General features: G+C 41.5%; 2 protein-coding genes across 3 annotated transcripts in view; one reads left to right on the top strand and one right to left on the bottom strand.

Moving 5' to 3' along the window:
- Positions 1-3987, bottom strand: part of LURAP1 (leucine rich adaptor protein 1) — a gene marked incomplete at its 5' end in the record, with an annotated part of 14785 nt that extends 10798 nt beyond the window's left edge. Inside the window, one exon of one of the 2 annotated variants that reach the window (XR_014025823.1) lies at positions 3787-3985. Coding sequence is in view for 1 of the 2 variants with exons in the window: in XM_081322759.1 (XP_081178885.1) it covers positions 3787-3987 (201 nt within the window). Of the gene's footprint in view, positions 1-3786 lie in introns of both variants that reach the window. The other variant, XM_081322759.1, reaches the window with a different exon arrangement.
- A 19277-nt stretch (positions 3988-23264) lies between these two features.
- POMGNT1 (protein O-linked mannose N-acetylglucosaminyltransferase 1 (beta 1,2-)) lies at positions 23265-55106 on the top strand. The gene is made up of 22 exons (XM_081323187.1): positions 23265-23409; positions 25164-25360; positions 31539-31644; positions 33235-33350; positions 34105-34170; positions 35489-35602; positions 36215-36332; positions 36805-36903; positions 37801-37928; positions 38690-38760; positions 39255-39330; positions 41199-41282; positions 41780-41821; positions 42200-42258; positions 43455-43527; positions 43653-43781; positions 45316-45441; positions 46495-46559; positions 47953-47997; positions 48334-48469; positions 49395-49504; positions 50831-55106. Exons 2-22 carry the CDS (start codon positions 25250-25252, stop codon positions 50925-50927), a joined length of 1971 nt encoding a protein of 656 aa, XP_081179313.1. The 5' UTR covers positions 23265-23409; positions 25164-25249; the 3' UTR covers positions 50928-55106.
- The last annotated feature ends 16983 nt before the right edge of the window (positions 55107-72089 follow it).

Here is a 72089-nt window from a genome sequence, read left to right as displayed (position 1 = left end):
GCATGTGCGGGGGAAACTTTACGTTTTACCTTTAACTCTGAACGGTCACTAAATGAACTGTGGTAAGTAGAGAACTAGGAATTAAAGGCAATCAAGCTAGACTTTGCTCTGCTGGCAATTCTCTGACATATGGCTCTGTTTTGCATGTACATGCAAACAGTGAAAACGGTCTGGTTCACCACGTGAAAATCAATCTCCTAAACCAGCCATTTTTGGCAGTGCAGCATGTAACTTAATACATCCCAACTGTTTTCCTTCCACATTTCTCAGCATCCTCATAAATGAAGAAGTTCATGATGGAAACAAAATATGTGACGGACGAAAATACCCTCAGTTTGAAAAATCAAAACAACACACTCTTCCTTAAGAAAGTATTTTCATGCTGGGGAGCAGATGTGTCCCTCAGGCAAACAAGCCGGCCTATGTGTGGAGAATGGAGTCCTGTTTCATTGCATTCTGTTTTCTGCCCGGAGAAACAATCTCAGGACAAAACAGTTTTCTCTCATTGTCTATTTTATGTTGACATGGAAAACTAATATTTAAATGCCAAGTTTCATAGGAAAGATCATTTTAAAAATGGGGATTAGATTAGTGTTGAAGCACCGCTGCTTATTACAATGCTGATTGTCCTATTGGGTTCCCAAATTAAAAAAAGACGTAAAGACCAGAATATTCATTCAACCTGAATATTGTACGTGACAATATTTTCCATTTTTATGGACATCTCAATAGATTAACAACACAATCCTGCATATATGGACTCAGAATTAAATCCAAATTCAGAGGGATTTAGTCTCACATAAATGGGCTGCAATGTAAATCACACCTGGATGACACACGGCAGAGTGTTCATAACCAAAGCTTTTAACCCAAAGTTTAAACCCAAGCTTCAAGATTCTTGAGTCATCTTCACTTTCTCAACAAGTAACCCTCCATAGTAACCTGTAGTTACACCAGAGGATTGAATATAGCAATCCTATGCATTTTTTAAAACAAAATATTTGAGTCAACTTCAACTCTTGCTGACTTCTTGGATACATACATACACAGGAAGTTAGAGATAACAGCACAGCAGTTTGCTGTAATGCTGGATGGGGATTTCTGGGATTTAAAGTCCACAGATCTTAAAGTTGCCAAGGTTAGTCACCCCTGCTCTAACCTTTTCCAACTTTGCGGTCTAGTCTGTCCTGGTATTTCATGCATACCTTCTTGGAAATAAATTCTATTGTTATTCCGTCCTAATTTTCACCTCAAAGAAAAGAGCATCGAAGAAGCATTTTTACTTTATTAGCATTTTTTGTAAATTGCTAAAAACTGACTTGTAGGAGAAAATTAGGGTTGTGACTGTTGCCATCTATTTATTGGGTTTCATTGGTTTGATTAACTTTTTTTAATTATTTGTTTCATTGGATTTAGAGCTTACTCAACTCCCAGACACCTCTGGATGGCTTACATGTTAAAAACAGAAACAATGAAATGAAAACAAAAAAGAGAAACATGTATATCTGTTTTGTGGTTATTATTTTTAAAGATTATTTTATTATAAATGTATTTTTCAAAGTTAATGTTTGTTAATAATGTTATATTATGGATATGTTTATGTAATAAATGAACATATAAGCCTCTAAGGATCATTTGATTGGGCTGGTAATAACAAATTAATAAATGTATTCTTTCCTTTCTGTTTAAACATGTCCAGTTCTTGGAGACTGGACAAATCCCTGAAGTTTTCTTGGCAAGAATTTCCTGAAGTGGTTTGCCATTGTCTTTCCTAGAGTTGAGAGAAAATGACTGGCACAAGGTCACTCAGTTGGCTTTGTGCCTAAGGAGGGACTAGAACTCATGATCTCCCAATTTCTAATTTGATGCCTTAACCACTACACCAAACTGGCTCTAAGAAATGTATACGTTCTTCTATTTGAATCTCTCTTGCCCTAAGGTTCAATTATAATAAATCTGCCATGATGCAATATGCATGATTAAAAACAATCATAATAATAACTTGAGCTGCTACCTTGCTTAGCTGATCCTCGCAGGTTTGGACTTGATTAGTACTTGGATGAGAGGAATCAGGGCAATAGACTAACCTGAGAAGTTTTTTTAAAAAATCTCAAACAGAATAGCAAACTATTTCCATTTTCAGAGATGTTTTTACAATTGGAATGATATATAACCCTCAATAAGTAAGTTAAAAAAAATCTTAAAGGACAAGATATGGATGCAGACATGAAGTTACCTAGAGTTGAACTTGAATAGATCTTACCTAGTGCCTGTTTAGTTTAGTTCCAGGTGCCAAATAAATTTATTTATTTATTTTTTTATTTTTAATTCCATTTATATCCCACCCTTCTCCGAAGACTCAGGGCGGCTTACAAGCTTAGCAGTAGCCTTCATTCTATGTATATGCCTGCTTATTAGGGCTTTCACACACACCCCAAGCGGCATTATTACAAAGTCAGCTTATTGCCCCCAACAATCTGGGTCCTCAGAACACCCTAAAATCATTTTATGATTACTTCAAGCAAGCTGTTGTTTCTTAGATCCAGTCTATCCATTTTCACGCTTTTGTCTCAATTGAGCTAAACAAGAATGCCAAGTATGTAACACTCTGTGTGTGGGTGTTTTGCATGTGTATATGTGGATGTGTGTGCGCACACATGGGTGTCCATTAAATTGAATAGGAGATTTGGTCCCTTATTACTTCAATGGAATTCTTTGCAGAATCCCATTGAAAAGCCAACTGCATCGCTAGAATGATACAGACTTTCAGAGACACACCTTGTTAACTTTGAAACCAGACTTGGAAAAATGTCTCCAGTATCTAAAATTGGGCACCACATATTTCAGTTTCAATCTGGTATTTGAAATGGGCTGGGCTGGGAAATGGTAGCCTCACGATCAGAAGTATAATGGATTGAGCATTGAATATAGACTGAGAACAGAGTGAACTTTTAAAGATATACTAATATAAGTAATCAATAATATAGCAAGCATCTAGCACAGAAGTATTTTTCCTTTCCAGCCAAGAATGGGAGTGCTTGTCATATCCAAAATCTGATGATTTAATCTGATTTTGCATCCTGGAAAGGAAGCTGAGCTGGAACAGAGGGGACAAATGGGTGCAGGGTTGCCCACTATCAGATGGGGATGCAGTGCTTGGAACTAGGAATTGGGAAATGGGGGACGGGTCATCCAATAAATTGATAGCCTTTAGAAAGATAGGCAAACTGAACTGAGCAGTTTTCAGAACCAACAAGTAAAAGACAGGAGAGCAGGGCTAAGGTCCAGGCTCCAGGATGGGCATTAATGATCAGGTTCAGCAGGGACCATCAGGGGAAGGTGTCCAGAGGAGAACCCCAAGTTCACTCAACATCAAAAATCTGCCACCCAGCCAGTAGGGCTGGATTTGCTTCATCTAAAGGGGGAAAAAGGCATTTGGGGAGATTGGGAAAGAAAACTCAATGTACCTGCGGTAGTTATGTAATGTAACAGAAGGCAAGTCCACCCATTCATAGTCAGAGATTCTTTATGCCAAATCAGTTGTTACTGCTAGCACAGGAAGGCCACGCCGCAGTTAGGAATGGAAAGTGGAATGAATGAGGAAGGACTTTGGCAGAACCAGACCTTTGCCTTTTCTCCTTCCAGAAGCGGAACCAGACCTTTGCCTTTTCTCCTTCCAGAAGCGAAAAAAAGGGTGAGTGTGTGTGTGGGGGTGTGTGGATGCGTGTGCAAAAGGGGGCATCCTATCTTTCCGCGCGGAAAGGGAGCGGGGGTTCCGTGACTCACCAGTTCCACCTTCAGAGCCTTGATCTTCTCCCCCAGCCCGTGACGCGGCCCCCGATTCGGACTGTTCCGAAGCAGGTGAGCAGCGGGGTCCCCCCGCAGCCACCGAACCAGCCCGTCCGGAGGTTTCTGTCCGAGTTTCATCTCCAAATCCTTCAGGTCCGGAGGCAAGGAGAGCTCCGCGCCGCTGCCCGGAACCTCCATCCCGGGAAGGGGGCGGGAAAGCGAGAGGCTGGATCTCTAGCCTCGGCAGCTGGAAGCGGGCGCTCCCTTCCCCAACCTTCCAGCTGGGCTTTTGAGCTGAAGGGTTCGGCCTGGCAAGGGAGTCCCGCCCAGAAGCTCTGGGCGTGTGGGCGGGAGTTCCGTAGGCAGCACCCTTATAAAATCGGAGCCTCTCCGAGGGCCTCGGCCAATCTCTCGGCTCCGAAGTCTCACTTGGCATTTAACGCGGACCTTTCCTTCCTCCCCGTCGCCGTCCTCGGATTCCCCTTCCTTCCAAGGATGCTTAGAAGCGGCCGGCATTCAGCCCGGGATGAGTTGGCCGCGTCGGCCGAGGAGGCAGCGCCAACGCCTAGCAAAAGTTCCAGGGGGCTGCAAGGAGCAGCGCCAGGTCGCCAGGCGTGGCTGCCCCGTCCCGGGATTGCAGCAGCAAACGGCAAAATCCGCCTGCCTCTGCTTCCCTAGCAGGGCTGCCCCCCGCTTCCCCCCCCCCCGGCGCGGCTCCTCTTCCAGCCTCCCCTACCTGCCCCGGGATGGGAAACACAATGCGGAGGAGCTAGCCGCCGAGACGCGAGCTCAGCTACCGTAATGCCGCTCGGAGAAGCCTATTCCGCCCTTACCTTATTTCCTGACTGGAGAGCAGGAGGAATGAACAAAACACTCGCAAATGGAATCCGGCCTTGCCAGATTGTGAAGGATGCCTCTGAACGTCCCCGTTTAGATTCGGTAGGCAACTTTTAAGACTTGTGGACTTCAACTCCCAGAATTCCTCAAGTCCAGAAGTCTTAAAAGTTGCCATGGTTGGAGACCCCTGGTTTAGCCTGTAGATCAGGGGTCCTCCAACCTGGCCACTTTAAGACTTGTGGACTTCGACTCCCAGAATTCCCCAGCCAGCCATGCTGGCTGGGGAATTCTGGGAGTCGAAGTCCACAAGTCTTAAAGTGGCCAAGTTTGAGGATCCCTGCTGTAGATTAAACGTGCTTTTCCTTCTTGACCCATATTAGCCTTTTATTGCTGTAAATTTTATTTCTGCCTATATTTTCTGCCACTTTTTGTAGTTCAAAGCGTTTTTATATAAAAGGAGCATCACTCTTAATAAAAGCTAATGATATTCATGATATTAAACAGACAGTATATGAAAGGGAATGTACACCAGGTTGCCAGCAGCCAAGAAAGGAGCATGTCGAGTTGTTCAGGCCTATGTGCAACAAATATGTGAAACATTTGGTTTATAAAATGTTTTTAAAATAATATACTTATAAAATATTGTAAACATTGCTTTTATTTACAAAATAAATGAATACGGTGTAGTAGATGTATAACAGTGCTTACCCCCAAAAGGACTATGGCTGAGATTGCACTTCTATTCCACACATACCCTGTCACACTACCAATATAGTATATGTGTGTATGTGTCAGTTGTGTATGTGTCAGTTTGAATCCATGAATGAAGAGTGAGATATAAATTTAACTTACAAATAATTTGACCAGGCATAAGAAAGTTTTCTGATAACTCTCTAGAATGAATAAGGCATTTAGTTACAGCAATGGAAAGTCTCTGTGTTAATCCAAAAGTTTTTAAGTGAGCTTGGCATGAACATGTGTGTTTTGTTTTTTTAAAAAAATCAAATTTACTTAATGCCTTAAGTCGCTAGAGCAGACATGTCAAACTCGCGACATCACGTGACATCGTGCAATGTATTGGGATGGTTTTGCCATTGCCGGCAATGTGGGGTAGGCGCAGCTTCCGCATGACATGTCCAGCCCGCGGGCCAGCAGTTTGACACCCCTGGGCTAGAGTAAAACTTTCCTTAGCTGTAGTTAGTTTTGTCCTGCCCATAGAAGAATTTTGTATATAGGTAGATATTGCTTAATGACTGCCCTGTTTAGTGACTGTTTGAAGTGCTAAAAAAGTAACTTCACAAATAGTCCTCATATATTTTGACAATTACAGAATCCCTGGGCTCATGTGATCACTATTTGGGCACTTCTCAACTGGTGAACATTTATGATGTTGTAGCATCCTGTGGCCATATGATTCCCACACTTCACAACCAGCTTTTGTCAAGCAGAGTCAATGAAGAAGACTGCAGTAAAATCACAAGTTGATTTCAATGACCTTCAGTCTCTTGCTTAACAATTGCAGCGGAAGTGAGATTATAAACTAGTCATAATTATGTGATGTTTGCTTAGCAACTTTGCTTAGTAACAGAGTTGCCAATCCCAGTTATTGATCACTAAGCAAAGATATCAAACTAATTGAGGATTCATGGCCCTTATTATTTTATCACTTTATCCACTATTTGGAGGAGTTCTTATGTTTGAACTGTAGCAGACTGAAGTTCGATAGATAAAGCTCTTTCTTTCACTGTTGGAATTATATACTAAGAAAACTTGTGCTTATTGATTCTGAGCATATCCTTCACATCTTTATGATTCAAAAGGCTAGATAAAATAAAATTACATCACAGGAGGTGAAATTGGCTCACAACTCAAAAGACTTCTTTGCCAATGTTTCGATGAATATCGGTAGACTACAATTACTCTTTTTGTAAATATGAGATAATTATATTACAGACATTTTATGATTTATGGTCCAAGGTATTGTATGAATCCAATAAATGAGGATTACTCAGTACACCATGGTTAAGTTGTTCAGGGCTAAACACAATTTATTAATCCAGGCAAAAGTGTCTTCCTGTTCTGTGTCCTCAGGCTCAAAATAGTCTTCCTCTGAACTACCTCTGGTTATAGAGACCATCTTCCGTGTCTCTTGCCCCACATTCCCATAATGCTGCAGAAGGCATTTCAACCATGTCAGAATTCATTATTACACTGTTTATCAACCTCAGCAACTTTTAAGTGATGTGAACTGAAACTCACAGAATTCCTCAGCCAGTAGGCTGCCTGGGGAATTCTCTTACTATATAGTACAATTTTACATCCCAAATAGCTCCAGTCCAGGAATATGGGATTCGTCCATCATCTCTGAAAAATTTCAATTTCAGATGAGTGAATCAACAATAACAATTCTTCCTAGCATCCCACCTAACTCCAAATCTTGCTTGAGCAGGAGCTCTCCACAGTTCTGATCCTTAGCCCTCTGATCTATACCTTTGCATGCTTCCTAATTCATCTCTCCCAATTTGGCATTTTCCTGACATACCAGAATACAGGTCAGCTTGGAAGGTTGGCAGTTACAGTCCCAACATGTGTAAAAGACACACATGTGAATGAAGTAACAATAAATACACCTTCAATTGCAGGGATAAAGCAAGAAAATACATTTATTTGCACCAGGAGAAAGGAATTGAACTCAAGAGTTATTCGCAATGGCTAGTGTTTTGAAACAGATGCCTAGCAAGAACTTCAGTGCATATGATAATACATATTTCTACTTAGAAATAAATATATTTTTTGCTGAACTCTCAGTACCTGTTTTCCCACAGCACACTGAAGTAAATTGGCCTGTCACTCATCAGATTACTTTTCTGTGTACTCCTAGACAGTGTGGATAAGTTACGGGGATGCAGACAAATGTGGTTCAATGGTTAACATAGGCAAGTTAACCGCAGGGAAAGATACTACTGAGAAAATTGGTGAACAAGCCAATTTAGAATCAAGTAAAGGACTTCATCACACAGAGAGCTGGAAGATCCATTTCACATTTGGAAATGAACAAACTTTCAGCAAAATGTATCATGGAAACATTTTGCAACAGGTCACTCAGGATTCCTTAGAGGATGCGTGTATCTTGCCTTAAGTTTATTGAATTTCCACAGTTTGGGTAAGGTGCCTTTTATTGTTTTTGATTTTTTATTTGTTTATTCATCAACCAGAGTTCCAATGGTAAGTGGGTAGCCATACATACTTACTGAATATTTTAAGGAATAGGTAGTTTACAAAGTTGGAACATACAGTATCTGGAACACCACACCCCATGAAATTAGATTGGCCCTAATTCTACCAGCTTTTTGTAATGCCTTTAAAGCATGGGGGGGGGGTGCTCCAGGGCCTAGGAATTGGGAGGTTAGATGACCCACTGAGAGGGTTTTGTAGTTTTGTTTGGCTTTCACCCTCAGTGACCATTGTAGGTGCTTTGTTAATTTTAACATTGTTTTTAATATATTATTAGCTGCCTAAAGTCACATGTACAAGATGGGAAGCCATATAAATAAATTAAATAAATCAATATTAAGTAAGTCCCCTTGGAGTTTATTCTAGGGAAGATATGTACAGCCTTGAAACGTAATATTACTGTTCAAATATGTAATTCTAGAAACATAAAAACTGGGTGTCCACCTGACAGACTGGCTTAAACTGACAAGATAGCAATCAAATACCTTTGCTACACACCAGACAGACCAAACTTGCTAGAGCTGCTGTAAACTGAAAGTGTGACATATAAGGAAAAACAACAGCTCCCCCACTAACAAGAGCATAGTAATCTGTTTTAGGAACTAAAGAAGGTGGCTAATGGGATCAAAGAGGCATAGGATTATTACTATTAGGATCCAGCCATGACAGAGATACTGTTCTGAAGATCTGAGGAAAAAAGATCTATTTTCACCTCAGGGAAATAAGGGTACAGTGAGGGTCAAGAAGCAATGGTGGAAAGGGAAGATAATATCAACTTTTATTTTATTTGTACAGGAGCTCAAGGCAATATGCTGGTATTTCCTCCATCTATTCTTCCCCACAATAGCAAATCTGAGTGGTACATGTGGGTTGACAGAGAATGACTAGCCCAGAATCCCCAATGAACTTCCATGTGCAAGAGCAGATTAGAAATTCAACAACTTACCCACACCACACTGGCTTTTATGATACCAAAATTCCTCTTGGGTTGCAAATTTGTGGTGTTGCAGGAAATTACTCTCTTTCATAGTATTATGCAGCATATTTTGGAGAGACTTGGGGGGGGGTGTACATGCGTGTGCCTTCCAGCCAGTGTTAACTCCTGGCAATTGCCTGGACTAAACCCTGCAGGGTTTTTTGGCAAGGTTTTTCAGAAGATGTTTGCCATTGCCTGTTTTCTAGGTCTGACATGGCTGGCTCAAGGTCACCCTTAAGCTTTGTATCTAAGGTTAAACTAGAACTTAAGGTCTCCTGGTTTCCAACCATTATACCTAACTGGCACTCATTTGGCAATATGGCAAAAAAAAAACACTGTTCACAGCACATGAGCTACTACAGGGTGACCTCGTAACTCCCCACAGCCTGAAATACTCCTTACCCTTTGGAATTCTTAAAGGAACAAGGGCAGGAAACAGAGCACAGGATGAATAGACTTCAGTCTTTCAAAACGCTTAATTCGAGCAGGACATAACAGCACATCGCCCGTGTAATAACATCTTATATAGTACAATCTTATACATGCACACCCAACATGAGCTAAAATAAGCAATGTTATGCAAAAAACAGAAATAAACACCCAAAGAGATGAATAACATATAAGAAAATAAAAGGATATACAGCTAAATCTAGTTTATGCTAACATCATTCATTACAGCTCTCCATATTTTTTTATTGTTGCACATATTCTTAGGCTTCCATAATATCCAACCACTGCTTCAAACAATACCATCTTAAAATTTCTGACTTTTTTTGAGAACCTCATCAACACTGTCCAGCCTCAAATTTTGACCCATTTATTCATCCTTCCTATATCTTTATTTTGCAATTCAGTCCTCATATATTCTCTCTAGTTAACCAAACCTTTGCAACACACTTCCATATTAATCAGTCGTTTTTGTATTCAATTCACATTAATTCACCACCTATTCAATATTAAACTCATCTCTTCCTTTTGACGACACATACGTACTGCTTAAGTACTTTCCCTATTTAACATGTAAGTTTCTCCTGATATGTCCATACAACAAAGTAGGCAAAAGTATGGTTTTATACACAATTTTTTGCTATTTTGCGAAAACAGTTTTCTCACAATAGAACATGTACTATTTGCAATCTTTATGTTGAAATAATGACCATTATAAAGGTCGATTGACTGATATTACTGACTGATTGATGTTAATCAGTCAATACTTAATATCATTATTAACATTTCTCCACCTATTTCACCATATTTAATAAACCCCCATCTTATTTTTTTCTTTACATTATACTACTAAAGCACTGACTAACAAGTGATTTCTTCCTTTGGCTCCTGGTTCACATCCTAAATGGGTAAAATGTAGCATTCCCTGGAAACATCTCACATAGTTTTCACTGGCCCATAATGACTGAGAATTCTGGAATTTGCAGTGTATCTGGAAAGTACCAAAGTGAAGAAGGCTGATGTAATTTTCAACACAACACATCCAATGCATGAAAATAAAATGCAGAATGAATGTCATGGTTCCGATAGATGAGCCCAGTAAAAGAGCACTTCAAGGTAAAAAAGTTTCCTTAAAGAACATATTTATTTGGCTGCATTGTATCCCCAAGATCAAAAATGAAACCAAGATTGAGGTTCCCCACCCCGAAAGGTTACAATGTTACAAAGTTGAACTTCCCACCCTTATAATATGTCATAAATCACATCCCTCAATTACCTACTTGCCACGGTTTTCAAACGGAAGCTTTAGCCCGCCAAAATGCAATCAGCAATGACTTTGGCTCCCAGAGCAATTTATTGTTTTGACTAAACTAAAAAATACTCATTCCCCCCCCCCCCCCAATTCTGTGGCAACCGAAAAAGGCTCCAGCCAAATTTGTTTGAGAGTTGACAATGAGATTATTCATTTACCGGGCCTGCCAATCTGGCTCAAACTTTTCAAACCGTGTGGTCTTTTCTTTGTTTCTCCCACTTTTCAGCTGACATTCATGCAAAACTGAATGGCTAAGAATTAACATAGTAGTGCCTGAACAACAGAGCTACCTCCTGCACGGGCAATGAATTCAGCCAGAAACTACAAGGAAATGCATGCAATCAGCCATTTAATTGTCAGTCTATCCCAGTGAGGTTCCAATCCATCCCTTCAGAACAACAGCAGCAACAACAAAGCAGCACAGAAAAATGCCATCCAGTGATCAATGACAGAGGAGATCCAGGTTGCCCTGTTGACTTTCCTACTTGCCTGTAAGAAAGAATGGACAGCTGCATTTTGACCATCCTTGGCATATACTCATCTTAGAATGGAAGGTGTATCAGATGAAAGATGACAAGCTGTCTCCAGTCCCGAAAGTAATTTAAAGGAGGAAATCTGGAGAACTCCCCAAGGAAGATAATGAGTAATGACTATTATCCTCTGCAACCCAAACTATCTGAGACACAGATGCAACTGAAAAAGTGCCCATGCTTTGCCCTTAGAATAATCTTATTTTATCAAATGTAAGATGCTGCAAAAATCCTGACCAGCACTAGATGAGGTTTTGAAGCCTAGATACAATAAGCCTAATTTAGAAAAAAAAATCCTGGTACTACTACTCAGCATAGCTCAGTAAGGTAGACTTTATTTGTAGACAAAGAAGGCAGGATTTTCCTCAGCATCTCCTAGTAAGACTGGAAATGTTCCTGTGTGAAAACTTGTAATTTCTGTAGACTATAATGGACTAAATCAGAGATGGAAAAATGCAAATTTCCATTATTCTTCCAATGCTGCTTAGTATCTAGGAAAAAGGAACTTTTTTTACATTATTTTGGCCAATTCACAAGAAGGCTGTTTATTATCTAAGAAAGCTTATCTGAAAACTTGAAGAACTACTGATAGAGACATTGAGCTAGACCAGGCATGTCAAACTCAGGACAGTTGACATACCTGAGCTGACCAAGTTGGTATGAGTTTCTTCTTGTACTCCTCAGATGACGTTGCCTGTGAATAGTGCAGAAGTTCCAAACACCTACTCTGCATAATAGTCTTGCCATTCTTAAGAGATGAAGTATATTGTAGTCATAGCCTACAGACAGTAAAATGGCTCTTTTGTGAAACAATGTGAAAATGGAATCAGATATTTAGCATTTGGTCTATGGTTATAGTTCTGCATTCACTAACCTAGAGTCATGTTGCCCAAAACCAAATGGGACTCATCCCTAAATATTGTAGACATTTATTGTATACAACTCCATTGCAACAATATGTTAGATTGAAAAGAACCAGCTGATCTTAATACAATAAATTATTAATTAGATCAAAATTCATCTTGAATAGTCTGTTAGTTAGAAACCTGCATTTTTAAGAATCTTACAAAACAAAAAATCAATTAAGAGCTATAAAAGAGCCAGCAGTAAAATTATCTAGCCACTGTTCACAACATCTTTGAATGGAATGATTAATTTGAACACTGAAGTCAACACTGTGAAGTCAAAATTTATTAATTAAAATTAATTATTTAAATAATTAAATAAATGGATTTACTTTGCTGATTTATTTGAATATTATTCCTATCCTTTAAAGTTTCCAGAATAGCTTGCAAAGTATGACAATTACAATAAAGCAGATTAAAGAGAAAACATCAATATTAAGAGTAGCATAAATTATCCAACAGTTTTAATAACAGCAACAAAATAAATAGAGAATTTGAGAACCTATGAAAAATTCTGTGCCCGATAATGAAATGATATCAAAACAGGCTCTCTGGGAAAATTTCATCTATCACTATCTCTGATTAGCAGTCAGCCTTATCTGCAAAATGCCCTGGTTGTTTCTAAATATGGCCTTTCAATTATGTAAATAATGTTGAGTGTGCGTGCAAACCGTGTACAGCCTTCCATCATTTTTTAACATAACACCAACTTATTCCATTTGAAATACTACTTCAACGTTGACTGAGAGTTAAAAGAGAGTACGGTATGTCCTTACACAAACTTAAGGGGTTAAAAATTTTCAATCTACACATCTATAAGAAATCCTAAGGAAGCACAGAACTGTGTGGGTGAGACTGTGTTTAGTAAAATATTTTCCCATGAACTAAATCACCCTGCTTCTGTTTACCCATGCCATTATGCTGCCACTTAGTGGCGCAAAACTGCTTCTCCATGAGATAGCCATCTACTTTTTATTACCAAATGATTCAGCCCATCACTTTTGCCCATCTGAGCTTTTAGGTGCACAGGCCCTATACAAGTGTTACAGCCTTTTAAATGAATCAACATGCATACTACCAGTCTTCAAAAGCACATTGCAGTGTTTCCCTGAAAATAAGACCCACCTAAAATTAAGCCCCAGCCTGATTTTTGGGGTGGGCCTAATATAAACCCTACCCCAAAAATAATCCTGGGGAGTGGGCATGGCCAGAATAAGCAGTGGCAAGCGTGCGGGGGCCAATGGTGTCTGGCAGCGGCTGCAGGCCTCTGGCCCTTTGTCACAACACACGTAAGTCTGAGCACAGAGGCAGAGGTGTGTGTGGGGGGGTAGGTGATCCAGATGCGCTGCCCACTTTTCACCCAGAGAGAGACTGGAAGCTTCGTCTGCTTGCAAATGGGGCGCTTGGGAAGGGAGCGATTAGCCCCATTTCCAAGTGCCCCATCTGCAAGCAGACGAAGCTTCCAGTCTCCGTCAATTCTCTGGCTGGGCGAAAAGTGCCCCATTTCCAAATGCCCCATAGGCACCCACTTTTCGCCCAGAGGGAGATTGGAAGCTTCGTCTGCTTGCAAATGGGGAGCTTTGAAATAGGGCTAATCCATTTCCAAGTGCCCCATTTGCAAGCAGATGACGCTTCCAGTCTCCCTCTGGGCTAAAAGTGTTTGGGTGCCTATGGGGCCCTTGAGGCAGCTCCCCCCCTCCCCCCCTGCCTCATCTCGTGGTGGCGGCATGGCACACTGGACCATGTGGCCTCCTGCTGCAAGTGGCTGCGAGTGGCCACAGAAGTGGGCCAGCGGTCACATGGGCTCCTGTTGGATGGGGCTGATGGTGCCGCCACAGCAAGGTGGGGCGGGTGTTGGGGAAAAAATAAGACATCCCCCGAAAATAAGACCCACTGCCTCTTTTGGAGGCAAAAAATATAAGATTGGGTATTATTTTCAGGGAAACACAGTAGTTGCCATAGTGAGCGAGAATGAGTGGACTCATTGGGGTATGTTTGTATGGTAGAAATAAAGTAAGGGAATTTCCACTAGCAGTTTTCTTGGCTTGGACCAGGTGAAAGGACAAATGGAGTAACTTATCTCTCTTGCAGTAGCCTGTTCACTCTCTCCTGTATTCAATTCCTTGTCTCCCAAGGCTATTGGAAAAATGCTTAAATATACTTTTGGTTTGTCTACCTGCAACACCAAGGAAACCCTATAAAATTTATGAACTAATATTTTCCCCATTTCCCATAATATTAAATTAAGCAACTACAATGATCTACCCAACTTAACATATCCTGAGTTCAGGCAGAGTTTTTAAGCTGGATAGCAGCTTAATGGCAGGAAACAGAATTTTCTGCATGTCTTTGCTGTCATCCCCTGGTCATCTAGATTTTTGCACCCTAGGTAAGCTGTACAGTTGCAAGAAAAAGTATGTGAACCCTTTGGGATTACGTGGAGTTTTGCATGAATTGGCCATAAAATGCGCTCTAAACGTCATGTAAGTTACAATAGAAAAACACAGTCTGCTTAAAATAATACTACACAAACATTAGCTGTTGTCATGTTTTAATTGAACATAAGATGGAAACATTCACAGTGCAGGGTGGAAAAAGTATGTGAACCTTTGGACTTAATAACTGGTTGACCCTCCTTTGGCAGCAATAACCTCAACCAAATGTTTCCTGTAGTTGCAGATCAGACCTGCACAACGATCTGGAGTAATTTTGGACCACTCCTCTGCACAAAACTGTTTCAGTGTAGCAATATTCTTGGGATGTCTGGTGTGAATCGCTCTCTTAAGGTCATGCCACAGCATTTCAATCGGGTTGAGGTCAGGACTCTGACTGGGCCACTGCAGAAGGCGTATTCTGTTCTGTTGAAGCCATTGTTTTGTTGAATTACTTGTATGCTTTGGGTCATTGTCCTGTTGCATCACCCATCCTCTGCGGAGCTTCAGTTGGCGGACAGATGGTCGTACGTTTTCCTGCAAAATGTCCTGATAAACTCTGGAATTCATTTTCCCATCAATGACAACAATCCGTCCAGGCCCTGAGGCAGCAAAGCAGCCCCAAAACATGATGCTCCCTCCGCCATGTTTTACAGTGGGGATGAGGTTTTGATGTTGGTGTGCTGTGCCTTTTTTTCTCCACACATAGTGTTGTGTGTTTTTCCCAAACAACTCAATTTTGGTTTCATCTGTGCACAGTATATTTTGCCAGTAGTGCTGTGGAACATCCAGGTGCTCTTTTGCAAACTTCAAACGTGCTGCAATATTTTTTTTGGACAGCAATGGCTTCCTCCGTGGTGTCCTCCCATGTACTCCATTCTTGTTTAATGTTTTCCTTATTGTAGATGTGTCAACAAAAATGTTAGCATGTGCCAGATTTCTGTAGGTCTTTAGCTGACACTCTAGGATTCTTCTTTACCTCACTAAGCATTATGCGCTGTGCTCTTGCAGTCATTTTCACAGGACGACCACACCTAGGGAGAGTAGCAACAGTGCTAAACTTTCTCCATTTGTAGACAGTCTGTCTACATGAACATCAAGGCTTTTGGAGATACTTTTGTAACCCTTTCCAGCTTCATGCAAGTCAACAATTCTTGATCGTAGGTCTTCTGAGAGCTCTTTTCTGCGAGGCATGGTTCACATCAGACAGTGCTTCTTGAGACCAGTAAACCCAAAACAGGTGTGTGTTTTTAAAGGGCAGGACAGCTGTCAGCAACACATCCAATATCATCACACTGGTTGGAGTCAAGATTGGCTCACTCCTGGCTCCAATTAGCTCTTGGAGAAGTCATTAGCCTAGGGGTTCACATACTTTTTCCACCCTGCACTGTGAATGTTTCCATCTTATGTTCAATTAAAACATGACAACAGCTAATGTTTGTGTAGTATTATTTTAAGCAGACTGTTTTTCTATTGTTGTGACTTACATGACGTTTAGAGCGCATTTTATGGCCAATTCATGCAAAACTCCACCTAATCCCAAAGGGTTCACATACTTTTTCTTGCAACTGTATCTAACATCTTCAGCCTAGGTCTACTAGCCCAAGTTCAAGAGAAAGCATTTGTTTAAGACTTACAGATTCATTAAAGGCACATCTACCAGTAGTTATGAGTTAGCTAAAGGGGAGTGCTATATGCCCATGCAATATATCTGAGAAGCCTTAACAAATAACAAGACATTGCCAGAAGGCTTTGTGTTAACTATTCAGAATTTCTCTTTCTCCTCCATTGTACAGAATAGCAAACTAAATCAACATCAATGATCATATTGTCCAAATAATTGCCAAATGCAACAATATTTATAAGCACTTCAGCTAAAATTTTGTATTCAGCCCTAGTATTGACTTGCAAAGATATACCACTATCAGCCAACTTTTGAAAGTCCCTGATGGCTGAAAGACTATAGCATCCTGATCCTATCTGACATATATCTGTCAGAATTCGACACTATCTGATTGCTAATATATAAAGGTAAAGGTTCCCCCGCACATGCGTGCTAGTCGTTTCCAACTCTAGGGGCCGGTGCTCATCTCCGTTTCAAAGCCGAAGAGCCAGCGCTTGTCCAAGGACGTCTCCGTGGTCATGTGGCCGGCATGACTAGACGCCAAAGGCGCACGGAATGCTGTTACCTTCCCACCGTAGTGGTCCCTATTTTTCTACTTGCATTTTTACGTGCTTTCGAACTGCTAGGTTGGCAGAAGCTGGGACAAGTAACAGGTGCTCACTCTGTTACGCGGCACTTGGGATTCGACCCACCAAACTGTCGACCTTCTGATTGACAAGCTCAGCGTCCTAACCAATTATTTAACATTATGTGACATGTAGCAGCCAGCATTTATTTATTCATCAAACCCTTTCCCAACCTGGAGCTGTTGGTTAGGCTGGTTGAAGATTTGGGTTCTGGCTTAAAGAATAATAGGCAATAAACTGGTGGTGAAATCCACTGTCAGTATACAGACTTATGCCCTGGAACTAGTGATGACCTAATATAAGACATATTCCTTTTGTGTGCCTGCTTATATCAATTTAGTTCAGTGTGGGGTCCTTGGTGCTCTCTGAGCTTGGATGTTTTCTTGCAGATGTTCCATTACCAAACTAGGCGCACTGATGCTACCTAGTTTGGTAATGAAACATCTGCAAGAAAACAATCGTGCTTAGAGAGCACCAAGGACCCCATAATTGAACCCTGATCTACAAATATTCTCCTCCTTCGCTAATTAGCACAGTTCTTTCATCTCTTCAAGGGCTCACACCATCCCAGGGAGGATTTGGATCCGGTCATATTAATCTGAGATGGAGGCAAAGAACGGCACCCTTTTTATAGATAGTTTAATCATTAAAAATCGAGGAAGTAAAGGCATGGCTTCATTTACAATACCAAGTGTCTTGACAGAATCATGTTTGTTGAACAAGCAACACTGACTTGGTACCTTTACAACACCAAGGCATAAAAGATGATCTATAATCTATCTATCTATCTATCGCTCGTGGCATTCAGTCACAGACCCCGATCCAGCCACGCTTCACACGAAGTGCAAGCGTTCCGGAAGGAAGCCCTCGAAATCCGCCTGCCGGGGTCCTCAAACCCAGGGGATTCCAGACGGCCATCTCGAAAGCTGTTGCGTAAGCGAGCGAGACCTCGCGTGTGCCTGGAGGGCCATCAGTTCCCTCCAACGGCATCCGTATCGGGAAAACCTTGGCTTCGATGCAGGCCAAGTCGAGGGAAAGCAGTTCTTCTCACCCCCTCAGAGCCCAACGCGCGTCTGCTCTCCACACGGCCGCGGGAGGCGTAGCATCCAGGAACGAGCTCCCATCTCACGGACAGAGATCGAGCGAGCTGGATGAAGTATTCCCGCCCCCGCGCCCTCTTTCGAAAGAAGTGCCCCAACTTTAATAGGCACCTGAGATAACCAATCACATTTTGCGGCATGCCGGCTGAAGTAGCCGAAGGACCGCTCGGGACGACAGGCTAGTTTAACAACAAGTTTATTAGAGCAAGACAAACAGAGAATAACTTGTCCGGCTTTTATAGCCGGCAGCTGGTAGCGAGGACCAATCAGATGTATTTATTTTGGCGCCGTGTCAGGCAGGGACCAATCGGCGTCGTCTTCTGTTGACAGCTCCGGCTTCCTCGTGGTGTGGTGTTTTGACAGCCGCGAGCTGTCAGTGGCTGCGCCTGCGCAGTGTGGCGGACGCTTTGACAGCTCAGTCTTCTTCACGGTCCGGAGTTTGACAGCCGCGAGCTGTCAGTGGAGGCGCCTGCGCAGTACGGGGAACTTTGACAGCTGTCAAAGTTCCCGCGTGTATTCCTGTCAGGCGGCTTTCCTATATATATGCTTTGACGATACTTTTGTGCTGTTAACATATACACTCAAGGGAATGTTTACATCATGTTACATCATATATAATACACCCCTTACCCCTCCCCTGGTGCGTTTCTTTCCTCTTGGATGTTTGACCCTGCCCACTGATAGTCCTTTAGGTAGGTGGGTGGTCTTCGATTCCTGGATGATCGGCGAAGGGGTGGTGGATGGTCTGGTTCTGGTTCTTCGTTTTGGTGTTCAACTTCCTGGTTTGGGATAGGCAGCATTTCCGGAGGGGGTTGTAAGTCGGCGTTGGTTGGTTGCTCGGAATTGTGTGGCGGTTGTCTGGGTCTGAGCTGGTCAATATGGCGGCGTATGTTGCCCTGTGCCTGCGTAGCTATGAGGTATGAGATGGGCCCTGTTTGTTTTATTACTGTCCCTTGAACCCACTTGTTTTTATCTGTGTATGATCTTGCCCATATTAATTGACCAGGTTTGAGTGTGCGGCCGGGGTGGGGGTGCTGTTTTTCTTCTGGGTATGTGTCGGGGTGCAGTCTGTCGAGACGTGTTATTAGCCTCCTCCCCCATCTTAATTCCGCCGGTGATTTGCCCGTTGTGGAGCATGGCATTGTGTGTTGTGATAAGAGGAACTGGCTGAGTCGCCTCTGCCAGTTCCCTTTAACGAATTTTTTTAATGCTTCTTTCGTGGATCGTACCATAATTTCAGCCATTCCGTTCGACGACGGGTGGAACGGCGCCGACGTGACCAGCCTAATACAATTCTTCGTAGCGAAGATCTGAAATTCACGAGAGGTGAATTGAGGTCCATTGTCGGAAACTATGGTGTCAGGTAGGCCGTGCGTTGCGAATATTTTTCTTAAGGCTTGAATAGTGGCTGCGGACGTTGTTTTTCTAAGGGGCGTGACTTCCAGCCATTTGGAATAGCTGTCTACTGCTATTAAGAAACTTTGGCCCTGGATAGGTCCTGCAAAATCTATATGTATACGTGACCAAGGGTTCCTTGTAGTCTCCCATTTATGGATCGGTGCCTGGGGGGGTTCGCTCCTGGTCTCCTGACAGGTATAACACCCACCCACATACTTTTCAATTTGTTTATCTATGCCAGGCCACCATACATAACTTCTAGCCATTGCCTTCATTTTTACAATTCCAGGGTGCCCCTCATGTAAAATGTGTAATGTTTGGTCTATGTTTTTCTCTGGTATGATGACCCTATTTCCCCATAGCAGGCATCCTCTATGTGTTGAAATCTCGTTTTTCCTGTTATAATAAGGTTGGAATTGGGGTTGTGGGTTTTGAGCTGGCCACCCTGTTGTGGCCCATTTGAGGACTCTGGCAAGTATTTTATCTTTTGCTGAATTATTAGCTATAATGTTTGCCGTCAAGGGGCATTCTGGAAGCTGAGAGATTGCTAAAATTAGGCTGGCTGGGGCTGGATCTGAGTCCCTGGTTTGTATGGGCAGTCTGCTGAGGCAGTCAGCATGTCCCAATTCCTTACCTGGTTTATGTATTAGTTGATAAGAATAGGCTGCTAAGAACGTTGACCATCTTAAGATTCTCGGGGAGAGAATTTGTGGTGTAATTTTATTCCAAGTAAATATGCCTAGCAGGGGTTTGTGATCTGTAAATATCGTAAATGGTCTTCCATACAGATAATCATGAAATTTTTTGACCCCTGCTACTATCGCTAGGGCTTCCCTGTCAATTTGTGCATAGTTTCTTTCAGCTTTGGTCAGAGTGCGAGAATAGAAGGCTATGGGTCTTTGTGTGCCGTCCTCGAATAGGTGACTTAAGACTGCCCCAATTCCGTAGGGAGAGGCATCGCAAGCGATGCATATTGGGGTGTCTTCTCTGAAAAGGGTGATGGTTGAGCTTTGACAGATGATCTTTTTTAACGATTGGAAACTATTTTCATGTTCCTTGGTCCAGGACCAAGTTGTACCCTTGTCGAGGAGCCTATGGAGAGGCTCTGCAATAGTGGCTTTGTGGGGAATGAAAGCATGGTAAAAGTTTAACAGTCCCAAAAAGGATTGAAGCTCTTGCTTATTCCTAGGGCTGGGTGCGGTTTGAATAGCCCTTAGTTCCTCAGAGGTGGGGTGGATGCCCTGGCTATCGATTTTATACCCTAGGAATTCTGTAGAAGTGACTCCAATGGAGCACTTTTCCCGCTTAAGTTTGAGACCGGCTTCACTGAGCCGGCTCAGCACAGCTGACAGCCTGTCAGCTAAACTAGCTTCATTTTCTCCGGCGATGAGAACATCGTCGAAATAGGGGCAGACCCCGGGTATTCCTTTCAGGGTCTTTTCCATGATACCCTGGAAGATACCCGGGGCTGCAGATATGCCGAACTGAAGCCTCTTAACTTTAAAAGCACCGCGGTGGGTGACAATAGTTTGCGCTTCCGCGGTGTCGTCTGTGACAGGCAGCTGTAAATACGCCTGCGAGAGGTCAAGCTTGGCGAATATGGTGCCAGAGCGGATGGAAGCAAATACGTCCCTTACCGCTGGCACCGGGTAAGCATGGGGGCTGAGGGCTAGGTTGACTGTCGCCTTATAGTCAGCGCATACTCTCACTTCGCCATTAGGTTTGATTGGGGTGACAATAGGGGTCTCCCAGGTTCCCCCATCTGTTGGCTCTAGCACCCCTAGACTCACGAGTCGGTCAAGCTCGTTTTCAATTTTTTCTTTGAGGGCAAAAGGTACCCTCCTAGCTCTTATTTTAATTGGTTGGATTGCTGGATTTAATTGCAGGGAAATGGGGGGACCTGTATATTTCCCTAAAGTGCCCTCGAAAACGTCGGCGTACTTTTCGCAAACGGCTTCCAGGCTGGGTGTTTGAATGGTATTAACCCCTGATAAGGCGATGCCTAGTGGAGTGAACCAGTTAAGCCCTATCAAGTTGGTACGGTTCCCTGGCGTAACTAAAACCTCTAGGGTGCCTTTGAACCCCTTATACTGTACAAGGACCTTGGCTTTCCCTTCCAACGGAATAGGGGTTTTCTGGAAGTCTGCAAGGTGAACCTGAGTTTGTTTCAGGGGAATTTGTCTTCGGCCTTTCTGACAGATCTCCTGATAAGTAGTTAGCGAAATTAAGGAGACCGCTGACCCTGAATCCACCTCCATGTGGCAAGGCACCCCCTGAATTCTGACCCAGACCTTAACCTTGGAACTTATGCAGTTTACCCTATCGATTGTCTCAACCCGGTTGCCTGGTGGGGTTTCCCTGTTGGCCTGGGCAGCTGGCCTACCTGGGGGGTTTGCCTCCACCTCATTGACGTTGTCCCGGCCCTTGCTGCGGCACACCGGCTTGATGTGGCCAGTCTTCCCGCAGTTGTGGCATTTTGCGTTCCTAAAGCGGCAGTTTCCACGGGCATGGTTGCCCCCGCAGCTGGCACAGGCGGCTCGTTGCACGTAACGTGGGGGTGGCGGTGGAGGGTCCCTGGATCCTCGGCGGTCCGACGTTTTTCCCCTCCTCGGCTGTCGGTGCTCCATCCTGCGCTGTAGGGCTTCTCCATCGGTGAAATCTACCGACTCTCCGCTGTCGCTGAAGGTTGCGCTTTCCTGGTAGACGGTCGCCGGGGACTCTGGGGTCGTGTTCGTCGGCTTCTTTTTGTGGCTGTGTTCGTATGCCATGATCTCCCTGGTCAGCTCAGCCAGATTCATGTCGGGTTTGGACGTCAGTTTTTTTTGTAGCTTCTCGTCCCTCAGACCGATCACCACCTGATCTCTGATGCGGTCTTCCAGGTCGGGGAAGCAGCAGTTCCGCGCGGCGTGTCTGACCCCAGCGATGAACTCGTTGGCGGGCTCGTCCTGCCGTTGTTTCTTTTGTGCGAATTGCACCCGCCAGTACAGTTCCGAGCGAGCCGGCATGTAATACTTGTTCAGCTGGTCCACCAGGTCCGCGTAGGAGACTTCCGTGATGGGCACTGGGCTGAACAGCCCGACGGCTGCGTCGTACACCGGGGGCCCGCTGATGTACAGCAGGGCGGCGGCCTTTGCTCGGTCGTCAGTGATCTTACTGACGAGAAGAAATCCTTCAACTTGGCCGAGGTGTGATTGCCATCTCTCGGGATGGCGGGTATCAAACTCCCTCACACGGCCGAAGTTTGCCATGTCGTCCGGTCCTGGGTTGCTCCGATGGAAGTTAAAACTTCCGTGTCAGCTCTTGCCGGGAACTCTCTTCCTCGGCCGTGACTTCAGCTCCGGAGCGATCCCATCCTCGTCGCCAGTGAAGTAGCCGAAGGACCGCTCGGGACGACAGGCTAGTTTAACAACAAGTTTATTAGAGCAAGACAAACAGAGAATAACTTGTCCGGCTTTTATAGCCGGCAGCTGGTAGCGAGGACCAATCAGATGTATTTATTTTGGCGCCGTGTCAGGCAGGGACCAATCGGCGTCGTCTTCTGTTGACAGCTCCGGCTTCCTCGTGGTGTGGTGTTTTGACAGCCGCGAGCTGTCAGTGGCTGCGCCTGCGCAGTGTGGCGGACGCTTTGACAGCTCAGTCTTCTTCACGGTCCGGAGTTTGACAGCCGCGAGCTGTCAGTGGAGGCGCCTGCGCAGTACGGGGAACTTTGACAGCTGTCAAAGTTCCCGCGTGTATTCCTGTCAGGCGGCTTTCCTATATATATGCTTTGACGATACTTTTGTGCTGTTAACATATACACTCAAGGGAATGTTTACATCATGTTACATCATATATAATACACCGGCTCTTTCCTTGCAGCGGCTTGTTGTTGTTGTTGCTGCTGCTGCTGCTGCTGCTGCCCCCGCCGCCGCCGATCCCTATTGAAAAGCAGAGGCCTCGCCTCCTCTTCCAGCCGCTCCGCCTTCCGGCATTTCTCCCCAACCTGGCTAGTTGCCTTACTTGAGCCGTCTCCTTTAAGACCGGGCTTTCTAACCTTATATCCCGCGCCGGAAGCAGAGCGGCGCGTTAATTTCAGCTTCTCGGAGAAAGGGGATCGGCAGCTGTTTCCACCCGCTCTCGTGCAGGGGCGGCTGGAGTTCTGCCTGCGGCGCCCGGCTATGGAGAAAGCTCCGTTGCTGACCTGGCGGGGCTCAGCTTCAGTAAGTGGATCCGCGTCTCTTGAGAACGGCAGGGGGTGTGAAAATGAGGGGGATTCGCTTGGGAAGCGGGGGCGGAGTGGGGGGGGGTCCTTCCCACCTTCCCAGACTCTATGATTCATTTTGCATCATCATCATCATCACCATCACCATCCACCCCCTTCCGTTCGTTTTCTGGGGAAACCGGTTCCTCCGTCTTAATTCGTTCCCCTTTGCGCGCTTCCAAATCCGTCTCGTTTACTCTCCGCCTTTATTTACGGGAGGCTGATAGAAGGGTTTGTTTTGAGACAATTGTAGGATGCCCGGCTCCTTTGTTTGGTAGCCAATGCTGTCTTTCTCTCTCTCTCCCCCCCGCCCCGCGCCCCCCCCCCACTTCTGCGTTGGGAATTCTGCTTCTTTATTTGTTGAACGTTTAATCCGCCTTTTATTCAAGAGCTCCAGGCGGCGTGCGTAGCACGTTTCTTTGATGATTTTAACTCTTGATACAAGCTTGCTTTGGGTTGGGTAATTTGTGAGAAGGGTTGGAACGTTATGGGTAGTATAAAACAAATGTTGCCCCTATAGTTCTTAGAATGCCTGGCTAGCATGTCGATGAATAGGACGTTTGAGTGAGTAAAAGCTTCATGGGGTTTGAAGTAAATAATATGGTAAATGGTGGTAGATTGAGGATGCTAATAGAAAAAATATATATCCTCTTGTCTAGAAAATATCCTTTGGGTAACGAAGTTTAGCGTGCATGCTGACTCTAAACGATGAAAAAACTATGACATTGATGTGTGATCCAGTTTTGTCTATAGAGATCTGGATCAGAAAGCAATTTATAGAAGAACTCTTTTCTTAGCAATGTTGGCAGGATGGTTCTGTATGGGAAATTCAGAACCAGCTAGATCTGGTCTCTTTAACAAGCATTGCAAACTTAGAACAGCCCCCATGCAATATGTAGCATGTTTGGTTCCTTAATTTTATTTAATCTTTTCGAGAATGGAAATGGGACAAAATTTTCTGAACACCTCTAAGATCTTCTGCTGTCTCCCAACTTCTACAGAAAGTTCTGTTTATCCGAAAGTGCATTTCCTGGGGTGCGGATTGCACATATATGTACATAATATGAATCTAATAGCTAGGATTTTATTGAGATGTGGCATAAAACTCAAGGTCCTTTACTTGGCTGCTTATTCAACGGTCTTCATTCTCCTTTTAGTTTTCCCTGACAAAGAATTCATTGTCCAGTCTGTCCTTGTCATACCATTACGTCCTGCAAACTTCCAAGTGTGCCGCCCAGAATAAATTATGTTAAGGAGCCTTGGTGGAGCAGTGGGCTAATGCCTCCTTAAGTAACACCAGCTGCCTGCAATTAGTGCAGGTTCGCATCCCACCAGGCTCAAGGTTGACTCAGCCTTCCATCCTTCCGAGGTAGGTAAAATGAGGACCCAGACTGTTGGGGGCAATAAGCTGACTTTGTAATAATGCCGCTTGGGGGGGGGGTGAAAGCCCTAATAAGCAGGCATATACATAGAATGAAGGCTATTGCTAAGCACATTGATTTGTGCTTTAAATTGTAAGCTGCCCTGAGTCTTCGGAGAAGGGTGGGATATAAATGGGATTAAAATAAAATAAAAATTAAATATTTGTGCAAACTTGGGGTTTAAAAAAAATATCAGCAAAAAACATAGTGACATTCTCAGGCATTTCAACCTAAATACGAGCAAGTACTTCCTTTTAGGCTTCCATTTTATTTGTTTTCTTTATCCTGCCAGGTTTAACTCGAAGAGTTCAGCTAGAGAAGAGCAGATGGTGAGTGTGGCCTCATGTTATCTACTGCTGTCCATTTTGCCCTGCTGTGATGGATGAATGGAAGCCTAACCCACAAGGCAAGCCCTGGAAGAAACGCAGCTGGTACCTGGCCTGGAAGTACAAGTTGACAAATCAGAGGGCGCTCAGGAGACTGTGCCAGGTGAGAAGAGGCCCCCAACGCATCCCCCTTTCTGTTTAGGTAACCTTGGTAATGGAGAGCATTATATCTGGTAAGGTGATTAGCGAAGATCTTTGGTTTTAAATACCTCTGGATTACAGTGTCCAAAGGAACTGTAATCCTTGAAGTGGAATCACGTGGAGGTGATATTCTTTATATAGCCTCAAGAGCATATTTACACAAATGGATGCATTGCTTTGGAAAGACAGGGTGGTGTAGGATTTTGCAAGCTAGCAGATCCTTTTTATAATGCAAATTGTCATTCAGGCAAGAGTGCAGGGCCATGAAAGCTCATGTTACAGTAAGAATTACTCAGCATGGTGCATTAAGACATTTGTATCTTTTAAATGTATCGGACAAGATCATATGATCTCCTAAATTGGGTTTCTTTGGGACACTTACCTACTATTTTTTTTTCTATTTAGTTTATTTTTCAGTCTAAAGGCCAGTTGCATGCACTTTGAATTAAAAAATCAAAAGGGTTTTTTAAACATTTACAAACTGATACCTGTGATAACTATAATACATAAGCTGTGCCCATTTTGGATGGTATGTCCGTGCATGCTTTGAAAACGATTTGGACCTTTTCATACCATACACAAGAACAGAAGTCTGTAGGATGAATTAAATTATCCAGCATTTTTCAGGTTTCCTTGCAAGCCTGAAAACAATGTGTTCCCTTAGTGTTCTTTCGCCACTAATGACAAAGATATCTGAAGAAAATCATATGTTTGCCCATCTCAGACAAGATGACTAGGCAGAGTACAATAAAAATCAAGACTTACATAATAAAATCACTTAGAATACTTAGTAAATATAAATAAGATCACAAGGTTAGAATTGGTATGTTCTACTTGGTTCAGGAGATTTCCAGGCTGATTTTTTTTTAAAAAAAAAACATGTTTTGAGGGCTTTCCAAAGGGCAAAAAGGGTTAGAGCCAACCTCACTTCAGGGGACATTAAGATCGTTTTGTAACATAATAATTTGCATCCCACTTGCTGCAAATCCCATTTTAGCACAATTTCTAAATGCATTGGACTGTAAATTCTCCACCAGCATTTTCAGAACATTGGGGGAAGATGTGCTAGTATTTTAAATCCAGAAAAACTGAGGTTGCTTTAGAGCAGGGGTGTCAAACTGCTGGCCTGCGGGTCGGACGCATCACGTGGAAGCCGTGCCCACCCCATTGCCGGCAATGGGAAAACTGTCCCGTTTGACATGTGTGCCTTAGAGGATATCTCTGCTTCACAGAAGCTTCCTACCTGCATCTAGGCTGAACTTTTTTGTAGATTCATTGAAACCTGCTGTTACTACAATGTATCCAGTTTCTGCTGTCTTTCTGAACAAAGAATTGTCTTTGCCTTCACCTTTGCATGTGATTTATCTCTGTATATTGATACATTTAAAACTTCTGTGCATTGCTTTTTTAACTGTAACTGTTGTAACCAAAGAGTTGAATTGGTCTGTTACAGATTGTAATACACACATTGGGGTGTATTGTAGTATGTATAACCAAGCCAATTATTCAGAAGTGATGGTTAAGTTGTGCTGCATATGAAAGGAGATTGGAAGCCAGGCATAATCTAGCGTGTTGTTTGGTTCTTTTGTTTTTGGCAAAGCAACTTGGTACCCAGGTACATTGGCTGGCAGGGAATAGGATGGGCAAAAGCTTCTGCTGAGGACCCTATTAACACTTGCAGAAACATCCGTGCCTTTGGATATGGACAATAATTAGTTCATTTAAGCAGATTGATCGTTTCCTTTTTGTTAGGATATATTTACATGCATCAAAGCTGCAGTATTGGCTGAGGGAAGAGCAGCAGTTCATAATTTAACCCCTAAGAACAATTAAAAGTCTTCATTAATTGATTTATCCAGTTGAAACCCTAGTGGTGCACTGAGAGAAATCATTGGAGCTATTTCTGATACAAGTTCCTATTATGGCTACTGTCTGGTTTGGTGTTTTGTTTTACTTTTAGTAATGTGCATAAACCACTGAGGACCTTAGTGGGCAGATTAAGGAGGTGGGACTATGGTTTTTCAAGGAAAGGGTAAGGTTTTATAAAGTAAAAAAATTACTTCCTTCCTTCCTTCCTTCCTTCCTTCCTTCCTTCCTTCCTTCCTTCCTAAAATACATTCTAGTGTGCAAATGATCCATATATAGATACTTGGAAATAAATGCACAAATGAACTCGGCAAACGTTCATGGAGAAAATCATGTACAGTAGTAGTTGTGATTGCCATGATCAAACACCATGGTGGATTAGTAGCCATTTTTTGTGTGACGCAAGGTAGGTTGCAGATATGCCAGTTGTTCCATATGAGACAAATGTTCTCACCTGAGGTCCCCAAAAATGAACTGAAGGGAACTGGGGGAAATCTGGGTTTTGTTTACACCCTCACCTATAATGTCACCAAATCACTTTTCCTTATTTAGACTGCTCTGGGCTTCCCAAGTCATTAAACATTATAGGACAACACAAGATAGTAAGTGGCTCTCTCAAACACAGTTCTCAGTTCTGTTTTGGATTTACTACTGATGATTTGTGACTAATAATGGATTTCTTAGACATTTTATCTCTTTACCAAAGGGAAATAAATTCTTACTGCTACATTCTAGAGACTGACAGTGTAGCAGTCAGGAAGGCATGACTAATGTATTGCAATATCTTGTCTGGATCCCCATGTCTTAAAATAGCAAATTTAATACAGAGCTGTCAGTGCTGTGGGAGATCCAGACACCTTAGCTACATGTAGGCAAGACTCTTCAAGCTCAGGTTCCCATAGAAACCTATATGCTCATTGTGCCTTCATCACCAGAGATTTAATCATTATACCACCATACAATATGTTGTAGAAATGCCACATATCCACATAGCACTTGATAGTATTACCATATAATGAGGGGAAGACTGATATTCTTTTTCTGTGGAGATAAATTAAGTAGAGGAGAAGTTGCTTTCTTGGGGGGGGGGAATCTTGTGTCCAAGTAGGAAATTAGGAAAATTTGAGCATCTATAAGCATATGAATTGTAGGACATAAAATTAAATGATTTTAGAACATCTTGTTTGGGAAAACATTGTAATAGAATGAAGAAAAATTCATATTTTTTCAACATAATGTCCAAACGCTTTACTTCTTAATTTTGAAGCACATTTTATTTATCAATTCTATTTGAGCTTATATTTTTTTAATTTTTATTGAAGTCTTCTTATTTTTAACTTTAAAACAGAAAGCATTCCCATGAATATCTGATCCATTCGGCTAGCTTATTTCAACTTTATACAAAAGCTTTTTCATCAAAAAAATAAGCACAGTAAAAATAAAAGTTACTGTCCCCTTTGTCCATTTTTAAAAAACTTTTCAAATCATTTGTTGGTTACATTTTGTGCCAAAATTTTCTGAATCTTTGAATCTTAAACTCTTTATTTTATTAATACAGAAAAAAAACTTACACTAATTAAGGGGGCAGGGTTGCTGCAAAGGAAAAAAAAATCTACCTCTATAGTAATTATATTCAAAAGTGGCTAAGAAATTAGGATGGCTGGATTTAATGTCCATAGAGGCTACACTGCAGTTGTGAGTGAAGATGGAATACTGCAATTCTTAGCTGCTTGACTCAGGAACTAATTGCAAAAACTTTTGTTCATGCAGTTCACTCCCGAGGAGCAGCTGTCTGCAAAACAGATGGGCTTATCTCACAATCTCTTCTTGATCTGAAGAGATTTCACTGGCCAGTGTCTGCCTTCTGGCTGGATTCTCACCTTCAGTGTTGTCCCCGTTCCTTTGGAGATGACCAAGCTGCCTTTAATCCCCATCAGATATCGCTGTTGGAAATACACTGAACGTCTCTAAATCTTTCTGATTTCCAGCTATAATGTATTTTAGATGTGATGTGAATCCTGATCCATAGATAAAGATTAGTGATTTGGTCCTAAGATGATTGATGTGATCTCCGTGGATACAGACAGAAAGACAGAGAAGTTGAAAAACATGCATTACATAGCATCCATAAAAATCTGTTCGTACCTGCACTAGATATACCTGGGGAAATAAAAACTTCTAATTGCCATAGTGATGGAACAGAATTTGGTTGCAATTATAAAAACTTTCTAATGCTGGTCATTTGGTAGGTAGTACACAGTTGTGGTGCTAGAGCATAAAATGATGTTTCAAAGAATTGTTTTATGTTCTTCAAGATATTTTTCTTCTACACCAGGGCTTTTCAACTTTTTTAGCCATTGTACCACTTTTAGGATATGGCAACATCTGAGTACCACCAGTTGCCTAGCAAGGTGTCAAAAACCTGATGACCAAAAAAAAAAAGGAAAAAAGTGATGAAGTACAGTTAGTCCTCGACTTACAACAGTTCTCTTAGTGACTGTTCGAAGTTACAAGGGCCCCCCAAGCCACAGCTGAGCAAGACGCCTGCCTGCCCGCCCAGCGGTGTTCTTCCTCCTGTCTGAGGTTTTCATTGTTGTGAGCATTTCTGTTGAGGATTGGCAGTGGGGGTGGGGGAGTGGGGTGTTTGGTTTTTATTCCCCCTGTCTGCTGGGTGGTTGCAGCAGGTTTTGGTCACTTCACATGACCCTGGGACACTGTGACCGTCATAAATATGAATCAGTTGCCAAGCATCTGAATGTAAGTCACAAGACCCTGGAGATGCTGCAACATTCCAGCTGATCGGCGCTTCTGTGCTCAGAAGCACCAGGATCAGCACCGAGCTCCAGATGGAGCCCGGCGCTGATCCTGTTGCTTCCACTGAGCCCTGACAGCCCCGAAGAAGCACTGATCCTGGCGCTTGCCCTGAGCCCTGACAGCCCTGCAGCTCCAGCCATCTCTTGCTCAGGCTTGTGTGGTGCTGCCACCGTTTCAGCTCATTCCCCTCCCCCGCTACCACTTTTCTAAGATGGTCGCGTACCACCTGCCAGGTGCCAATGTACCACAGGTGGTACCTGTACCACTGGTTGAAAAGCCCTGTTCTACACTTGTCATCCAGGTAGCCACACATTACATTTTCAAGATTTAAAATTGATCCATAATCCATAATGCTCTACTTTTAGGACTGTTCTTAAAAGAGAGCAAACAAGATGATAGATTGAATAATAAGAGGCGTTCTGATTTTATAGCTATAATTCAGTGAGCTTTATTTGGCAGTTTTCTCTGAGATAGAAAATAGCATAAATCATACTCATTTTGTGCAGACAGCTCTCTTCTCAGAGACTGTCCCTTCGTATTACACAGCCTTTTGTTTCATGGATAATATAATGTGCGTGCTCCACTAAGAAAATCTTGCTGCAGTTTGCACCAATGCTGTGACTCCATATTCCTATCAAGTAGCTTGTTTTCACTGCCCTAAAATCTGTTCACAGTTTGTCAGGGAAGGCAGCCTTTGTGAACCTGTTGTTGTATAAATTCTTTTAGGGTCATCTAAAATAATGGTGGTGAGAGGTCAGTGTTATATTTTAAATGTTATGTTGTAAGGTTGACATTAAACGAATGCTACAGATGAATGCATGACATGATGTGCTATTGTCACAACTATTATTAAGGTACATGAATGCGGTTCACTTAAAGAAGTGTATGCCATTTATTTCTATTAATAAATGATGGAAAACATTCCATATTTATGTCATATGACACTTAATCCAAAAATTGATTTCCATCTCCAAAAGTCAGCAGTTTGGTTTTAAGGAATGAACAGCTGGCTACTTACTATAGAAACCTGGATATATTGCTAAGCACATTGGTTTGTGCTTAAATTGTAAGCCACCCTGAGTCTTCGGAGAAGGGCGGGATATAAATGGGATTAAAATAAAAAAAATAATAATCTGCAGGAAACTCAGTATTTTCCATTATTTCATCCTTATACATGATAAAGGAAGTACATGCTGCACAATGAACGAAAAGCCCACCAGTACACAAAATGAGACAAAATAATTTAGAGGAAAATAGGGGTAAATGGAAGCAGGAACTAAATTTCATCCCTAAATAACAATGGGAATGTTCAACAAAGAAGTTCTTGTCATTCACTTTTCCAGTCCTTCCTGTTAAGCCTAGCATAAAAATCTGTGTTTTCATCACGAAGGCGTTTTAAGCATCAGGTTTTCCAAATCTATTTTTTTTCTAATCTAACAAAGGAGGCTTTTGCATTACAGATGGGAGCAGTCCTTTTCTTGCTGGTAACTGTTATTGTGAACATAAAGTTGATCTTGGACACTAGAAGAGCAGCCAGTGAAGAAGAAGAATCAGCTCAGGATTATGGTGAGCCGGAAATGTGATTAGATGGTGGCATTAGAATGTACTGTGTGATTGGTAGTCACATTCTGGGAGAAATGGAATGTTCTAGGAAATTTATTTATTTTATTTATTTATTTGTTTGTTTTTATATACCGCCCTTCTCCCGAGGGACTCGGGGCGGTGTACAGAGCAAGGTAGGTATACAGTTAAACAGTAGTAAAAATAAATGAAACCCCAAGCGCTATCAGGCCAGGCCAGACTGCTGGAACAGGTAGGTTTTTAAGTCGCGCCGGAAGGTGCGAAGGTCGGGGGCCATCCTGATTTCGGTAGGCAAGCAGTTCCAGAGGGTTGGTGCACCCACTGAGAATGCCCTCCCCCTGGGGGCCACCAGTCGGCATTCTCTGACCGGTGGCACCCTGAGGAGGCCCTCTCTGTGGGAGCGCACAGGACGTAGGGGTGTTGACGCTGGCAGTAGGTGCTCCCGCAGGTAATCCGGACCCATGCCATGTAGACTGTTATGTGATTGGAGAATGAATTTTCCATGCAACATTACCTAACTCCTGACTAGAGAATCCCTTCCCATATTTCTAGTTAAAGGAGCATTAAACATGCTCTAAATTTTTGATAGTGTTGCTTGCAAAATAGTTTTTGATAGTTCAGAGAGAGAAAGACACTGTTTCTTAAATATATGAAACTGGACTAGTAATACCTTCCAGACCTTAAACATTTCCAGGTAAAATTAAGCAAGTAGGCCATGGTTTATATTCTAGATTTTGTAAAAAAAAAAAAGGAGAATATTGATTTAAGTGTCAAAGGGAAGAAGAACCGGAAGATTGGATATCTTGTATTTACAAATGAAAACTGAGTAATCAAAACTAGTTTAACCAGGTAACCATTAAACTAGAATTTTAAAATCAAATAACACTCAGTTGAAGCCTTTAATCTTATCCTGCAGGCTGTTAAAAGCTAAGTGGAAGGAAAATGTTAGTTTGCTTTTTATATAGACAACATTTAATTTAATTTAATTTATTAATATTTCTATACCGCCCTTCTCCCGAAGGACTCAGGGCGGTGATGTCCTTTGGGAGATAATTCTGCATGCTCCCACATCAAATGTTCTATCTGTGCTTTCATGAATAAACCTTACCAAACCTGTTGGTATACAGCTAGTCCTCGTTGGGTGACCATATTTGGGGCTGGCAACTTGGTCGTTAAGAAAAGCAGTCACTAAGTGATACGCCAACTATGCTTACAATCTTATTTCAGCTTTCCTTTCTTTTAAAAACCTGAGAAGGTTGTAAATGTGAGAAAGGGTCACAAAGTTATTTTTTTTCATTACTGTCATAATAGTGAATGATCGCTGTCAGAGGTCGTTGCTAAATGAGGATGTATGCGCTATACCAAGGGTCCTCAACCTTGGCAACTTTTAAGACTTGTGGACTTCAACTCCCAGAATTCCTCAGCCAGCTTGAAGTCCACAAGTCTTAAAGTTGCCAGGGTTGAGGGCCCCTGTGCTATACAGAAGCCCTTTCAGAATGTTCATAATTTATGGGGAGATTGCCACAGGATAACAGCATTAAATGTATGGCCATAAGAATCTCTCTCATTTCCCAGATGAAGGTTTGCAGAAGCTAGAGATTCCTCGGCGGCCTGTGAGCAGCAGAAAAGTTCTGGACATTGAGGTCTATTCCAGTCGCTCCAAGGTTTATGTGGCAGTTGATGGGACCACGGTGAGAATCTGCATTGCAGCTGTAAGATGCAACAATCAGGGCAATAATACATTCTCACATAGTTTACTATGAAGCAGAGCACAGCGCTTCTTGAACTGGAGTCTCTTCCTGCATTATTTGACCGTGGGTGTGGATGTAGGTGTATTCAGACTTCAGTTTTACTGCATCCTGTTAAGCCAGCAAGCATATTTAGAACTGTAACTTTAAAATATGAGTATGCAATGCTCATTTTGTGTCTTTGGATGGCCTTTTATTTTTTAATAAAATTTCTAGGTGAATGCATTCGTGATGGAAGAACAATACTATTTTTTTTAAAAAAAGAAAGCAGTCTGTTCATTAATAGAAAAGTGAGTGCATTTTGTGTGCTATTTGCAATTTACAAGAGTAGTGGTTTTTTAAGGAATCCAGGAAAGTTATGCTGTGTTTTCCCTGCATCCCCACACATATGCATCCCCACACATATGCATATTGTGAAACAATTTCATGAGCTGCTTTCACCTTATAATACCTTCATATCTCATCTTCCAAGTTCTTAGTATAAAAGCTGACTATAACTCTTTCCAACATGCTGGATAATGTTCTGAGTAAAGAGCATAACTAAGTTGCAAAAGGTAGTTCAGAGGGATTCTGGGTTACAAACATCACTGAAGAAAATTTCTGGAAGAAAATGATGTTCAAGAAACAAGGGAGGACTGACAAGGATAACAAGTGTGAAAAGGATAGTTTGATAACAATTGCTTTTGTTACTGTGCAGGTTTTAGAAGATGAAGCCCGGGAACAAGGCAGAGGCATCCATGTCATTGTGTTAAATCAGGCTACAGTAAGTGATGAACATAATGTGACCTAAATGAGGCCAGTGTGCTCCTTTTTCCTGACAAAAAGCCAAAGGCAGTGTGGAGTTTCTTAACATTTCCAAAAAACTAATCTTCAGTCATCACTGAAGTCCAAAAAAGCTGTATTTTGGAATAGATTTTTTTCCTCAGAGTTCTTGATTTTTGGTCAGAGTTGCAGAAAAGTCTTTTAAACTCCACTGAAGGTTTTGGCAAGTTTCTAGACCTCTAGAACTATGCCAGGCCTGTGCTCCCCCAAACTAATGCTAAGTGTAAAAGGAACTCTTGGTAATAAAGGCAATCCTTGACTTAAGCCCAGTTGCTTAGAAACCATTTGAAGTTATGATGGACCCTCCCCCCCAAAATAAAGGGGGACTTATGAACTGGATTCTGCCTCCCTGCCATCATGTGACCACGATTTAGGATGTTGGTTCATTTAACAACCAATGCAAAAAAGGTTGTGAAATCAGGTGCGACCCACTTAATTACTGGTGTAACATAAAACCATAATTGCAGGCTCAATTATGGTCGTAAGTCAAGGACTACTTGTATGCTATCCTTCAAGCAACTCAGTGAGCTTACCATGGGTGACTCCACACCCCAACTGGCTATAATAAAAAGGTGCTTCACCATTCTGTATTCCCAGTAAGCTCCTTTACCGGGGGAGGAATTTCTAAATGCCAGCTTCCTCCCCTCTTTCTGCATAAGCCCGTAAGATACGTGGCTGGGAAGACCTGCTTTTATACCCAGTGGACCTTCCCTGGCATTGAGCTCTCCACAGCTGCCTGAATGTGACAGATGTTCTGTTTTCTTTAAGAAAATGAATTGAGATAATACATACTGAGATACAGTGTTGTAATGGGGAGGAGAGGGCAGAGATATTTCCTTCATTGGATTAATTTGGAAAAAAGTGCCAGATGTTTTTAAAATATTTCCTCTGTTGGGGACATAAGAATTATTATAAAGAGTTGGAAGGGGCCATAAGGATCATCTAGTCAGAATATTTGCAGTTAGCAGGAAAGCCAATTAAACCATCCATGACAGGTGACTACTCAGTCTCTTCTTAAAAATCTCCATCAATAGAAAGTCCCCAACCTCTGTAGGTAGACCATTACATTGTTGTACAAATCAGGAAGTTTGTCCTTATATTTAAACAAAATCTGGGATGTATCCTTCCCAGTAGCTGACCTGCTGTACATCAGTGTCTCAACTGAAATTCCCAAAAAAAAAAAGAGTTGTGATCCCAATATATTTGGAAGGTCACAATTTGAGAAGATGCGATCTAACACAATTATGGTTGTTTTGTAGGGCCATGTGATGGCAAAGCGGGTTTTTGACACCTATTCTCCCCATGAAGATGAGGCCATGGTCCTCTTCCTCAACATGGTAGCCAAGGGTCGCATCCTTATCTTCACAATTAAGGTAAGTTGAAATTGGTGTTTTTTATGTATTTACTCTTAAAAGGGACGTGGTGGGTCAGTGGGTTAGGATGCTGAGCTTGTCAATCAGAAGGTCAGCAGTTTAGCGGGTCAAATCCTGAGTGCCGCGTAACAGAGTGAGCGCCTGTTACTCATCCCAGCTTCTGCCAACCTAGCAGTTCGAAAGCACATAAAAATACAAGTAGAAAAATAGGGACCACTACGGTGGGAAGGTAACAGCGTTCCATGCTCCTTTGGCATCCAGGCATGCCGGCTACATGACCACGGAGACGTCCTTGGACAAGCTCTGGCTCTTTGGCTTTGAAACAGAGATGAGCACCGGCCCCTAGAGTTGGAAACGACTAGCACACATGTGTGGGGGAACCTTTACCTTTTACTCTTAAATTATGACACACTAGAAAAGTAACAAAAAACAAAAAAACCAAGTTTTACTATGACATCTTAATACAGGCTATTTATTTATTTATTTTGCAAAAAATAAAAAAAAATGAAGCTTTAGCTTAAAAGAATTGAACAGCATCCAAAGATTCTTTATGCTCAAAGGATATATAAATCACATGTCTGGATTAATATTATGGGATTTCTTCCTTTTCAGGATGAGGGCTCCTTCCACCTTAAAGACACAGCCAAGAGTCTTCTGAAGAGTTTAGGGAGCCAGATTGCAGCTTCTCTCAGCTGGAGGGACATGTGGACATTTGTGGGGAAGAAAGGAGGTCAGGATCAAGCTTGTGCAGAAATCTCCCGGGGAGAAAGGGATGCAGGAGAGGGCTCCTGGTGGGTTGTAACTTTTTCAATGAGAAGAATAATGTTAATCAGGCAAACGTTTGGCTCTGCTCTAGATTCTTGCTTTTCATATATTTATGATATTGGAACTTCTCAGACCCACTAAATTGGAGCATGAGAAGCTGAGGACTTTTTCTGTTAATAATATGGGGGAGTTGGGCATAGGCAACTGCAATTTTTCATACCTAAACCAATTTTCCCTCTTCTACAACAGTTGAGGGTGTCTCTATCACCTCCTATAGAGGGATATTTTATTAATCTTTCTTTTGCACTATAAAAAAATATATTCAAATGAGCCTAGTGAAAAAGTAAGATTACTGTCTAATGGCTACATCAGGGATCTAACATGTAGTGAGTGGTTATTGGCTGCCTATTGACCATCATGTGTTGTGTTCTCTGTAGGTGAAGTCTATGGTGAGAAACATGCCAAGTCCCCTCTGCTTTCCTCCTGGGGAGAGCCAGTCTTGTTAAAAACTGAAGTCCAATTAACCTCTGTGGAAGGTAAGATTTTCATTCCCAAGAAGGAGTAGTAGAGACAAGGCTGGATAATCCAGCAAATCCTAAACAGCTTTAGGAAACCAGGAACCTGTTTGAGGTAAAGAACTGAAGAAGAAGACTAGTGAAATTTCTGCTGAATAATAATTGTGTGTGTGTGTGTGTGTGTGTGTGTGTGGTAAAGGTAAAGGTTCCCCCGTTTCCAACTCTAGGGGCCGGTGCTCATCTCCGTTTCAAAGCCGAAGAGCCAGCGCTATTTTTCTACTTGCATTTTTACGTGCTTTCGAACTGCTAGGTTGGCAGAAGCTGGGACAAGTAACAGGCGCTCACTCTGTTACGCGGCACTCGGGATTCGACCCGCCAAACTGCCGATCTTCTGATTGACAAGCTATGATCTGACTTAGTGACAGATGTTCTCATCCCAACTGTGGTTCTAAGTCAAGTACTATATGTATGTTATTTTAGCTTTTCTGATTTTCTACCGAAACCCAAAATAATAGGCTGGACTAGAGATAGGTTCAGAAATTGGCAGTTGCTATTACACTGACTTACGGTGCTGTTCTCTTTGGTTTCTCCTGAAACAAGCCAATGAAATTAAAAGCTACCTTGAAGACAAGATCTTTTTTATTATTATTACATATTCAGAAGAGAGGTAGTTTAAAAAAAGAAAGCTCATTTTCTGTTTGGCAGCCAGGCATTGTTTGCCACACAGATGTTTTGAATTTTCGTTCATAATTTTGATCATTATTGATGGCTTGTTGCTTATGGGCTTCGGAGATTGAAACATCCTAAGAATGTTCTGAGTTGACTGTAGCAGAACGTAAATAGATAAAAGACTTATCTGTTTCAAAGCTCTTGTATATGTCAAGCTAATCATATGCGTACATATGACGTATTCCACAGATGCAGAATGCCATTGGCCAGATACTGAGTTGAATCGGCGGCGGAAGCGTTTTTGCAGCAAAGTCGAAGGTTATGGAAGTGTGTGCAGCTGTAAAGATCCTACACCTATAGAGTTCAATCCTGATCCAGTAAGTACAATAATTCTCCTTCACCAACTCTAGAAACAAAATTTCTAATTACATAGATTTAACTGACCCATCAAATGATTAATATGAGATAGATAGATAGATAGATAGATAGATAGATAGATAGATAGATAGATAGATAGGAAGGAAGGAAGGAAGGAAGGAAGGAAGGAAGGATGTTCAATCTGGCGATAAAGTTTACCAGACTATGTAGCTGGGAGCTATAGTTTTTTAAAAAGTTCTTTTATGTTCATCTGATTTTTATATTTGTCCTTCATATCTTTTTTGTCTTTTACTTTATTTCCAATCTCTTCCTTTTTTTGCCAACTGTCTACTTCCCTAAATTTGAGAAACATGAGACAAATATAAATACTGCTGATAATCTTTTCTGAATTCTGCAACATATAAGTAGTACACTTTAAAACCTACTTACACAATCCTAATTCTGGAAGTGGTCAGAGAATATTGGTTTCAGTTCATAATCTAAGTCTGAGACTACAGGCAAAGAAAAATTGCTTATATGAGACTTAGCTGTTCCCAGCTTTCCCCTTAAATCAGTGTTTCTCAATCTTGGTAACTTGAAGATGCATGGACCTTAGTTGCCTGATTTCCCCAGCTGTCAATTCTGAGAGTTGAAGACCACATATCCTCAGGAAACACTGCCATAAATGTTCAGGTGTAAGAAGAGAAAAATAAAAGGCACGCTGGGGGGAAAAGAGGCGTTGGCTATCTTAAATTTCTGTTTCTGGTGTTCCTGTTTTTAGCTCAAGGACAACACAGTTTTTGATGTACCTGTTGCTGTCATTGCAGGGAATAGACCCAACTACCTGTACAGGTGAGAGACAGTTAGTAGGGACAAAGTGATTGCTATGCAACGTCAAATAGAGAATTCATATATTTCTTGCTTGCCTAGTTTCTATTGGAAAATAATTTCCAGTTCCCAAATGGTGTGGTCAAGCTTTCTTGATTTTGTCCCTCTGAACAAAGAAAGTCTTCTAACCAGCAAGGAAGGGGAAAGGAAAGCACACAGTTGTCATACACAGAGTCAACTGTAAGATTTCACCTACAATAAAGTAAAAATGTAAATCTGAGATCCTGCAAATCTCATCCTTTGCTTATTTGTAAACAAAATTCATGTTCTAGGTAGTCAATTCTGATTGGCATAGAATACACAATTTGGGATTAAAGTGAACAAATGTTAGTCAAGTTTATATCATTAATATTAGATTAGATTCAAGCTCCTATCTGAAAAGTGGGACATATATTCTATTAATACATTAAAAGGCTTTCTGGGAATCACAGTGTATATGTTAACCCTTCTCTTTTTAGGATGCTACGATCTCTGCTGTCAGCACAAGGGGTCAATCCTCAAATGATAACAGTTTTTATTGATGGATATTACGAGGTAAGTCATCAGGAGGGTGGATCTGCTACTTTGGAGGTGTTATGGACTGAGGATGGCTTCATACTTCTACACTCTAACTATCCCCAAGTATAGGAGAGTCTTCTCTCTAGCCCGTTTCAATGTCTTGCCCTCAGCAGTACTCGAGGGGCGATTTAAGAGGCTCCCGATTAGCGAGCGATTATGCCCCTGTGATAGGGCTGAGGTTGAAACTGTTATACTGCCCTATGTATAACACAGGCAGAACTAAATTACTGTCTCTCCTTAAAATAGACCCTTCTGGTCCCAATGCTAGTAATTTGGTCTTATATTGTTTAGGGGATGGCTCCTCAGGTCTCTAAATTTTTTTAAGAGTTGTAACTATTAGAGGAGAATGTTGTAATTTCCCTCAGCCAAGGCTTCTGGTGTCCAATTGTCTATGATTTTACTTTCTCCATGTTTTTCTCTTGTTGTACTTGTACTTTGGTCTGTGACCACAAACAAATAATAATAATAATAATACTTTGGAGGTGTGCAACTGTAGGGGGTTCAGGTACAGCACTTGGCCTTTGGGTGATATTCTGAAAACCAAACAGTTAGTGAGTCCTAGACAAATCTTAATTTTCAAATTTAATTCAAATTAAAATTGCTCCCCTACTATATTCTCTTTTATCAAAGAATACACTTCACTGAGAACTTTTGAAAAGGCTCTCAAGATAAACGCAGAGCCTGCAGAGGACCAGAGGGTATACATTCTGCCTTTCGTCACTAATCACCTTTCACCTCGTTAGCACTGTGTGAAATGGGAACCTTAAGAGAGCCATCTTTATCTGAGCCTTGCAAATATATTTTGCCTAAAAACACCAAGGAGATTTTGTTTGATCCGTGCCTTATATGATTAATACTACTTCTTTCCTTTGTGTTTTGTCATGAAATGTGTTCTGGGGGCAGTAATAATACCTACGACCACAATTGAGCCCAAAATTTCTGTTGTTAACTGAGATGTTTGTTAAGCGAGTTTTCCCCATTTTGCAACCTTTTTTGCCATAGTTGTTAAGTGAATCACTGCAGTTGATAAGTTAGTAACGTGGTTGCTAAGTGAAATTGGCTTCCCCCATTGACTTTGCTTGTCAGAAGGTTGCAAAAGGCGATCACATGACCTTGGGACACGGCAACTGTCATAAGTATGAACCAGTTGTCAGGCATCGGAATTTTGATCATGTGATCATGGGGATGCTTCAAAGGTCGTAACTGTGAAAACAGAAGTCACTTTTTTCAGTGCCATTGTAGACTTTGAACAGTCACTAAATGAACCATTGTAAGTCGAGGACTACCTGTATTTACTAACTGATATGCTTCAACTCAGACTTAGGTTTGATGGTCCATAAAGTAAAGCTGTTTTTATTCCTGAAAAGAAATACCTCTATTCACATGGTAAAACAGCTTTACTTTATGGACCATCAAACCTAAGTCTGAGTTGAAGCATATTTAGTGACTGTTCAAAGTCTACAATGGCACTGAAAAAAGTGACTTCTGTTTTCACAGTTACGACCTTTGAAGCATCCCCATGATCACATGATCAAAATTTTGAAAGCCTGAGGACTATAGTGGGCAGAACACTGATACAAAATTAAGAACTGTGTACAGCTTTCACTGCAAGTTGCATGTATTTCCTGCCTCAAAATAGTGATAAATTATTATTAAGCATTAATGGTTACAGAACACTGAGGACTATAATGAAAAAACTAGAGGCCACAGGTTGTTTACCCGTGTTCTAGAAATTATCTTGCCCAATCCCAGAAACATCTAAAGTGGGAAGAATTCATATCAAGATGATAATGAGCACAATTCAGAAAACCTTCTGTACCTCACAAATTTCCTTTCATTTCCAGGAGCCAATGGATGTGGTTGAATTATTTGGCCTGAAGGGAATCCAGCACACCCCCATCAGCATTAAAAATGCAAGAGTCTCACAAGTGAGTGGCTCATTTTGTTGCCTTGACTGCTGCTTCAGTTAAATCAGGGGTGTCAAACTGCCGGCCCGCAGGCCAGATGCATCATGCTGAGACTGCGCCCACCACATTGCCGGCAATGGCAAAAAAGTCATGATACGTCAACACACCATGTGACGTTGCAAGTTTGACACCCCTGCATTAAACCATGACCTCCACTAGAAATCCTATTCTGTATATGTTATCCTCCAGACTGATTTGTGGTGGATGAGCTCAAGCACAAGCCTTGGCTCTCCATTCGGATTCTGGGCTTGAATTTGTCAGCCTTATATGATTAAAAATGCGAGGTATGTATCATTCTGCTTTGAGGCACCAATGAAGCCTAGAGATAAAGATGGTTGGTCTGAATGTTCTGAAAAGTAGCTTTTCAGGAATGATTCTATTAGTATTAACATATTGATAAGAATGAACAGACTTTGAGAAACATCCTGATTCTTACTCCTTCTTTTGTCCCCATACAGCACTACAAGGCCAGTTTGACTGCCACATTCAACTTACACCCGGTAGGTTGAGTTAGCTTTTCTTTCTTTGCCAGTGTAGAGAGATCTCTTGATTTGGGAAAATTCTGCTTTGGAATGTGCTCTTCTATATAATTACTGAGAGCTACATAACATTAATTGAAGGGGTTATAATAATAAGTGCCTATTGAAAACCTTGAAGTTGCAGAAGTTCTTTTTCTTAAACATAACCGATGATGGCACATACGCATAATGCCATGCTTTTTTGAAATAAGGTTTTTGATTATTTAGGTGCTGCCAAAAAAGAAATGTCCTTATATTCATGGCTGGATTGTCAGCTTCCCAGAAATTTTTCCATTAAGTGAGAATGTGTATATAGTTTTGAAACACTGTAGGTTTCCTTCTATTTTGATTGTTTTATAGGATGCAAAGTTTGCTGTGGTATTGGAAGAAGACTTGGACATTTCCATTGATTTCTTCAGGTATTAATTGAATTCACTTTCTACCTTGGTCCTATTTTGTTTTGCCAGCAAAGAATAATAGGTGGGTTCTTCTGTCAGCATGGCTGGCTAGTTTTAGGTCAGGCATGTCAAACTCGCAACGTCACGTGACGTCACATGACGTATCGGAGTTTTTTCCCCATTGCCGGCAATGGGGTGGGCGCGGTTTCGTTGTGATGCATCCGGCCCATGGGCCGGCAGTTTGACACCCCTGTTTTAGATGAATGTATTGCCGTTGACAATGAAAATAATAATAATAATAATAATAATAATAATAATAATAATAATAATAATAATAATAAGAAGAAGAAGAAGAAGAAGAAGAAGAAGAAGAAGAAGAAGAAGAAGAAGTAGAAGTTGGAAGGGACCTTGGAGGACATCTAGTCCAACCCCCTGCTCAGGCAGGAAACCCTATACCATTTCAGACAAATGGCTGGCCAGTCTTCTTAAAAACTTCCAGTGTTGGAGCATTCACCACTTCTGCAGGCAGGTTGTTCCACTGGTTAGTTGTTCTAACTGTCAGGAAGTTTCTCCTTAGTTCTAGGTTGCTTCTCTCCTTGACTAGTTTCCATCCGTTGCTTCTTGTCCTGCTTTCAGGTGCTTTGGAGAATAGCTTGACTCCCTCTTCTTTGTGGCAGCCCCTGAGATATTGGAACACTGCTATCATGTCACCCCTCACCCTTCTCTTCATTAAACTACACATACCCAATTCCAGCAACCGTTCCCTATATGTTTTAGCCTCCAGTCCCCCAATCATCTCCATTGCAAGGGAAATACTGTAGGATAATAGTTCCTCCATCAAGCCCATCAGAAGAAATTTTGAAGGTCAGGAAAGATAACTTGGGTCACAATATGCAAGCTGACAAAGAAAAAGTCTTTAAACTGAGAAGTATGGATTAGCATTTGAACACAAAATGAGTCTGTAGATCTTAAGCAAAATGTCTGCATACATTTGAGGCTTGTTCAGCATCCCATTTTCCAATTCTTATACCCAACGTGAGGGCATATGTAGCGCATATAACTCATTCATGTCATTAGTTTAGCTAGCGCTTCATTGACTTTGTTCCAAGCAGTCTCATTTTCAAAAGAATGCCTCAATCTTAAGCAATTCACAGCATTGCTCTCATAAATCAAATCAGTGTTGGCTTATTCTTTGACATTCTTCTCCATTTTCTTAGCTTTCTAAGCCAGTCTGTCTATTTGCTGGAAGAAGATGACAGCTTGTATTGCATCTCTGCATGGAATGACCAGGTGAGTTATTTCTTACCCTGAACTCTTATCACGTTTTACCCTGTTGCCCTAAACTTGGATGAAGGATTGTGTGATGAGTTTCCTGCCGGTGAAGATTTACTAAATCTTTTTCTTTGGGCCATTAGGGGTATGAACATACCGCTGAAGACCCTTCACTTCTGTATCGTGTAGAGACCATGCCAGGGCTGGGCTGGGTGTTAAGAAAGACTCTGTATAAGGATGAATTGGAGCCCAAATGGCCAACACCAGAAAAGGTCAGTCTGATTTTTCAGGTTGTTTTTCTTTACCAATTAAGACTCACTCTCTCTCTCTCTCTCTCTCTCTCTCTCTCTCTCTCTCTCTCTCTCTCTCTGTGTGTGTGTGTGTGTGTGTGTGTGTGTTTAGGTTGATGGGCAGTTTTGCCTTACTACCATCTGGTATTCATAATGAGTTAATGGTAGCTTTTCTTGCATCATTAGGATTATGAGGCCATCTAGCATACTCTTTCTTAACCATTACAATTTCCAAATAAGTAAACTCAGTATTATTGCTAAAGACCATGCTGGCTGAGAAATTCTAGAAGATTACATCCATGTACTGTATCTAAAGTTCAACCCAGGTTCAGGAAGCCTGCTCCAACACTGTAGTCGAAAAGCTTCCACAATTAGGAAAAGTTATCTTTGGAGAGGCTTTAATTTTTTTATGCTTATACACATAAATGTAGCTTTAAGGTTTAAGCAGTTGTGATTCATCCCCCAAATCATCTAGAATTGAACAAAAAAGAGCCAGGAGGAAAAGTTTCAGAAGTTGGTACATCAAGCTTTCAGTAGAACAGAATAAAATATTATATTAAAATAACTGACTTCATGATAGCTATTAAAAAGACCTGCTGCTTTAATAATAATAGTGAGCTAATGTACCAGCGTCTTCTAATCTGATGTCTTCCAAATACTTTGAATTCCATTTCTAATTTTTTCCAACCACTAAGCTCAGAGGAACAGGTCTGGAGGAGCTGGGTTGAGAAAGGCAAATTTAGTTTCTTCCTAAAGAAACTCTTCATAAAGGCAAGCATTGGCAAACTGTTGCTGTGTCCCTCTCTACCAGTCTGCTTAGAAGTCATTTTATTGATTGGACTTGGCAAAGCAATTGAGAATGCTTAATACAGGTCTAACAATTAACACAATTAAATAATATTTGGCCATGTATGTGTGTGTATTTTCTAATGACTTCACACCATCCTCAGCTATTCGTGCAATTTAAATATCATGTGAGCACGCAGGTGTTTTAAAAAAATGTGGGATGTAAAAGAACAACGAAAGCATTAGAAGAGCATTAGAAATGCATTTTTAAAGCATTTAGGTTTTACTTAAGTAATAAGCTCAGCAACTTGCCATTTTTATAACACTCAGACTATTTTTTTAAAAAAAATCAAGGACCATTATGTGACTAGCAGGTACATAACTAATGCTATATAATTGCATTTGTCAGGGCTTCTAAAAAGGCCTGACTTCTAATGCCAAAGAAAATAACTGAAATCAAACACAACAAAAAGTATTCCCATTTTGTCCAGATTTTATGCTTGTCTATAAAGTATGCATTGGAACAGAAATCTCTGCCAGGATACATTCCATTTTCAAAATTGAGAAATAATAAGAGCCTGCATCTGAAACTTGGGCTGAATTAACTTTTGCTTCAAACCTCAAGAGGGTTTTAAACGGTGCAGATGCTTATGGGGGCTGCAGCAAAATAAGCTGCTCTCCAAAAAAGTCTTCTTCTCTGTGTTGTATTTTGTCTGCTTTCTTCTCTCAGCTTTGGGACTGGGACATGTGGATGCGCATGCCAGAACAGCGGAAAGGACGTGAATGCCTCATCCCAGATGTATCCCGCTCGTATCACTTTGGCATTGTTGGCCTCAACATGAATGGCTACTTCCACGTGAGTGACCCTTCTTAATTTAAATGCAGAAATAGTAGCTTTTGTTTGTATCCTTATTTATTCCCACAATAAATTGTTTGGGTGTTGAGAGGTTTCAATTGGAGAAGAAGGACAGTTAGATTGTTCAGTTTGACATGTTTCCTCACCTTTCAAACAATGTCTACCAATGGCAGCATAATTTTGGAGAGAGGAGAAGCTGATATTTTAATAGCCTAGGCTAATCTATATTAATATTCAAAGACCATTACAAGTAAATGGAACTCCTCTGGATGGGCAAAATAGGTTTTAAAGCTTCATCTTCTTCTTGTGAGCACTCAGAGAAAATTGAGTTACTGACTTAGGTAATAGAATAGAGGACTAGACTAACTATGAATTGACTGAGGAAAGCAATTGATATCGTCTTCAGTTGATTTATTCCCTAATCCAAATGTTTGCAATTTGTCCTTTTAGTCAAACATTGATAAGCAAAACTCAGCAACTAAGCACAGCTTTCCCCAATGATTGCTTTTAGGCTTATCTATGATACAAATAAGATGGTTTAGCTCAGATATGTCAAACACAAGGCCCGGGGGCCAGATCCGGCCCGTGAAGTGGTTTCATGCGGCCCACGAAGCCATCCTGGAAACAGTGAGGGAACGGCCCCCACTGCCTTGGCCCCGGCCCAGAGACCCTCCTTCTGCCAGAGACCCTCAGATCTGTCCCACTCCTGCCCAGGCCCCCATAGGCACCCTTGATGCGAATGATGTAGAGCTGGCCACACCCACCCAGTAGGCCATACGCACTTTAGCCACGCCCACCCAGTAGGCCACGCCCACCCAGGCCACAGCCACCCGGCCCCCTGAGGGCAACCGCAATGCTGATGCGGCCCTCAATGAAATTGAGTTTGACACCCCTGGTTTAGCTGCAGTTGTTCTTCTTTGGACAATGATGCAAATGTTTGTATGCAGTGTCAGCAGCCGTGGTACTCTCGCTGCTGTACTTCAGAGGAAAAAGTGTAAAGCTAGGGTAAATGATGCTTGAAACCGCTTTTTTCCCCCATTCATATTTTTCTAGGAAGCGTATTTCAAAAAGCACAAGTTCAACACAGTCCCCAACGTACAACTTAAGAATGTGGAGAGGTAAGGAGACATGGATGCCTTCTGACCTAAGCATAAGCTTTCCTGTGTAGGCAACTCACTAATATGAATGTAGCCATATCAGAGTGCTTGAGGAACATGAGCAAGTCAAAATCAACCCTAATATAATACTCTTGGCAGGAGAGCTTACCCAGGATGGAAATTAGATTCCCTTACTAATAGAGGGACTATTTAGTAATGCCCCACCAAGAGTAGACTTGTAAATTATAACTCAGTGGTTGCCTCTTGGCAGCTTCTAGTTTGGTTCAAACAAATATACAAGCAAATGTTCCATATCATGAGCACAAGGTACAAGAAGAAAGAATGGAATAAAAATAGAGGAGCAGAAATGTAAGAGCAATTAGTTTGGGGCAGCTTGGTTTAATAGGCGCTTTCATGTATATTATTTGCAGGGGGAAAAACATTTCGTTACAGAAAACTCAGTATACATTAAGTAAATAAATAAAAAGCACTTCAAATTGTATATCACATTTGAGCAACAGCCCACAGACTATAAAATGCCTTTACAAAAAGAATGGGGTGGACATTTTGGGATTAACAGTACCTGCTTTAATACCTGCGGTACTTACTGGCCTTGTTTATCTCTGCAATCATTCCCTGAGATTATTATTTGAGCCCTGTGTAAATAAACACACACACACACACACACACACACACACACACACACACACACACAAACCAACACACACAAACAAACAAATACCAACGCCTGTAGATTTTGCCTTTTCCTCTGTTTCTGAGGAGTTTTTTGAAAGTGGAAGTAGAAGCTTCTGGATGATAAATCATTTGGTAGAACTTCAGCAGCAAAATGGCTGAAGTTTGTCAATATGATTTTAGGCCATGTTTTAAGGATCGGCAGGAAGCTAAGGATGGAAATAAGAGGAGCCCCCCCCCCCGCACACTTAAGATTTCACTGCTTATTTTGGCAGGAAGGGATGTGGAGATGGGAGAAGAAAGCACACTGCTGCAAATCAGCCATTTTGCCACCATCTTTTAATGCCACAGTCTTAGAGTATGCAAAATGTCCCATCTCTCTATAGCAGGGCTCCCCAATCCCTGGCCCGCAGCCCACTACTGGGCTGTGACTTGTTCAGAATTGGGCCGCACGAGCGTCAAGCTGGTGCATGTGTGAGTAGACAGCCCTTGCGTGAACAGTGGGCCAGCGTACACACATGCTAGTGCCCGCCGGCCTGCCACTTGCGCAAGGGCTGTGTGCAGCATGCGCCAGCCTGCCACTCAAGTGGCCCAGTTCCCCTCCACCTTCACACACACCCAGCTGGGCCGCCAAGCCACAAAGGTTGGGAACTGCTGCTCTACTGAGTATTAAGCAATTCAGTTTCGGTTCTGACTTTTTATTTCTCTTTCCACTGTATAGTTTAAAGAAAGATGCATATGAAATTGAACTTCATCGTCTGCTCAGGTACCTTATGTGTTAAAAAATGGATCACTGAAACTGACAGAGAGGTGAATTTCTTATATGGCCTGATCTAATATGCAAAATGTTAGGGCTTTGGAATTATGATGCCTAAAAGCTGAATCCAGAAGAACATTGTGGCCAATTTGGCAACTAGCATACCTTTTAAAAATATTTTGATTTTGAAATAGGAAAGGCATTTTATTAACTCTCAAAGCCAGTTAATATTTTTTGGGTTGTATGTTCCTGTTTAGTATCTTTAATGTGGCACTTGCTTCATATTATGGACTTTTCTGTCTGCTTGCCTCTCTGATCTTGTCTTATTTTCACCCACTTTTTCAGTGAGGCTGAAGTTCTAGATCATACCAAAAATCCTTGTGAGGATTCTTTTGTCCCAGACACTGAAGGAAAAACCTACGTGATGTACATAAAGATGGAGCAGGAGGCAGATTTCACTACTTGGACTCAGCTTGCCAAGGTATTTGATAGATAGATGACAGACAGACAGACAGACAGGTAGGTAGGTAGGTAGGTAGGTAGGCAGGCAGGCAGGCAGACAGACAGACAGACATAAACTTAACAAATATAATCAGAAACAGAAGCAAGGAAAACAGAAAAGAAACTGTAAATAAAGACAAGGTTTTTAAGAACTGTAAAATTGAAACAAAAACATTGAAATGACATTGATAATCTATTAAAATATATCAATTTGAAAGTTGAAAAAAGTGTTAACATAATTCAATATAAGTGTCATATAGTCATTAACTGCTTTAGGCAGTATGATTTAACTTATAAATTATAAGCTAATTAAAAAGCAATAACTTATAAATTTTAAAGAGTTTAGCAAACTATAAAAAAGGGGAAAATGCTAAATGTTAAAAGTTTATGTTAGGAGAAAATGAACTTGAGATGTAGTACAAATCTGCTTATAAAATTATAATCAAATAATACCTCTCACATTCAGTTATATTTTCTATCAGATTTTTTTTTAAAAAAGAAACTTCCCTTTAACATTGATTCATACACCCATAACTTAATTTACCATTCTTTTACAGAAGGTATTATTTGTACTTTCCATTAAGAAGTATACAATATTCTAGTAGCTATTGCCATGTACAAAACTTAATTCTTTTTGTAGGAATATTTGGTTTAATAATTGGTAAAAAGATAACAGGATAAAAAGAAAAAAAATCCCACCGTTAAAGTCTGTTTAATTTCCACCTTTACTTCTTGCCCAACCTAGGATAAGGTTGAAGAGGCATTCCTGCTCATATTTAGGCTATACCATATTGCAGGCTAGTACTGAAAGCTCCTTAGAAGCACTCAGCTGGTTTAGATTTTGAATCTTTAGTCATATGATTCATTCAGTCTTGCTGTCAGACATTTATAACTTGTTCTTTTAGTGCCTCCACATCTGGGATCTGGATGTCCGGGGGAATCATAAAGGACTATGGCGGCTCTTTCGGAAAAAGAATCACTTCTTGGTCGTAGGAGTCCCTGCCTCTCCATATTCGTAAGTCTTCTTTGTGGGTCAAGATAGACTTAATTGTTGTATAAAACTTTTCTTTTTCCTGTCAGACTTTTGTGCCCAGATTATTTGGTTAGGCCCCTTTTCTTTTGATGTTACAGATGTTGTTCTTAAAGAAAATGTCAGATTAAATGTTTCCCGCCCCCCAAAGGGACTCAAGGAGATATCTCCTGTTATGGGTAATTAGCATCCATCCATTGCTTAGCTCTGCTGCAAGTTGGTACTTATTTAATTCTTCAGTGAAATGGACATTGTGTCGAACTTTAAAGCAAGAAGTGCTAATGGGACTACAGAAGCCCTTGTAATCTTTAGATGTAGTTCCAAAGGCTTTCAAATTGCAATTTTTAACATGCAGAAAGGAGAAACTGTTAAATTCACGACTGGACAGCAATCATATTAAAATAATTTGAATTACATTTACATGTATATTTAATAAAATCAACTGTTGTCCAAGTTCCACTCTTTACTTTTTGGAAACACTGCCCAGTCTTCACTGGCTCAAGGTTGACTCAGCCTTCCATCCTTCCGAGGTCAGTAAAATGAGGATCCAGATTGTTGAGGGCAATAAGCTGATGCTGTAAACCACTTAGGGCTGTAAAGCACTATGAAGTGGTATATAAATCTAAGTGATACTGCTATTGCTATATTGTTTAAAAGCCAGATGTGATCCTTGGGCCAGCATAAATTGTGCACCCTTGCTTTTCAGTGAATTGTAATTCCCCATGATTGTTCAGAGGATGAAGACATTTAAACTGGGAATCAGAGGATCATAGAAAGAACTGATTATAAGTGTCATTTTGATGGGAATAGCAGCCTAATAAAAGCAAAAGGAAGGCATCTACTGGAAACACACAGTTTATTTAGTAGTGGATGATGAAAAGTTGTATTGTGTATCTTCATAGAGTAGAACAACTATGAAAAGATAAGCAGGAAGGGGCAAAAGCTGAAAGATGTTCTGCATTTTGTGCATACAAAATACTCCAAATCCAGTCTCCATGTAAACGCACTGGTTAATACTTTAGTTGGATACTATGGAGGATTAGTACAAATCAGACAGCACTGCTTAGGTTAAATGGATGTATTGCAATCCACCTTACCCAGCTTGCATTTCCCCTAACCTCAATTATTGACTGATATTTTAGAATTCTAAAGTTGAGACTTGGTGCTTCTAGAAAGCACCGGATTAGAAAATTCTGTAATACTTTGCCCGTCAAGACAGTTTTATATATTTTTGTTACTCGTCCTATTGAATCTAAGTTTCCACCTCCTTTTCTGTACTGGTAATTCCAGACCAATTTCCTTTTTTCCTAGATTCAAAAAACCTTCTTCAGTGACACCAATCTACATGGAACCCCCAGCCAAGGACGAGGCAGCAGGAGCCATAGCAGCAGGAGCAGAGCAAACATGAAGCAGAACATGGAATGTTTGACCATATTGCCTTCATAGCCTGCAGAATAGGGGGGCAGAGGAACACTTAAAGCTCTCTGGGATGGGCTTTTCTCTGGAAGCCTTGAGAAGTAGGACAAGCCAAAGGGGGCTCTCCCTATCCCCCAACCTCAGGCTGTTGCTGAGAGTGGATAAATTGCCTTGGAAGAACAGGCATCTTAAATATTTTTCTAAGCCACTGAAACAATGCAGTTGTCTCATTTTTAATATTGATGCTTTACTAATTGTGGGCCACTATTTCCCCAAATTGGGGTTCGGCCTGAGGGAGCTGTTTGAAAGGGATTGATTCCCTTTAGAAGCTCTTTCCACATTGTTACCTGAGGATATGTATTTTTTTTTTAATTTATTAGTTTGCTGCAGTGGTCAGCCACCTTCTAATGGCTGTTTTCTTGCTTTATATGCTGGTTTTGGAGGTGAGTAATAAGGATGGGAATAGTTCCTGGAAAGCATATGGGGCCATTTCTTAAACCCACATACGGTACCACCACCTGGCTTGTGACTTTATGGCCAGTGATTCACATGCACACGAAGAAGAGTTTTGTGGTCTTGGCTTCGTGATCAAAGGGTACAAGCTGCAAAAGAACTGCATGTGTTTACTGTGTACTGAATGCCCTGGTCACTCAGGCTCAGAATTCCCTTTTTCCTCATCCTCTCCTCCTATTGAGCAGAGATGGCCACAAAAGGTGGTCACTTTCAAAGCTACGGCGTCTAGGTTCCCGATGGATTTGTATGGATCCAGCAAAGGCAGTTGGTCTTGGCTGAAATACTTGAAAAGATACAGGCTACATGGTTTGGTCATTTCCATAAAATGCTTGCAGGAAGAGCTAAGCAACAGTAAAGAAGAAAAGTGCCTTGAGCAAGCAGGTGCTGGCCTGGGAAGCTTTAGTGTTTACCAGTATATCAGGGTGCAGAAGTAGTAAATGAGTCAGATTAAATCTTACTTCTGAGTGAGGCTGGTCTATAGGTTCTGAAAACCAAACCCAGAAGTAGCCAGCCATCATAGGGTCTTTCTTTGGCCCCAAAGTATGCATCTGGAAGATTTTCATACTAAGTCCTAAGAAAGGGCAATTTGGGGCTCTAGATAGTTAATCAGAGGTGAAATGGTGTGGGGAGAGAGAGGAAGCAGCAATTCAGGGATAAAGAGGAAATAATGTTTTCCTCTTAGATATCCTGTGCCTTATGGGGAAGAGGGAAGGTTTTAGGTCTCGAAAGTGACTTTCAATATATTCACACCATGAATATATTAAGGAAAAAGGAAATGAGCATTTCCCTCAAGGAACAACTAGATTCTAGTTTGAAGCCACCTTTCTTTCATTTAGTTGAGTTACCACTTTGTGTTTTCTTCTTTTTCCTCACTGTCCTCCAAACGTGTCCGATACCAGTATGAGTTAAAAAGTAAATACCTTTTTCTGTCCATAAGGCAGCTTAAAAACTTCTTGAAGTATTTTGTTTTGATTAGTTAGTTAATGCACGTTTCTCTTGAAACTCAGGCTACTACTTATTCTAGAGCCCAAGGCTTCTGTGCTTGAATGAGGCCTCAAGTAGGACTTCTGACCTAACATTCTCATAAATATGATATTTGCAGAGGTCACTGTAGTGGCTGGTTCACCTGAGGATTTCTGCCAACAAAAATTGCGGTCATCATGGCCCTATCAGTCTTGAGGGAAGATAGTAGTCTTCCATTTGCAGGATAAATGTGAACCCTAGTGTCAGAGTACAGCAGTGCTGCTTTTGCTCTGCCTTGACTTAATTTCCTGCCCTGTTATGTGAAGGAGAAATGGCTTTTTCTAAAGAAACATGGAAGAGACATAACTTACTAAGATTCCTGATCATGATGTTATTAGGTGTTTTTTAAGTGTGCAATTGCGCACCAGGAAAAAAAATGTTCTCTGCAAATGCAGAGTCTTTCTCATGGCAGATGAAATGGCTCTCATTTTGGAGCACTAGCACTTCGGCCATTTTGTGGAACCTGTCTTGGAACTTCCTTTTTGGACTCGTGTAATCTCCCAAAGCCTGTGAGAATATTAAGTAGCTAGTTCTATTAACGGGGAGTCAACAACTTGAATTTACACTTTTTGGGAAATGTGCTGAGTTTTTTGTCCCTTATTTATTGGGCCACTGGGACTGAAGAAAACAATCCAGTCCCTTGATTTATATGATGGTTTAATTCCCATAATACTGGGAATAGAGATTTCATATCAGGAAGAGATCCTAAAGGCTATTTTGGGGGAGTAGGAGGGGGAAGAGATTGATAGATTTGGTATCAAGTATATTATCAATCAATGTGTGTTTCCCCCCCCCTCTTCTATTTGTACAGGGGTCTTCAAACTTGGCCCTTTTATGACTTGTGGACTTCAACTCCCAGAATTCCTCAGCCAGGCATACTTCAATTCCGGGAGTTGAAGTCCACAAGTCAAAAAAGGGCCAAATTTGAAGACCCCTGTATTTGTAGATGTAAAGTTATTTTTGGATTTAATTATTAGGGTCTTCAAAATCTTTGATAGGAGAAAGATGTATTAGGCCATGTTTGGGGGGGGGATTCAGGAACAGTGCTGATCATTGATTGGTTCTCCTTACCATCAGCTCTGGTGTCTGTAGTCCCTTAAACCCTTGGTAGAGAAGAGCATGTGTCACTCCCCTCTATTGCGTTTTTATAGTAGAAAGTCCATTTCCGCAAATCTGAAAACCCTGCTCACTTTATATAATACTTAAATTAGGGTGGTGGAGGCCCCTACACTTCCAAATGCCATCTCTTTCTGAACGGCATTTTCTGTACTGTGATGCAAGGTTATTTTGTTAAGCCAGAACTACATTGTTTTATCAGGTCCAACTTTTGCCTTGTCTAGCCAAGTGTAGAACACCCGACAGTGATGAAGTGCTATGGAAAGGAAGGTTACTTTGATGCAATATCTATGAGAAGTTTATTAAATGGTTTGCGGTATGTTGGGGAAGAGATCAATAAAATGCTAGAGATGATAATTCTTCTCATCAAGGCCAGTTCATCCTTGAAGATAAAGGCAAAAGTCTAGAGATCCATGAATGCTTTGCTGTTCATACATCAAAAGGCAGTTGGAGTAAATACACCTAGAAGATTCTTGTACTAAATAAAATTATTTGCCCCTGTTAAGTGCAATGTATATCCAGGAAGAAACAGCTGGCAGCAGGGAAAGAAAATGGCAGGTTTATGCTGATTTTATTTTCCTTGCATCTAATTGTAAAAAATAAAGTCTTAATTTTTTTTCTTTTTCTTACCAAAAATGCATCTTCATAAAATCAGTGTAAGGTGTGGAGGAGAAAGAGCAGTATTCATCTCCTTGGTTAAAATGAGATTTTTGTCCTCATCAAACAACAAATAAATCTAGGGGATCTGATATGACTAATGCCATTCTTTTACAGACTACACTATGCAGAAAATGGCAGGTTGACATTTATCTTCAACTATGCTTATACACTCATTCTGGTTAGCCACTCTTAAAGACAGAATACTAGGTGAAATTAATTTCATGCAAGGCAATTATTAGCTCCATAAAACAATTGAGAGTTGTGTGTGTGTGTGTGTGTGAGTAAAGAATGAAATAACCAAGTGATTGTCCTTTTTGAGATTTTGTTTAAATTTGAACTGTCACAAAACACTTAGCAGTTTTCAGGCATGCCTAAAACAATGGGATATATTCAGATATTGCTGGATTGATTGTCATATTGTGGCCTAAATTGCTTATCAGAATGCAAGTCTCATCTTACCCCATTCTGGATACAATTATGCTTGGCTCCATAGTTGCAACATCAAAACTGATATTACGGTCTTCTGAATAGATTCCATCTTGGCTAGACTTACTCTTGCTGCCCTTTTTTTCTGTTGTTGATTCTCTTTCTCTCCCTCCCTCCCTCCCTCCCCCTCTCTCTTGTTTATTTTTTCCCTTTCTGGTATTCAACTTAAGCTAAGAGTGGTGCACTTTTGTGGCCTGAGTGCTCCTGGTTTGTACAGTCAGGGAGGGAAGAAATTGGGCTGGCTGCTTTTTGAAACCCCATGTGCCTGTGTTTTCCAAAAATAAAGATGGCAGAATTGTTGCATCTCCTATCTTTTACATCTCTATGCATGGTGATGTCTTTTCCTGCAAATAAAGGCTGTCCTTTCTTAGTAGGTGTGGCATAGATTGTCATTTTATCCCGAGAAACTTGTATTGTGTTCTCCACTTCCTTATCCTCTCAGGTCCTCAAAAGGCACAAATAATAAATTCTGTCCTGGGTTTACAGAAGTTTTCTGAATTGATCATCATCTGCAAACAGTGCAGTTAATCCTCGACTTACAGCAGTTCATTTAGTGACTATTTGAAGTTACAACAGCACTGAAAAAAATGACTTATTTTTTAAATAGTTTTTCACACAACTGTTGCAGCATCCCCGCGGTCATGTGATCAAACTTCAGATGCTTGGAAACTGACTCACATTTATGACGGTTGCAGGGGTCATGTGATCCCCTTTTGCGACCTTCTGGCAAGCAAAATCAAATGGGAAAGCCAGATTCACTTAGCAACCATGTTACTAACTTAAAAACTGCAGTGATTCATTTAACAACAGTGGCAAGAAAGATTGTGAAAAGAAAGATCGGCAAATTCACTTAACTGTCTTGCTTAGCAACAGAAAGTTTGGGCTCAATGGAGGTTGTAAGTCAAGGGCTACCAGTACTTAGTGCAGTCGGGTGCATAACGTCAGTAACTTTATTCAAGGTGGGCCTACCCATTTTGTTTCTACGTTTTTCATCTTTCCACCTGGCCAGATACTTCACCTTGCTCTGTAGTGCCAAATAAAAGAACTATTAAATAGAACCACTAGAGGTCCCCAGTTCTTCATAACCTCCAAAGGAGCAAGCTGCTTTTAAGCACCGATGCATTTTTAGCCCCTGGGAAGTATAAATGAGCTGAGCTGAATCAAAAACATCAGTCTGTGGACTCATAAGGTGAATGATCTCACTCGCTGTCACTTCTTCCAGGTAAGAAACAAAGAACAAAGAAAATGCTATGCGCCTGTTCAGATGAAGGGCAACTCCTAGAAAGGGGCACGATGAAACATTAATAACTGAAAAATAACTCTGTTCCTTTTAGTGTTGTATAAATTTATTCCACAAAACTCCACACATGCATCTACTATAGTAACTTAGCAAAAGCCGATTGTTCATTTAAAACCCTGTTGCCCAATCGGGTACATTAAAACAAGCTGTTTTAAGCACACATATCCTTTAAAATCTGAAAGATGGAAGCCTAGTTTGAATTGGCAGCATAGAATTGCCAGCAACAGTGAACAAAAAGTGTTATTAGCTGCTTTGCATGCCATTTGTTGTTGAAAAGTCAACTTCTGTTAAACAAAAAACTGAAGAGCGAACACATTACATGTTTTACTGTATTAAAGTAATGAACAGCATATGTCCATTTGGGCATGGTTGATCTGGCATATTTGCCAAAGTGGATGCTTTCTTACAGCACTGACTGACCTATAATATTTCATCTCTATTAAAATATATACATGCTCCCTTTTAATGCAGTTCCAAAGCTGCCTCCCATTCCACAAAAAACTGGCAGAAAATATTAAAAAGCAAAAATGTATTAAAATGGAGGGAATAAAGATTAGACCTTCATTGGGTTATGAATATTTTAAATAACACTTCAATCTTTGTGGTAATCAAGCAATATTCTGGATTTTTCCACTATAAAGGGCACAATAATCTAGCACAGTGGTGGTGAACCTTTTAGAGACCGAGTGCCCAAACCGCAACCCAAAACCCACTTATTTATCACAAAGTGCCAGGGCCACATCAGCATTCTGGTGCCCTCCGGGGAGGGGACAGGGAGGTGCCTCTGAGTGCAGCCTCTGGCACGAAAAACTGGGGGCGCAAAAATGTGCCACTGAAATGCAAGGCGCAAAAACGGCCACTGCCACACCGCAGGGTGCAGATACAAGGCGCTGCACCACACGAGAATGGGACAGGGCTAGTGAGTATCACGCAGGCACCAGCCCTGCCCCATTTCCAGCACATGTGTGCTTGTGGCCCTGTGCGCACATGCACATGTGCAAAATGCTTCCCCCTCCCTTTTCTTCCAGTCCACCAACCAACAATGGTTGGTGAGCTATGCTCTGCCTCTACTCGAGTTTGCTAGTCAGCCGCTTCGCCTCCTTTGTGCTGGGCGGGGCTCCTGCTCCGGGTGGCCTGAAGGACCTGCTGCTGGCAGCGGTAGTGGTGTGCGTGCCAACAGAGAGGGCTCTGAGTGCCGCCTCTGGCACGCATGCCATAGGTTCGCCATCACTGATGTAGCAGATTATCTGATCTGGCAGAAAAAAAATAATTTGGTCATTTATCTTAGTTGAGAAATTATGCAAACCCAGGTGCTTTTATGTGCCTTTCAAAGAAACATTTAAATGTTCCTTTGACTCTTGGTCAGTTGTAAGCCTGTATGGACCAAATGTAACCATGATCCTTGAAGAGTCAAGAACTGCATAGTGAAATGAATGCACAACATGAAAACGTTTGCTCAAATTAAAATAGCTCATTGGGCATAGTGGTCGCACAGAGAGACGGACACTTGAGCTGGGTAGTACTTCTTTATTTTATCAGGAATGAAGCTGGAGCAAAGGGGTTACCTGGCGTCTCTTTATACCTGTCCAGGTGAATCGCAGCCAATAGATTCAAACCTGGGCTTCCCGCCAGTGCAGGTGGCCAATGGATTTAAACCCTGGCTTCCCGCCAGAGCTGACCATGCCCTGGGGCTGTCAATGACTCGCTCTATTCAGGCTTTCCCGCCAAAAGCGGTTATAGCCTGGAGCTGTCCAGCCCCCTGCTGGGCTGACATTTCCGTGTGTGCTTTAAGAGCATACACTACAAGCATATTCCCACTTCTGTCCATAAGCAAGTGAATCAGAGAAGCGGGCCTTTTGTAATAAGGGAGCTAATATGAAGTCATCATGCCTTATAATCATTGTCCATGAACCATCACGCCTCATAACCTCCATGAATTTTTTACTTTCCTTTTGAAACCTCTCAAATTGATGGCTATCTATAGAGCCATGACAACATATTTTGCATGTTAAATACCCTTTGCGTAAAAGAGTGCCTTCCTTTGATCTGTCCTTATTTTCCCACTCTTCGGTTTCACTGGATTTCAATAAGGTATACATTACATTCTGTGTATGAGTTGCCTAATCTAAGGCAACTTGGTTAGATTAGGCAACTCACTCTGTATATCCCTCAGTTTCATACCTGTAGTAGCAAAAGGTTATGCTTTTACTAATATTTTCCTATTACATATTCACTTCCAGCACTGTTAGCATTAAACTGTAACCTATGCAAATAGATATGAAAAGTCAACAACATTAGCAAGTGAAAGAGATAAGTAGGAATACAACCTCTTGTAAATCAATGACGTTATGACAGAACAGGTAAGGGCACAATTGATGTCTGGATAAGGTGATTGTTACCATATTAAATATGATAAAGGCACAGTGCTTGTAATTCCTATTAGCTGACTTTTTTTGCAGAGAGTGAATGAGGAGTGTTCTGTAATCCTTAATTCTTCCTCTGTGGAACACAGCAGTGTAATCTAATCTATTAGCTGTCATCTGGTATAGTTGATGGAAATGACTCAGATGGTTTGTATTTGGTGTTAACATAAATGTGGAGTTTACTTAAGCACAACAGGCAGAAACTACCAACTAATGAACTACACTAAGAAGTATCAAAGAATGCAAGACAAAAACAAACAGAGTATGTGGTTGGTCAATTGCACATAGCTAAATATCAGAATAATATTCAAAAATAATTTCCAGGGAAGAAATGGGAACTGGCTAAAGTGGAACTGGTGACCGTGGTGGAGTAGACCAGCTGGCAAGTAATTCTCTACCAACATGGAGAAGACTGCAAATCAGCTACAAGTGCTCCATAGAGTTGCTTCTCACAAGGAGATAACAATCTCCTGCAGGTTTAGTTCTCTATGACACAACCAAATAGATATCCTTTTGCTCAAAACACAGTTGGCACCTTCAAAAAGACCCTGGGTTTACATATTTTTAGAATTAGGATTTCCATCTAATCATGGGAAAATGGGGAAAATGCTTGCTATTTTTCAGTTATTAGGAATCTTTGGATCGACAGGTTTTACAGCACCAAGTGACTTTCCTTCCATTCTTAGTAAAAGAAGTTTTAAATACAAGTTCAAGGTGTCATGGTTCCGATAGATGAGACCAGTAAAAACAGAACTCCAAGGCAGAAAGTTTCTTTAAAGAACAAATTTATTGGCTTCAAAAGTATCAGCTCGATCAAAAGTGAAACCAAAACTGAAGTTCCCTCCCAAAGGTTACAATGTTTCAAAGTCAAACTTCCCAATTAACTATTTTGGTGGGCTTTCTAATGAAAGGCTCAGACTGCCAAAATCCAGGCAGAATTGACCTTGGTTCCCACAGGACAATTTATTGTTTTGTCTAACCATAAAAGCACACATCCCGCCTCCCATACTGTGGCAACCAAAAACAAAGTAAAAATGGCTTCAGCCAAATTCATTGCAGCATTGACACAAGGATTTTTAAAAAAATATTTTGGAATAAACAGCAAGTGGGATTTAGGAAAGTTTTGAAATTAGTACTATTCTTCCTGTGAGAAAATAGTTTTGCTTTAAATTATTTTTCTTTCTTCTTTTTTTTTTGAAAAAAAAGGTAGGATGTGATTTTGAAGGTTGGACACTAGAGGGAACCAGAAGGAACTAAAGATTATAATTAAAGGATAACAATACTTAAAGTTATTTAATTTATTTTATTTATTTTAATTCCATTTATATCCCGCCCTTCTCCGAAGACTCAGGGCGGCTTACAAACCTAGCAGTACTACTAATTAGTACTGACTTACTAATACAGAATTGAGCAAAATATTTTAACATTGGAAATATTGATGGATATTTTTGAACAATTGGCCCAGAAGTTAATTTTAAAAATATCTGCCTGTATAGATAGACTGTATTTAAAAGATGCTATGGACAGGATATGGAAAAGGATGCTACACTGGACATACACATGAAACTGGCTGATGTCTTAATAATTAATAATTAAAAGGGACATGCACATAATAACCAAGTGGATAATTTTCCCACATTGGATTTACAAAAGAGACTTGTTAAGTTTCTGAAGAATTTTGTTAGAAGTGACAAAGAAAAAAAAGGAAAGAAATTAATAATAACAGGATATTATTTGAAGGGACTAAAGATCAAGAACGTTAGAAGTTAAAAGTCAGTTTAACTGATCGAAGTTAGAATGTGTTATCCCTGGTAACGCTTCATGGACTTTTGCTGATTAAAATTGAATGAAGAAACTTTAAGATTTGTTTGTAGAAAAAAGATGGGATATGGGGAGACGATTCTCAGAAAAGGCAGAGTGGCTGTGAAGAATGTTTAACAAACTAAGGAGGCCAGAATAAAGCTAAATTTGATTCAAGTTAATGTATATAAGGGACGCGGTGGCTCAGTGGGTTAGGACGCTGAGCTTGTTGATCAGAAGGTTGGCAGTTTGGCGGGTCGAATCCTGAGTGCCGGGTAACAGAGTGAGCGCCTGTTACTCGTCCCAGCTTCTGCCAACCTAGCAGTTTGAAAGCATGTAAAAATGCAAGTAGAAAAATAGGGACCACTACAGTGGGAAGGTAACAGCGTTCCGTGCGCCTTTGGCATCTAGTCATGCCGGCCACATGACCACGGAGACGTCCTCGGACAAGTGCTGGCTCTTCGGCTTTGAAACAGAGATGAGCACCGGCCCCTAGAGTTGGAAACAACTAGCACACATGTGCGGGGGAACCTTTACCTTTACCTTTTTAATGTATATAATAGGATTACCAGTGCTTTTTTTCTAAAAAAAAAAAAAGGTGCCAGAACTCTCATCTTGTTAATCTTTTTTTTATATAATTTTATTTATATATTTATTTATATAATTAAAAATATATATTTACTGATTATCTGGACTTTTGTCATTCAGCCTTAGCTGCACAATCACTTGGGAAGTGGGATGTATTAAAATATGACACAAATTCCACCCCTTACATCACAACACCAGTACAAAAGGGGGAAGCTTGTATTGTGGTAGTTTTATTGTATTATTACTGTATTCTGGAACTGAGTACTGTAGATTATTTTTGAAAATAGGCAAAACCTTGTCTGAAATAATGCTGGGTTTTTATGGATTCACAAATTATGCTGAGCCATATTGTTTAACTGTAATAAATCACCATTGGCAGGATTCATACATATGGACCCATAGTCTAGGTATACTATATTTATTCATACTTTATATATACCATAAATTATGCATTTAATCTGGATTCAGCAAACATGCTAAAGTGGATCAATCATTTGCTGCTTAAAGTGATGTTAGAATCCAGTAAATGCAAAGCAACATTTATGACACAGTGTATGTCCTAAATATGTCAGTTTGGGGCATACTCAGGAAACTATGGCCTAATAATATGATGTGTGAACTTACGGTATATAGAATATCCTCCCCTTCTGCTTGCAAGGAAACCTGATCTTAACTTTTACTGAGGAAAACCCAAGTCTCCGATCCATTCAGCCACCTCCTTGGGGGTCCAGGATAAATACAAGGGACCAACCTGACGAAGAACTTTCTCGTTTGCAGCTGGAGTTAGGCGAGAAGTCCATACTCAGGGAGGCCTGAGAAGCGGCCGCTCTCAGAGAAAGCAGTGTGTTCGGCTTTTCCCAGCTGCTTGCGGATCATTTCAGCTCTCCCCGGTCGACTTTGGGGTCTTTTTTATCTTGCTTTCTGATGTCGGACAAACCGGCTGATGCGGCTGGGCCGGGCGTTGCTGGCGAAGTCTCCCAGGGCTGGAGCCGGAGCGGCTGGTGCTGTGGGAGCCACTGGGCCCGCTCTACATGGGGCTGCACGGGGCAGTCGTCGTCGCTGGTGGGGCGGCGTCGCTGGTGGGGCGGCTGTGGGCAGGGCCGCTAGGGGTGTCAGTGGCAGGCTGCCCCCCAGGGCCAGAGCCGGTGCTGGAGCAGCTGGTGCTGTGGGAGCCACGGGGCCCGTTCTACATGGTGGGGCTGCTCGGGGTGGGCGGCGGAGGTGGCGGAAGGCATCGCAGGCCAGGTGCTCCAGGGTGGCCATGTAGGCACGCAGGGCAAGGCAGCAGCGCAGGTCCAGCACCAGGTAGGCCACCAGCTGGCCCGACCTATGGAAGGTCAGCCGCCCACTGTGCCCCACGTGCACCACCTCTGCGCCCAGCACCCGCAACCGCCCCACCAGCACCGCCCACCCTGCCATATAGAGTGGGCTCCGCAGCTCCCATAGCACCAGCTGCTCCGGCGCTGACTCCAGCCTCAGAGGGGCAGCCCCCCACCACCACCCCCCACCCCCAGCCACCCCACCAGCGCTGTCTCCACCCCACTGCCCACCCTGCACAGCCCTGCCATGTAGAACGGGCCCCGTGGCTCCCACAGCACCGTGGCATCGCCACTCCCGTCTCCTCCAGGTATCTTCAGGGGTTAAAAAGAGGTGGAGAGGAAATCATGTCCACCAGGCCTCACCTCCCCATTGGGCCAGGGGCTTGCAGAGGGCAGGGTGGACTTGACAAATGTGTTATTTGAGGAGGGGGTTTCTTTGCCACTGCGTTTTCTCCTTCTGACTTGTGGTCAGCCTGGCTGACACAAGGTGAGCATGAGGCAGGCGCGCACGTGTTTTCCATGCTTCGGTGCCAGGCTCTCCATGCATGGAAAGCCTGGCTGACATGGATGAGCACGAGGCAGGAGTGCACATGGACTCTGTTTTTTCAGCAGGGCAGAATTAAGTGCTGCTCCTCACCTCCCACTCCTGGTCCTCTCTTACTTACAACTAGGAGATGGTGTAGTTGGGCAGCAGGGAGGGGTGCAAAGTTCCTGCCAACTTTCCTTTGCTGCAGACAACGTGCAATGTTTGCCGGCCAGGTCTTTTGGTGTGCTCAGCAGCAATTCCTATTGGTTTTCGAAAGTGTCCAATAGAGGGAGTAGCACAACTTGTGCAAAAGTTGGGAAAAAAATCCATTAAAAAAAAGGTGCCGGAACTCCATTCTGAGCGTTCTATGAGAAAAAAAGCCCTGAGGATTACCATCCATATATTATATAATCTTCATCTTCAGAATGATTATCCGTGAGAGTTGGACAGCAAACATGGAGGGGACCTAAGGTTTTGAAAGGGCCACAGGCTCTATTTCTGAGGCTAAATATATTTAACTATATTTAACTTCTAGAATTATCAATCGCAAATGTTTTTGCAGGTGTGTCCATATTTTAATGTGAGGTTTATCACTCCTACTATTACTACTTCCAAGTTTAATTCTTGGAAAGCTCCTGGTGATACCATATTTGTAACAGATGAGATCTAGTTGCTAAAAAAATAATGTTTTTTTACAGGAAAGTCATTGATTTTTAAGCCAATGGTATCTGATGCTAGAAAATAGATATTGGCTCTTACACTGGGAAACTTCAGTGATCACATGATAGTATTAAGATTTTATTTGAAAAAGGTCTTACTTTTTGAACATGTATCTTCAACAACACACTTACCATAATGCAGTCTATCAATGTTTCTAAAGGATCTGCTTACCATATGAACAAGTTTAGTTTCCAATCCTAAGTTACTGTAACGTTATAAAATGCAGGTTCTGTTCGCAATTGGAATGTCTTATTTAAATGATTTGAACTGAAATATTGCTGAGTTCAGTGTGTTTCAGAAGCTTTACCCAAAAGGTCCTGAAGGAATAATAAACAGATTAAATGCAAATCATTTTACCGGGCCTGGAGTTTTTTTTGTTTTTGTTTTAAAAAGGTACCTTTCCTTCTCCAGTGCAAATAGTGATTAATTGCACTAACGTCCCTGGACTCTGATAGGCAGTAAAGCATATTTTTCTGTAAAATATAACAGCATTGTACAACCATGAATCATATAATCAGAAAGTTGGAAGGACTCTTTTAAGTCTCAAGTCCATTTCCTGCTGAGTTTAGGAATCTAAATTAAAGCAACTCAGACAGAAGGACTGTGGCCTCCTTGTGAACACTCCCAATAAATAGGATCCCACTATGCTGGCACAGGAATTCTGGGAGTTGAAGTCCACAGGTCATAAAAGGGCCACAGTTTCCCACCCCTGCTCTATATAGTAAATGTTAGGTTAGAGCAGGGGTAGGCAACCTCGGCTCTTTTATGACTCATGGACTTCAACTCCCAGAATTCCTGAGAAAGCATAGGAATTCTGGGAGTTGAAGTCCATGAGTCATAAAAGAGCCGAGGTTGCCTACCCCTGGGTTAGAGTGATTGGCTTATTTGCTAGATCTTCCTTTTTCTTCTTGTTTCTTCTTGTTGCTATTTTCCGAATCTGGCTTTTCATGGTTTTCTAGATTTCTGTTGGTGCACATGCCCCCCTCTTTTTGCAACAATTTCATACTGCTAGACCATAACTCAGTTTGCCCAACCATCCGTTAGTTCCCCCAGTACCTTAAAATGCGATTCATCTGATTCTGAAGAGTTCAATTCATTTAAATCAAGGAGGTAATTCTTGAGCATCTTTCTGTCTTCATTCCTGCCTTTCAACTCGCATACGTCTGTGCCTTCTTTCTTTGTTACCATTTTATTTTATTTTATTTTATTTTAATTCCATTTATATCCCGCCCTTCTCCGAAGACTCAGGGCGGCTTACAAGCTTAGCAGTAGCCTTCATTCTATGTATATGCCTGCTTATTAGGGCTTTCATACACCCCACCAAGCGGCATTATTACAAAGTCAGCTTAATTGCCCCCAACAATCTGGGTCCTCATTTTACCTACCTCAGAAGGATGGAAGGCTGAGTCAACCTTGAGCCTGGTGGGATGCGAACCTGCACTAATTGCAGGCAGCTGGTGTTACTTAAGGAGGCATTAGCCCACTGCTCCACCAAGGCTCTTTTTACATTTTACAGGTCTTAACTGAGCAGTTGGTATATTGATTCTTCTTCTTTTGAACAAAACTAAAGAAGCCCTGGTTGTTAGTGTTAGTTTTCCCTTCTTTGATAGTAGCTCTACAGTTCTAGGCTGATGCTACCCTTCCTTTGTAGTGTGACGGGGTGGTCAAAAGAGCCAAGGTGGTGGTTGTAACAGTGTGATGGAAGCTCCCGCCTGTTGTGTGATGCACATAATACAATGGAAGTTCAATTCTACCATTGCAGGCATCATCTTGACATTCTTGACCACATCCTTTTAAGCACCCTTGAACTGCAGCCTCTTTCCATTTCCTGCATTGTGCACATTCTTTTATCTTTTCTTAGCACTAAGTTTTTCATGTCACCCTTTTGGTTTTTGCTGTCCTTTATTCCTTTCTCCCTTTCTCCTTTCCTTATTGCAGGGGTGGGCAACCATGGCCTCCTTTATGACCTATGGCAGGGGTCTTCAAACTTGGCCCTTTTATGACTTGTGGACTTCAACTCCCACAGTTCCTCAGCCAGCGTGCCTGGGTGAGGAATTCTGGGACTTGAAGTCCACAAGTCATAAAAGGGCCAAGTTTGAAGACCCCTAACCTATGGACTTCCAACTTCCAGAATTCCTGAACCTTCCTGGATTTGAAGTCCATAATCATAAAGAGGCCATAGTTGCCCACCCTTGCCTTATTGGGATGATTTGCAAGTGTCTTTTTAAAATCTCCTCCTTTAAAAATTTCCAGTTATCCCCAGCTCAATTTCCCATTGGTTCTCCCTGCCATGTGGTGCCAATTATCTAAGTATAGTAAAATTTGGTACTTTGGAGTTAGTTATTTTTTTTCTCAGGTTCACTTCCTCATAAAATTCAAATTGACATTAAATCTTCCTGTTGATAAGTATCGAATCAAGGAAAACTGACCTTCTTGTTCTTTTTTCTATCACCTGACTCTGACGTCCTATACTTGGCTGAGGTTATCTCCCCCAAGATATAAGAGTAATTAAAGTCTTCTGTCATTAAAATTTCATGCTTCTGTGCTTCAGAAAGCATTCATCCACATCTTTTCTTGTACGGGCAGGCAGTAATAGACAACCACTAACAACTTTTTATTTGTTTCTTATTTTAATTCAGATGCTCTGTTAAGCTGGTTGAGTGGAGATTTTTTTCACAAACAGTGCAACTGCTCCTTTCTTTCTTCTCCTTCTGTTCCTTTTCAGCAAATTATAGCTTTCAGTTGATATATTCCAGTCATGTAAATCATTCCATTCGGTTTTGATTAAACCTCTTAAATTATATTTGCCTTTCCGTACCAAAGGTTCAACCTCTTACCTCCCATACTCTGAGGTAACTGATAGCATTATTTTTTTAATACATACTCAAAGAATAATACATATTTAAATGAAGTGCTGCAGGAATAATCCAAAGGTCTAGAAAGTGGACTTCTGTGGGGTGTGTATCATTTTTTCTAAATAGCTTAACGAAACATTGCACAATAAGTTATCCTCAAAGCTATTGAGACTCTCATTTTTACCACTTCTAGCTTAGAAATATGATAGTAAGCTGGAGAAATGAATAGCAGCTACCTAAGCAACCAAGCCTGGAATGTACACAAAATACAAGATTGTTGCATGGCTTCAATCCTTTGGCCAGTGTAAATAAATTATCCATGGCTAGAATCATGTTATAAATTATAGAAAACTATTGGGTCATGCCCACCTTTTACAAGTGAGATATGGTCAAGTCATTGGTGAAATTGGATCCTCAGTATTGTGAAATTGCAAATATCCATATTGTTTTTCTCCATAGTTGCCCTTTGTACTGTATATCAATGCATGTTGAAAAGGTTGTCTGATTAATACTAAGATTTATAACCTTTATTTTGTGAGGAAGTTTAATATAAAACAAGTTCTAATACAGTATGCTTAACATGCTTGGGCTTCACTCCTATCTTTATTTAGTGGAAACACATTTTACACTGTATAAAGTAAGAATTTACCTGAGCTGCTATACATATACCAAATTCCTAGTTTTTCATTTTTCCAATTGTTACTGGGAAATTTTAACCTGACTAAATAATCTTATCTCTATTGCATTTGTAGAAATGCTTCATTACAAGCCATGCTGAAGTGCTTAAAGCAGTGTTTCTCAGTCTCAGAGCCTTTAAAATGTGTGGACTTCAACTCGCAGGATTCCTCAGCCAGCATGGCTGACTGGGGAATTCTGGGAGCTGAAGGCCAAATATCTTAAAGGCTCTGAAATTGAGAAACACTGAGCTGGAAGAATGGTTCAGGTCAATAAGACACTCAGTTTGGGATAAATCATGTTCTGACAAGATTGTTATGAAGACATATAGAAGTAATAAAATAAAAAATGAATAGGATGGCAGAGATGATTAAACTGAGCAAGACAGTAGGAGGACAGGCCTCCTTTGACTATAGTAAAAAATGGCACAATCAAGGACAGGATTAGAAAATGTCCAAGCAGCTCCAGACCTTTCACGTGTGTGCATAAAAGAGCAGGGTTTTGATTGTGAGAATGCAATTGAACATTCACATTTAGATAAAACCATGTCATTCAACAGTAACAAAAAAAAATAGTTGTCTGGAGAAATGTGTAAGCAAAACAACACATTTTAATATGAAGTTATTCTCAAGTTCGATAAATAACTTGCGAGTATAGATAAAATGAGGAACTGAGAAAAACTGACACGTATTGATTCATAACTGACAACCCTAATCTTAACTGGCAATATACAAGTAAAAAATTATATGGCAATAGTCAAATAATGACTGTGTTCCCATAGAGATAAAGCCATCATTTTAACCATATTTTGTTAAGTAAGCCATAGATGCCTGGGTTCAGTGACCAGCATTAATGCATTATGCGAAATCCAAACTATGAGAGCCTGTCTGGTATAGCAATTAAGGTATCCGGTTAGAAACTGGGAGATCATGAGTTCTAGTGCAAAGGAGGGCCAGTCACTCATTCTTATCCCTAGGAAGGAGGCAATGGCAAACCACTTCTGAGAAATTTTTCCAAGAAAACTGCAGGAACTTGTTCAGACAGTCTCAAATATGACTGAACAAAAGAAATATTCCAAAATAAGCAATCAGCATTTTCATTTAGTATGGTATCTGTGGAACACGGCATCATGATTTAAACCCTGCCCTATTTGTAGATTCAAAAAAGATATTGACACCTCTTTCACTATCTTGCCTCTTTTGACCTCTCCCCCTAGTCCCATTGCCATGGACACCACACTCTGGGGAAACCCAGCCACTAAGGAAGTAGAGCTGAATTTCCTAAGCAAGAGGAAAGGAAAATTCAGTGCTCTAATAATATCCTGTTCTTCCTAATCAAGAATTGTAAAGGATGCAGAATTTATTCAAGTTACCTAGTTTAGTTTTTGTTAATATAAATCCTCCATGCATATTCTCTGTTTATTTAGGCTTAAATCACAATTTTATTGCTGGATATCAACTGAATTCATCTGGATCTACTGAAAGATTTTATTTTTTTTAAAAAAAAGTACTATTGCGTCTGTTGTCCTTGCAGTTTGCAGCCATGCTCTTTTAATTAGTAACTTTTTCTTGTTTAATAATAAACCCAATGCATTCAATAAGCCTTATGTGGATTCTTAATACAAGTGAGATGGCTTTTCTGTTTTTATAAATAAAGTTTAGTAGGGCTTTCATGAGATTTGATGGGAATATTTTGTGGAGGTTTCTGCAATTCTCAAGTCAAATTCAAAAGATAATTCACATTGAAAACCTCTAAGATCTTTTAAATATTGTATCTGAACTTAAAGTTCAATTACATATTCAATCTGAACATAGTTAAAACTTAATTAATTTGTTCATGTAACAGCAAAACAGCGCACCTCTCAAATGCTTCATCAATGACTTTAAAACTGGAATAAAATAGCAAATAAAACAATAGCTTACAAGTTATAAAATCAGTAATCAAACTGAAAACATGTCAAATATCGCTATTTGACAGAATTATAACTGAGAAAGAACATAGTGATCTGCCAAAGGTTATTTTAAAAGTACAAAAAGTACAAAGCTGTAAACTGAAATTAACAATTCAGTAAATGAATAATGAGCATTTTGTGACAAAGACAAAATGAACCCATTTCACTGCAATCACTTTAATGAAAAATTATTAATGGCATGCTTGCATAAAAAAAGCTATCATACTGATTTGCTAAACTATAGCCTGCTGAATAAGCCATCAATAATGCACTAAATCATAAACTATTATTCACAAACCTTCATGATTGGGATGATACAACATGAGAAATCTTCATTATGGGTTCAGACAATATGATTTTGTTTTTATCTTACATTTGCTTATTGTTACATTGGAACTAACTTTCATAACATGAAAAAAAACACAGTTACTTTACCAGGAATAGGAGCAAGTATCAAGGGTACAGAAGCGTTGAATCTTGTAATATTATAATAGGTCTTTTTCCTTTTATTTTATTTTTTTTACAAATGAAGTAATATTGGTGCACTTAAATACATTATCTGATCATACGTCATTTATTGTTTCCAAACTTCCGTTTGCTGTAGCTCATGTCTTCACTCAGGTCAATGCACAAGCTTTATGGACAGTTGTAGATAGGTCTGCCAGCCTGCCTCACAAGCTCCACTTATTAGAAGCCCATGTACTGGTTGCCAACCCTCAATTTCTCACCATGGCTGCCTAGGAATAGTAGGTATTTGGGCTCCCAAAGTAACATTTGACTTGAATGCATATTTGGGAATAGTTGAAGAAGATGAGAGTTGACTGTGCAGGCTGTACTTGCCTTTTTGGCCCAGCCCTCCTCTTTCGACTCTTGACTCACAAGTTGCAAGCTCTTGCTTAGCGGCTTTGAGGAACCAGGAACTCAGAGGGGGAAAAAAAGAAGTAATTGAACTAGCAGGTGTGTTAGGATGCATTAATTACCTTAGTTTTCTCAAGGTGCTATGTTTTTTGTACAAACTTCACTAACCAAGAAGGCCTAGAACAAACAGGGATGGGGCTGTGCTGTCGAGAGAGAGAAAGGAACACCTGGGAGTGCCATGACTTACGCATGTCCTTCTTCAGTGGCGTAGCGTGGGGGGTGCAGGGGGGGCCGGCCGCACCGGCCGCAACATCTGGGGGGGGCGTGCTCGCACTCGCAGCTCTCTGCCCCTGCCTGGCTCGCTCACTCTCTCTCACTGCAGTGCTGGCTGTGCGAATCCGATCCGAGCTGCCGGGTCGCCGCCCACTGTGGAGGGGGGGGTGCCAGGCGTGCGGTGCGGAGAGAGCGCGAGGGACTATCTGGGGGAGGGACAGTGCTAAAATCCACGGGTTAGGGGGCGCAAATTACTTGCCTTGCCCCGGGTGCTGACAACCCACGCTACGCCACTGTCCTTCTTTACAAGCATCCTTTTCTTAAAGGACCTTCTACTCTCTGCTGTTTCAGAAGCAGTGGAAGCAGGAGGTAACACACTGTGCTTCTGAGTGGCTTGTCCTTGGGTTAGTGCAATGGATATTAGCCTTCATTAGAACTATTAGTCCCTCCTGTCATTTAAAGAAGGAAAGCAATAAAAAAATTTAAGAAGAGGCCTTGCAAAGTCGCGTGGTCACACAGAGAGACGGACACTTGAGCTGGGTAGTACTTCTTTTATTCGGATCAGGAATGAATCTGAGACAAAGGGGTTTACCAGGTGTTTCTTATACCTGCCCAGGTGAATGATGACCAATAGATTTGAACCTGGGCTTCCCGCCAGTGCATGTGGCCAATAGGTTTAAACCCTGGCTTCCCGCCAGAGCTGACCACGCCAGGGGCTGTCAGACTTGCTCCATCCGGCTTTTCCCGCCTCAGCGGTTATCGCCTGGAGCTGTCCAGCCCCCTGCTGCGCTGGCATTTCCTGTGTATGCTAGCAGCATACACTACACCCCTTCCCCCATAGTGAGGACTTTCCTCTGTCATACCATCTCCAACTATATACACATATTTACAAAAACATGGTTACAATGGATACTCTTAGTTGTTCTGCTGCCCCCCTTATGAACGTACATAGTCAGCGAGGTAGCTTGGCGCTTTGTGTGGCCTACTTGACCTTCTTGGTACATGTTCTCCCGGAGATATGGTGGCATGGCTATTCACTCCTTCCTGAAGCTCCTGTTGAGGAAGGTTGCTGTGTGTCTGTGTGTGTGATTTGATGATTCCTGGTGACTGCCTGGTTTCTCTGTCAGACTCCTGCCTGTACAGGGGTTGCCATTGATCCCCCCCAACCATCCTCCTTGGTGAATGTGATTGTATTGGCTCTTGTGTTGGATCTTCCTCCTCAACCCCCAGTGTGTCCTCTGCCACCCTTTCAGGAGTCCTTTTCCTCAGTTGGTCCAGATGCCTTTTCCACAGGAGTCCCCCCTCTACCCTTACTCTGTAGGAAAGGGGCCCTGTTTGCTCTAAGATTTCCCCTGGCACCCATGGATGACCCGTACTGTAGTTCCTGGCCCATATGAGGTCCCCTGAGGTAAAGTGTGTCTTGATGTTGGGGTTCCCAGTGCCTGCAGCTACTCTGTCTGGATGGAGCCTGTCTAACGTTGTAATGAGGCGTCTCCCCCATCTGAGTTCCGCTGGGCTTTTGCCTGTGGCAGTGCAAGGTGTTGCGTGTTGGTGAAGGAGGAATGTGGCTAGTCTTTGCTTCCAATCTCCCTGTACTATGCACTTGAGTGCATCTTTTGTTGTTCTCACGAATCGTTCTGCCAATCCATTACTGGCAGGGTGGAAGGGGGCCGAGGTGACGTGTCTAATCCCCAAGGTCCTCAGGAACACCTGGAAATCCGAGGAAGTAAATTGCGTTCCGTTATCTGACACGATTACATCAGGCAACCCATGTGTAGCAAATATCCCCCTCAATGCTTGGATGGTCCCTGCTGATGTCATGCTGCTTACAGGTACCACCTAAAGCCATTTTGAATGACTATCCACAACTACCAGGAATGTGTGACCTTGGAATGGGCCAGCGTAGTCTATGTGCACCCTGGACCAGGGTGAGTGTGTTTCCTCCCACTTATGGACTGGTGCATGTGGTTGTTCTGGCCGTGTCCTCTGGCATGTGTAACACCCCGCTACCTGTGCTTCTATCTCCTTGTCCAACCCTGGCCACCATAGGTAACTCCTTGCTAGAGCC

Source organism: Vipera berus (assembly GCF_964194415.1).
Source record: "Vipera berus genome assembly, chromosome: 3".
Classification (NCBI taxonomy): Eukaryota; Metazoa; Chordata; class Lepidosauria; order Squamata; family Viperidae; genus Vipera; species Vipera berus.
The sequence above is the reverse complement of the archived record's forward strand: the minus strand, read 5'-3'. Positions and strand labels throughout refer to the sequence as shown.

Excerpts from the sequence above, each read along its gene's own strand:
- POMGNT1 (XM_081323187.1), top strand. The coding sequence starts at position 25,250 with ATGGATGAATGGAAGCCTAACCCACAAGGCAAGCCCTGGAAGAAACGC. Across the intron at positions 31,645-33,234 it reads AGAATCAGCTCAGGATTATG|ATGAAGGTTTGCAGAAGCTA; the intron begins GTGAGCCGGAAA and ends CTCATTTCCCAG. Across the intron at positions 41,283-41,779 it reads AAAATGCAAGAGTCTCACAA|CACTACAAGGCCAGTTTGAC; the intron begins GTGAGTGGCTCA and ends GTCCCCATACAG.